This window comes from Lacerta agilis, chromosome 5, assembly GCF_009819535.1.
Source record: "Lacerta agilis isolate rLacAgi1 chromosome 5, rLacAgi1.pri, whole genome shotgun sequence".
Taxonomy (NCBI): domain Eukaryota; kingdom Metazoa; phylum Chordata; class Lepidosauria; order Squamata; family Lacertidae; genus Lacerta; species Lacerta agilis.
Window position 1 is genome coordinate 8647678 of NC_046316.1, and position 70751 is coordinate 8718428.

Here is a 70751-nt window from a genome sequence, read left to right on the forward strand (position 1 = left end):
GACATCTGATGGGAGGGCGTTCCACTGGGCGGGCACCACTACCGAGAAGGCCTGGTTCCCTGTAACCTCACTTATCACAGGGAGGGAACCGCCAGAAGGCCCTTGGAGTTGGACCTCAGTGTTCGGGCTGAAGGATGGGGGTGGAGACGCTCCTTCAGGTATACTGGGCCGTGGCCTTCTGCACCCCTCCAAGCCTGGGAGGGCAGGGCATGGATGGACTCCAGCTACAACGTGGAGGCTGCTGAACATACACTTGGGCTGGGGTGCTGTTTGGGGGGTTTTGTGGGGGGGGATTGTTGCTGTTGGTTTTTTGTGTCTTTATTTTAGTTCAAAACTAAAATATTTTAGTTTCCTCCTATCATTCATTTGGAAATTGTTCAGTTTAGTTTTGTATTTTTTAATGTTTAATTTATTGTTTATGACTACTTTTGTTCTGTTGTAGCTATGTATCTTTTTCATGTTGTAAGCCGCCTTGAGCATGGTTTGAACTGTGGAAAAGCGGCACACATAAAATAATGTGTGTGTATGTTAATGAAGGGACCCAGGTGGCGCTGTGGGTTAAACCACAGAGTCTAGGGCTTGCTGATCATAAGGTCGGCGGTTCGAATCCCTGCCACGGGGTGAGCTCCCGTTGCTCGGTCCCAGCTCCTGCCCACCTAGCAGTTCAAAAGCATATCAAAGTGCAAGTAGATAAATAGGGACCGCTCCAGCGGGAAGGTAAACGGCGTTTCCGTGCACTGCTCTGGTTCGCCAGAAGCGGCTTTGTCATGCTGGCCACATGACCCGGAAGCTGTCTGCGGACAAACGCCGGCTCCCTTGGCCTATAAAGCGAGATGAGCGCCGCAACCCCAGAGTCGGACACGACTGGACCTGATGGTCAGGGGTCCCTTTACCTTTACCTTTATGTTAATGAAACACACAACAAATAAACAAATAAAAACAAGTGAGACCGGCTACAAAATGTCGCAGAACAGAAGCTCCTGCTCAAAATACCGTATTTTCCGGCATATAAGACGACTGGGCATATAAGACGACCCCCAACTTTTAAAATATAGAGTTAAAATAGAGTTAAAATATAGAGTTTGAGATATACTCGACCGCAGATTCTCCACCTGGCATATAAGACGACCCCCGACTTTTGATTTTCCTGGATTAAAAAGTAGTCTTATACACCAGAATATACAGTATTCCCTCCCCACACCCACCCCAGGTTTTCCCATTTCCCTTCGGTCACCAAGCATTCCTGTGCCCAAACAACAATAGCAGCTTGCTCAACGCTATTTCTTCGTTATATTTAGAACACGATCTCAAAGACAGCCCAAAATCTTAGAACTTACCACTGACTTCAAATGGGAGCAGGCTATGACTTTCGTTCTGCTTCTCAGACGGGTACTGAAATAAGAGAAAGATAAACACTGTACAATTCTCCACATGAAGTTGTCAGTTGGTTAGTGGTTCCCTCCATTTTGAAAAACAAACAAACAGCAAGCATCAATGCCTATCAAGGCTAGGCTATATGCATGTATATTTTACTCAGAAGCACGTTTCGCTGAGTTCAGTAAAGCTTACTCCCAAATATACATACTTGAATACTCATAGTCCCTGCCTCCATAAGTCACTGGTAGAAATCCACCTAAGGCTTTTGAATTGAATAGTGTGCTTCACAAAGACATCTAGACCCCCAATAATAAATATCTGATGCAAAATTGTAACCCTGTCAAATCACTTTGCAACTGTGATCAAAACATTCAATTAAAACAGATTAAAGCAGAACAAAAAACTGCCCATTAAGTCCAACAAGATCGCTTAAATTCAAAAGAGAGCCTCTCAATAAGGGTGAAGTGATTCAAAGAAAGCTGAAAAGCAGGAAGGAAAGGACTGTCAAGCGCATTATTTATGCAGGTGCAAGGAAACACCGATGTGTGGCAGATTCACACAAAGGGATAGAGAGGTCTTTTCAGGGCCTCTCCCCCAAATTATGGATTCAAATTCAAGTTCCTTTCAGAAGCATTCCGAGATCTACCCATTTGGGGTTTAGGTTTAAGTTGGGAAAGGTTATGGGGAAATTGAGCAATCCAGTCTGTACAGCTGGGCGGGGGGGGGGGATGTAATGTGCTGTGTAAAGTATTTTTCGCTCCATAAGACACACTTTTTTCCTCCTAAAAAGTAAGGGGAAATATCTGTGCGTCTTATGGAGCAAATGGTGGTCCCTGGAGCTGAATTGCCCAGGGGCCAAAACCAGATCGTGCTTTTTATTTTACAAAGAGAAAAGGGGGTGTTGAAAGGACCCCGCTCAGCAGCTGATCAGCAAGAGATCGGGGGAGAGATAAGAGTCCCAGCTCCCTTCTGGCCCACCCCCTTGCCCAGACCTCCTATGTTGAATGTGCTGCAGAGGGAGGTTGTTTGTTTCCCCAGCGAGATTTCCCTGGCTGATTAGATTATCTATCTGGAAACAGTAGAAATGGTTCCCTTTCCTTAAGATTTTTCAGAAATGTGAGTGGAACGCCATAAAAACGGGGGTTTTCCTCTTTGCTTTTCCCCCTTTGCAAAAGGAGCTTTGCTTTTCCCTCTTTGCAAAAAAAGCTGAAAAACTTTTAGCTGATCCTCAAAAACAACAGGGCTTTTCCCTTTGCAAAAAAAGCTGCAAAACTTTTAGCTGATCCTCAAAAAAACAGGGCTTTTAGAGGAGGAAAACCAGAAAAATATTTTTTTCTTGTTTCCTCCTCTAAAAACGAGGTGCACCCTATGGTCTGGTGTACCCTATGGAGCGAAAAATACGGTATGTACCTGCTAAAGCAGATCAAGGCATTTTGGAAGTTTATGGCATTTCCAACTTTTTGGGGAAAACTGACCAGGGCTCTGTTCACCTCTATCATGCAGCATGGCTTTTCTGGAGGGGTAGAGAGGGGACTCTCTCTTTTGGAGCAACTAAAGCTTATTGTTGCTGGCTCCATAGTAAAAGGGGAGGAAGCCTACTCCCAAAGCAATGTGGAGAACCCATCACAAATAAGGGGAAACTGCCATGCCTCCACCTGACTGCTGTTCATATGCTTGGGAATATCCCGCCCCCCTAAGATGCACACTCTACGATAATGCACAAGGATATTCTTACCAGATTAATATTGAATGTTTTACATGTCAGGTCATCCAAAGTCTGATTTTGCAGCTTTTCCGTTATTAGTGTTACCATGGTCTCTTGCTGCTTACACTTTTGAGTGCTGGAGGCACACGTTCCTTCTTCCAGTATTAGCCAACCACTTCTGGGTATGGGCACATCAGAAGTTTTGCCTCCATCTTCTAATTGGGTACAGTTCCTCAGCGCGTTGTGTACATTTCTAACAAAGCAAGTAACAAATATTTAGCTTAAGCATGACTGGACAACTACATGAAGTTTTCTGCAATTGCATCAGTTATACAAAGATACATTCCGTCAGATCTGCACGCTACAAAAAAAATTAGCTGCTCTAGTAGAACCCAAATCAGGAACAAAACAAAAAAATCCTTCCTTCTCTAAGGTGCTACTGGAATGAATTTTTAATTTTTTAAATTTTGTTTCGACTATGGCAGACCAACACGGCTACCTACCTGTAACCAAATCCAGAAGATTAACTGGAAAGCTCTCCCATTCAGGCTTGGTCACAGTTTAAGAGCAGAAACACACTTAATGGCTGCCACTAAAATAGCATCACAAATGGCTTCTCTGTAGTAGCAACCTCTGACACAATATGTGGGTCTACTCACAATGATGTGCACAGAACACTTTCCATTCCTACAGTTTTCCATGGAAAAATATATACATTTCTAAAAACGTTTCATAAGAAAAATTAGTAACTTAATGAGCAGGTGCAGTATCAAGGCAAACTAGGCCAGGACTCGAGGTAACTCTTCCAACTCGAGGTAACTCTTCCAGGTTAGCGGAGTTTGTAACCTGAAGCGTTTGTAACCTGAGGTGTTTGTAACTCAAGGTGCCCCTGTATGAGGTGTCGGGCAGGCAGTCATGTCTTGGCTGAAATGGCCTGGAGGATCAATGTAGGCTTGAGGCTTTAAATTCTACATTGCTGAACTAGGCAGTTTCACAGTTTTAATTAACTTTTCCCAGGCAACTATTTCTGAGAAACGTGACATTTCTGTCATGCACAACCATCTGGCCATGCTAAAATCAGTAAGTTAATATTTTTCAGATGATCTGGAAACACCCTATTGAACTGCATACTTTCTCTGAATGAAAAGAGGTAGGAAACAAGCCTTCAACCCTCTTCACTCTTGTTTTAACACAGTCTCATTTCCCTTGGGAATTTGTGGCCCATTTTCCAGAGACATCATTGATAGTCATAACTATGACAACACTGAGATGAGATATGATAGCCAACAACAAATATCTAAGGGGCCGTCATGTGCAAGATGGAGCAAGCTTGTTTTCTCCTGCTCTGGAGGGTAGGGCCTGTACCAATGGGTTCAAGTTACAAGAAAGGAGATTCTGACCAAACAGGAAGAACTTTCTGACAGTAAGAGCTGTTTGACAGTGGATCAGACTCTCATGAGAAATGGTGGACTCTCTTTCCTTGGAGAGAGCAAAGGTTGGATAGGCGTCTGTCATGTATGATCTAGTTGAGATTCCTGCATTGCGGGGGGTTGGACTACATGGCCCTCAGAGTCCCAGCTCTACGATTCTATGATGTTGGGAGCTCCTGGAGAAGATATGATCTAGATTCAAGTTAGAAAGTTGCACCAGAATGGGTTCATATTTCTTATGGAATGTGGCACATCTGATAATTTGCACCACTGTTTTCTTACACAGGATCATTAGCTGAGAAGCAATGGTAATTGACAAGCCTATTTTGCCTGCATGTTTTACAGTGGATCATATATTACAATTAACTTTTCTCTGAACTCTCACAAGCTGCGCAAGTAAACAATGGATAACAGTTCTGTGGAACTGAAGCAGTATTGGTCCAATTAAATATCACCGGACAAATTAAACACTTAAAGGTCTCCAAAACTTTGCCTCAGAAATGATAATAACTACTATCATTATCATACATTATATTATTATTATTATTATTATTATTATTATTATTATTATTATTATTATTTATAACTAGTCTCATCATTTATAAAAATTTGCATACTGCCCTTCATCCATAGATCTCAAGGTGGCTCACAACATAAAACTGCAATATAAAAAACACAAATACGCAATAAACATAAGAACAAAAATGAACCAATAAATGTATCATTTCCACTGTTGTTAGGAGCAGGCTGAAGCAGTATTTAGTAAATACACATAAAGAGTTTCGATGTTTAATTTACCTAAAAGAAATGCCTTCCAGTATAGCTTTAAATGTGAAAGAAATATCTTTTGACTTTTACGGAAGTGTTGTTTTACTTTTTAGAGAAGCCATGGGAGGCAGGGACAGGGTCCCTGGACGCTGTTGGACTACAACTCCCATCATTCCTGACTGCCGGCCCTGCTGGCTAGGGATGGTGGGAGTTATAGTCCAACAACATATAGGAACGCGCCCCCCATACACCTCGACGTTGAGAAAGGCTGCTTTAAATCAATGGATTTTGCGAAGTCTCTAACGGGACTCCCCCCCCCCCGCCACTCACCAACACCAACACCCCCCTCCCCAAGCTCCTCACGTTGAATAACATTGGGCGCCCACCCCCCCAAAAAGGCAATTATTTACAACTCTACTAAAGTCCCTCCACGCAGCGGTTGAGCAGCTCGCGCGTGCGCGTGTCCTGAGGCGCGGGGCAAAGGACCGGGGCCCGTTCCTCTTCCGGCCCAGCCTCGCCGCGTGTCCCACGTTTCCCACGTTACTTCGGCTCACGCGTCACACAAAAAAACAGGCCACAGAGGAAAGGCGCAGCTTACCCTCTGCGCAAGCAGCAGCCCTCACGGGCGCCGGGACAGTTATGGGACTCTTGGCGGCGGCCCCTCACCAGAGCGCAGCTCCAATCCCAGCCGCCGCCGCCGCCGCCGCCGCGCAGCTGAGTGGAGCTCCGCGTTGACCGAGGAACAAAACACAGCAAGCCCCGCCCCTCGGAGCCGGCCGGCCGCCTCCCATTGGCCGGCTCCGCCGCGCGCTGACCTCTCACCCCGTCGCCTTGAGCGGCGGGAGCCAGGCTCTGGCCCCGCCTACCGCCCACCTCCCGCGACCTGCGGGCAACCGCCGGCCTGCCCCGCCCACTGTGCCCTTCAAGAGCAGACACTGCGCATGCTCGAGCCAGAGGCGTCGATGCCCAGCCGCTCACAGGTTTTCCTTTCCTTCGCTTTCCCGGAAGGGAGGGAGGTGGGAGCCAATTCAGTAAAATAGATAAGGGCTGCAATACTGGGAAAGCCAGTTTTTTTCTGTTTAATGTTGTAAACCACCCAAGGATCCTCTAATTTAGGGTGGTATAGAAATTTAATAAATAATAGTAATAATTTTGTGCCCCATCTGTATAGCAAGAATCTTAAGAGTTGAAAGGGAGCTCAGGGGTCATCTAATTGAAGGTATCCTGTATGTTCCACAAGCTACACTAGAAAAGGGATTTTAACTGAAATCTGTCTTATTGGACACATTAACTAGCAAACAGAAGATCAGGCAAATTCATGGTAATCAGTAGCGACTAACCACTTGGGAATGCCAGCTGCTGAGTAACAAGTGTGTAGAGTGAAGACAGGAGTGCCTGGCATGCTCTGGTCCACGGGGTCACAAAGAGTCACGACACAACTAAACAACAAGTGTGCAGAGTGCCATTTCCCTCACACATTGCTTGCAAGACCAATATGCCTTATGTTTTGGAAAGTGAAATTAGCTCCTTTCCAATTAGTAAGACAAACATACCGGTACATACATGGCAAAAGTGAAACAATTTGTTCATTCAGATGGAATAAAAGCCCTATTGGATGGCAGAGTAAAACAACAAACTGCCTCTCCCAGTTGTTCTGAAACTACATTGAAAGAGGGAAAACAATTTCAAAAAGCCAGGAAAAACTAGGAAACAAAATTGAAGGGATGGAAGACAGGGTTGGTTTCAGAGGAGATCAGGGGCTTCAAGTCCCTTGTGCTATAACAACTGGAAAACACTACTGTAATTTTCTCAACTTCCCCTTATCTTTCTTCCCTCAGGGCACCTGCAATTTTTCCTAGCATTTCCACAGCTACATACTGGCTGGCCCCCATATCCCCAACAGAGTTCCAGTCAAACAGATTCTACATCAGTTTCCAACAGTAGAATGCTCCCAATACTTTATCACTCTTTAATACATTTATGTCCCATAAATCTCAACTGTATGCCAAGGACCTCAACCTTGAGCTGCAATCATAACAAGGTAGGATTTACTTCTAAACAAACATGGATTTTTGGCCTGATTCTGAGTGGTGGCATTTTGTGCACACTGCTGGCACTGTGATCATCAAGTTTCCAAGTGGACTGGCAGCACTGATTAAAGTAGCTTCAGAATTTGATCTTTCATCTCTTTGCATCTTATTTGAAAAATGTTTTCATGACAGTGTTTGCACCATACACATAAAGATGTACTTGCTTTATTTATGCCTTATCCCATACAAAACAGCAACTGTTTTTAGTAAAAAGTCTATAGCTTTACATCATGAAAAAAATAAGTCAACAGTCTCCAAAGTTCTGTTCATTAATTCTTCTTTAAAAGTTAGTGAAGTTCTGCACACAACTATTTACAAGCATCAATTCAGAATAAACTTGAGAGCCAACACCTTAAGGTGGACCTGGAAACAGGATCAAAGCCTTTTATCATAAAGAAAAGAGCCTGTTCACACACATTACCTTGTCATTGCACACATGTTGTCAATATCTGAAGAACACAAAGGTTCAAGAAGCATAAAATGCCACTGCCTTGTGCTATCAATAAGTGGTCCTTTGCAATATGAATTATAGGGCAGTGTGGAGAACTACAACTTACTGCCTATCATATTCTTCGTCTGTGGACAAGAGCCAATAGCTCAGCACCAATGCTGAAGTTCTCCTTCTAATGTGTCAAGTTTTCAAGCTCTTCAAGTGTGTCAACATTGTCTGGGCTGGTTTATCATCTGAACTATAATTAAACTGTTTATAAAGCTACCTCCTGAGTATACATAAAATTAGGCAATCACTCAATTACATATAACTCAAGTTTTATGCTTTGTATAAAAAAGTAGTCAGGTGAAAACATTGGTTGCAATTTCACAGCTGCCATACTCCAGTTCTCCAGACTGTTAGATAAGACAGTTTCAGGTGTATGTGTCTTCTTGAGTAAGACATTCCTTTCTCAAAAAGCAGCCAGTAGAATGCATGCTTTACAGTCATGAAGTATGTCAAAACCTAACATGCCTCCAGCTCAAATTCATCTTCCACCAGATGGTCAATGCTTCTCACTTTGGTGGGTGTGCCCATACAGTTTTCCTAAAACAGATGGAAAACTTGATTAACAAGCAAGACAAATAGCTTTACATACATACATACATACATACATACATACATACATACAATTCATATACTGCTTAGCTACAATTGTCTCTCACTCCTGGGACTTCATTCTTAACACTCTCTGTTAATCATTAGTGCAATTTTTTTGCAAAGTACAGTTGAACCTCGGGTTACGTACCATCCTCCTTACGAATGCTAACCCATAAGTAGATGCACCTAGTTGCAAACTTTGCCCTGGGATGTGAGCAGAAGTTGAACGCCAGCAGGTGCAGCAGCAGCAGGAGGCCCCATTAGCAAAAGCGCACCTCATGTTAAGAATGGTTTCGGCTTAAGACCGGACCTCCGGAACGAATTAAGTTTGTAACCAGATGTACCACTGTAAAGAAATGTATCTTGCCAAGGGGATTCAATAGCACAGAAGGGCAACAAGATGGCTTTAATTTTTCCTAAGTTCTGGGTACCTCTCCCTCACACCATTATGGTTTTGCTCCGGAAGAAAAAGGCAGAACTGTGAAAATTTAAGATATTTCCCCTTCCTGTCTAATATTCACACTTTATCTACTATTCACTCACTCAAACCTCATTTTTTGCCATCATTGCATCACACCTTAACTTGTAACTTAATTACTGAATTTATTCTCTTTTCTCTGCACTTTTCACAAAAAGCCACAACCTCTACACCTCCAGGTCTTTTGTAAAGAAAATCTTAGCAATTATATATGTTCTATGCTGTAATGTGACACTTCAATTATTCCTCTGAAGAGACAGAACAACTTAAAATAATGTCCATGCTATGTCGGAATGGAAAAGGAAAACTGATCATCAACTTCCTGTTCGTGAAACCTGTCCCTCTACAATTGCTGAAGTGTTGCAATGTCATAATACCGTATTTTTCTGTCTATAAGATGCCCCATGTATAAGATGCCACCTATTTTGGGGGACTCAGATTTAAGAAAATCGGGGGAGATGGCCCCGTGTATAAGACACCCCCTATTTTTTTTAGGTAAAAAACCTAGTCTTATACATGGAAAAATACGGTAGTTAGAATGGGAGGTCACTCTGAAAAATGTTCATAATGCAACTTTTGTCAGATATGTCAATCTGGTTAAGGAAAATGTATCACCTAGCAAAGCAAGGGCTGTATACTAAAGGCAAGAAAATGTTGTCGGGGTGGGAGGAGTGGAGAAATGACAAATGCAAGCATGTGAGGTGGGTGGGAAAAGTATACACAAACATACTAAAGGAAGGGGAAATACATTCTGTACTGAGTGGGCTGAGAAAAGAGGGACAGAAGAAGCATGGGAAGGTGAACACAAGGGAAGAAGAGTTTTACAATGCCTATGGAAAAAATAGAGGTGCTATGTACTCTGATGAGGTAGTTTTGGAGACAATAATAAGCAGGTACTGGGTAGCTCAACATCAACTAATCCAGCAGTGCATCAGCTGTTGGCAGTCCACTAGCTTTTGGCAAGCAGCTACTACCTTTCAGACTTTGTTGCAAGATTGGGTTAATCAGTGATCTAGCACCCTAACAGTAATGGATACTTGTACATGCTGAAGCAGAACTAACAAAATACTTATTCCATGATTCAAAGTACTTACATCATTATCCTGAGAGCTTCCTTGTGACCCAGCAGAATTACTTCCTATAGATTCTGTTTCCATGTCACCAAGATCAACAGGACTACTGTGAGGGGAGAAAAGCAATTATCAGTTATTAATTTTTGATAGTTATATATTCCCCAAACAATGTCTATGAGTAATCAGAACCAAGATTCCAAGCCAATGGTTTCCAAGTTTATACATCTGGCCCCATAGCTATACAGTGGTACCTCGGGTTAAGAACGGACCTCCTGAACTAATTAAGTTCTTATACTGTGTATAAGAACTTATCTTGTACTGTGTATTTCGATAGCTATTTAAGCTTGGTTTTTAAAACCTTTAACAGTTCACATTAATTCTGAAATACTTCTGGGAGTTAAGGCAGTTTTAGTTCTTAGTCACACAGTTTCGTGTGTATAAATGCTATTGAAAATCAATGGTCTTAAGCTCCCCCATTACACAGATTATATGCTAAACTTTGCTTTAAAACGAAGTCTAAATTGAATAACTCTTAAACCTAGCTAGATTAAGGAGAAGCTCACTATAACTGAAATTATTAAGATCTAAACAGACAGTCCCTCATTTTTTAAAGTTGTTAGTTTCTATTCACTCTAAAGATACCTGGTACTTACATTACTTGCATGTCACAACTTCTTTCACCAGGAGGGTCCCAAAAATGAAGTGCAACTTTCCACAGTCTGATTTGTTGGTCCCAGGATCTTCGGCTATACTTCTTAAATTTATTGGGAGTCCTTGGATGGACCCCTGGAACTCGTAGACACCTGGAACAAAAATTAAAAACTGTTTACATGGCATTTTTAACCAAGTTATGCTTTTATTCCAAATGCAAGACCAAGTATTAATTACAGTAAATTTTAATTAATCAAAATTTCACTTCATTAGTGTCATTCTTTCTGCTTACTATTACCTTTAGCAATTTAGCAAAACAGTTGCTTAATTTAACACATATCTGAATGCTTCAATTTAGAACATTATCTGCCTGTATACTTCAAAAGACAACTGACCTGTTCAAGTGATTAATCACAGAAACTCTAAACATATTCAAAAATCTAACATCAAATTAAAATAAGACCATGGATGAAAAATAGCTTTATTCTTTAACAAAGGCAGTATATTATAATCAAGCCATACTTTACGTTTGCCATAAGTGTCTGCAATGAAACCAGTAGCAAGTTATAAAAGGAAACCCACATGCTCGTGGTAAACAAGAAAACATACTTTGGAACTTCTCGAATATATCTGTCATATGCCAGTGTGTTCTTCCCATAATTTATTTGTTTCTGTCTCCTCATCAGAACAGCCTCATCCGTCTCAAGTTCCACTGCTGCTGTGGACTCCTTGGAGTCAGAACTGAAAATACAATGTTGATTTTTATTTTTTTTAATCTACCTTTTCATGACAGGTTAACAGCACCTAATACAAATGAAATTGTAACACAATATAGTATAGGTGTCCCCCAACTTACACAGGGGTTACGTTCCAGGCCCCTACACTCATAAAGAGTAATTATGTAAAGTGGGGAGCACCCCCCACTTTTAAGGAAGGCACACAGGGAGGAGAGACTCAGCCTGGAAATTGCTCAGGGTCGCTGTCCAGCCTGCCTGCCTGCAAGGAGCCAGTGCAAGAAGGGCGCCACCAGAACTGGTGCCAGGAGGGGGGTGCACACGCAATGGAGCAGGAGAAGCAGAGAGAAGGCACCTCTCACCCTGCACTGCTGGTTGATCGCAGGCACCTGTCTCTCACTCAGGCAGCAGCCCCAAACAAGGGGAGGCCAAACTATTTATTTAGCAGTGGCCAACATAAATGCAGTTGCGCATAGATGGTGGTGGGATGCTGTACTGAAATGTATCCCCATGGTGAAATGGATGTGTTCCTTTTCAGGGTTTCAGCCAACCTTGAACAGTAATCTTTTGGCACTATTGGGGCTTGTACTGGACACCGTTTCTGCCCTCCTAAACCCTCAATCCACTCTGTTATATAGCTTGACCTCAGCCATGCTCTGGTGGTAGGTACCCTTTAGATTGGACTACTGTAATGTACTTTACACAAAGTCTGCCTTTGAAGATGTTTGTAAACTCCATTTAGTTCAAAACATGGTTGCTGGGGCTATGTGTTATGATCATACTAAACCAATGGCCCCCAATTCTAACTAGACCCCAATCAATATCCTGGGCTCAGTTCAAGGTGTTTGCTTAAGTGCTTCTCAGCCTAGGACTGGGGTACCTATCTCACATGTGCATGTCTGTACAGTAAAATCTTAAGCAAAAGTCATTATTTTGCCATCCGCGACAGTGGGTCATCACCTCTCAGTAATGGTATCCTGGCTTTGTAATGCTCTTTCCTGAAACACTTTCCTAGAAATGAGAATGTTCTGATTTTGGTGCCAGGCAAATACCTTTTTTATTTTCCTAGGCTTTTAAAACTAAAATCGTGTTACATTTGGTTTGAGATTTATGCAACTTCTAGAACGAAAGATTTTAGATGTATGGGTGTAGTATTTTATATTGTTATTTTGTAAGCCACCTCCAAAGCATGCTGAAGGGTGGAGTAAAAGCACTCACTAGTGAAGGACTGATAATGAGGGCTAAACAGATGATACATTAAAGAACAGGAAAGCTCTAGCTTTTTCATAGCTAACCAGAAAAAGTTTAGTTCAGAATAAGCATTTCACCACACCCAACAGATGAGTTGGACTCTTACCTTCCAGAAGACAGCTTTCTCTCTCTTCCATATTCATTTATCAAGAGTTTTCTTTTGTATCTACAAAATGTACTTTTATTTTAGTACACATTTCCACTATTTTATTATCATAGCCACTCTACTGCAGTACGAAGATGCAGGACCTTTACATAAGGCTGCTAACTGCTGAAACGTTAAATCTTGGTCACCTCATATTGAGGCTTATTTAATAAATACTCAGTTACTATACAGTTGAGTAGGACCCATTCAATCTCTTCATAATCAGAACAGTTGCTCCAAGTAAAGAAACTGTAAGCTTCTCCCAAAACCTTTACATCTGATGTCATTACTGCATTCAGCTTTAAGCTATGTTGCCCTTGTAATAGCTACAGCAGAAGCCTTTTCCCAAGGACCTAACAGCTTGGGTGCAATTGTTTCCATTTTAACAATCCCACTCCTACAGTGATTTACCAACTTTAACATTACAATGATACCATGTGACTCAGGGGTGGCAAATTACTGGCCCACATGCTAGGTGCAACGTGGGGAGCCCCCTCACCTCTGTATCATTTAAGACTTCAAAAAGTATTTCCCTTTTCTTAAGAAACTCACTGCACACACATTAATATCTTTAAAATATTATTAGAAAACAAGATGTAAATCCTTCAATAATAATTACAATAAACAGCTTTCATTGTTTTCTGCAAGCAAACCATAATAATCATTTCCCAATTTATTTTCCCTACTTGAGCTATACTCCCCAAATATTAAACATCCCCCAACAAAGACTACAGATTCACTCAATCTTGCAATAGAAACCAAGCACTTCAGTGCAGGAGGGCTGGAGATGTTACTGCTGGAAAGTCATGGCCCTTCCTTTCCCACGCACAGCAAGAACCCCTTCCCTGCCTCCAATTAAGATTGAAAACAGCCTTTTAACTGTTGTGAATATTTTGCAAGCATAAATTGCTGTGCAGGTAAAGAGGTGATCTTCAGGGATATTGTGGTTGGGGAAGGTTAACCCTCCCCTCCCTAGCTGCAATGCCCATGAAGATCTACGACAAGAACAAAAAGCAATCAACTAATATAGCTCACTAGGTCACTTCCCAGGCTGCTCTCATACCAATAAACTTATCCAAAATGGGTAGTTTTATCATTACATAATTGTTTTACTATATTTTATTCCACTTTACAGACCAATTATTGTCTCTCAAGGACTTACAATAAAGTTATAGTTATATTGTAATTTTGTACAATATAACATAATCAGTAATTGTTTTTTGTTCCCAAATGAAAAAGACCAAAATGTTGTCTTTTTCTCAATATGGGAGTCATCAATATTATTCTCAACTCACTGCTCAGAGGAATAAATCAATGCTCTCACATTCAGAATAAGATCTACTTCTAGCATCCAAGACAGACAGTTAAAATTTTGCCATCTCATCAGTACTAAAAACACGTAAACATAATAGGCTGTATGATAACAATTACAAAGTTATTTACTAGAAACTACTTCTCAAAAATTAGATACAGCTTCTCATACCGTCAAAATCAACATCGTGACATAATATTAAAATTTTAATATATTATGTCACGATGTTGATTTTGACACTATGAGAAGCTGTATCTAATTTTTGATAAGTAGTTTCTAGTAAATAACTTTGTAATTGTTATAATACAGGCTATTACGTTTACATGTTTTTTCAATTGGATTTGCACAATAGAGGCATTCTGGTGGTTTTGATCTCGTTAGTAGTAGGCAGCCATTGAATATTTCTACATCCCAACAAATGAATTATGCAGCCATACCTTGCCATTTCTTTATTAACATTAGTCCGCATTTCATCTTCTTCAACTGCACTTCCCCAGTCTGAACATCGTGAACGAGGTTTATGGCTTTCTGGTGTTGTGAAACTATAAACCAAATCCCAATAAATATAGAATTGCAGCTTTAAAACAATATTGTTGAAAGTACAATAAAATGTGTCCTGTACCAGTACGCCCACAAATTAAACAATTCAATTTGAATTTTTCCATTTAAGTTCCTCTAAAAGTGTAGTACAGTGGTACCCCGCTAGACGAATGCCTCGCAAGACGAAAAACTCGCTAGACGAAGGCATTCGTCTAGCGGAAGGCTGCCCCGCAAGACGGAAAAGTCTATGGGGCTGCCTCGCAAGACGAAAAATTTTCGTCTTTTTTTTCCGTTTTGCGGAGCGCGGCTGTCATTGCCGCTCCGCAAGACGAAAATTTTCGCAGAACGAATTATTTTCGTCTAGCGGGGCACCACTGTATACACCTAGTATGCTGCAAGTGCATAATCAAGTTTCAAAAATTACTGCATATCTATGCATTATAAAGTTAATTTTAACTGTTCAGCATACTTTATATACATACCTATCTGGCCTACTGTCCGACAAACTGCATGTATTTTTATCATCAGAATTGGACATGCTAGGATCATGTGTGCTTCTCTGTTTGCCATCTGCTCCACGCTTCCTTCCTTGAGTCCAACGAGCTGGTGGTCTGTGAGGAAGCAATCAGAAAGTGAAAACTGTAAACAATTTTGTATATGTAGACTATAAAGTCACTAGAAAATGCTTGTGGGGGAGGCTTATGGGGCTGTTATTGGGCTGCCATTCTTGTTTTTATTTTGATTATGTATTTTGTGTTTTTATATTGTGATTTTATCCTGTGAACCGCATTGAGATGAGACCTGCAGGTATAGGCAGTATACAAAGTAAATTTTTTTTAATACAAAATTTAAATCATAATTGGATTGTTCTACTTATGCCCTTTGAGGACTTTACAACTAACTATGCAGATAGAGAGAAGAGGTGGGATAATCTAAAAGAAAAAAACCGCCTTCAGATGACTTGACAAAGCACTGCATTTTGGCGTTTTAACCACGCATCTTAAAACTGCACCCTAGATGTGGAATATTTATTGACAAACATGTAGCACAAAGAGTCTCCTGTGCCCCCTACACCAGCCTTTCTCAACCTTGTGTCCCCAGATGTTCTTAGACTACAACTCCCATCGTCCCTAGCCAGCCATCACACATGATGTGAGTTGTAGTCCAACAACATCCGAGGACCCAAGGTTGAGAAAGGCGGCCTTAAGACCGTTTCATAAGCAGAGCTGTTCTCTCAAAGAGTTCCTCCAGTTTAGAGTTTCCTCTATTTCGGAAAACTCGTCCCAAAGCGTCCAATCGATTCACCGATTTGTTGTTCCGTGGCCTATTGGAACAGTACACAATAAAACGAACTCCCAGAACATCAGCAAACGAAACAGACATTCACTCTTAGCGATTACAATAAACGATGGCTGAACTATTATCAATTAAAAAAATAACTGGAAATTATGAAATGGGGGGGGCATTACTCGCATACAAAGCAAGCAAACAAACATATCTATCTCTCTCCCTTCTTGGTTCCCTCATTTGCCTTACAAGGGTCTCCTTCCTTCTCGCTGACCTACTTCACAGAAACCGTAACAGGCAGATTTTGGAAGTGTGGGGGTGGGAAGGAGTTTCAAGGCCCTCTCTCGGCCCCCTCCCTTCGCCTCGCCGGCTGAGGCACGAAAGGCGGCCCTCGACACAAAGCGGCCTGGGTCGCCTTCAGACCCCTTCCCCCCCCCACACACACACAATTCCCCTGAGGAGAAAGCAGAGGACACGCACCTACTGTGAGCGCGGCCACCGAGCGGGCTCCTCTGACGCGACGACATGGCTGAGCCGGACAAAAAAAGAAAATAGCCGCTTTTCCCCCTCCGCGCCTCGGTGCCGCCGCCGCCTTCCTTCCTTCCCTCCCGCCAAACAAGAAACGACTGCGCTCCCCTCCCTCAAGCGAGCCTCGAGAGAGAGCGCCTGCGCGAACACCGGCTGGGCGGCTCCTACCATTACGGCGCGCGGTGGGGGGGGTCCTTGTCCTTGTCACGCGGTTTTCCCCTCGCGTCTTCGCGGAGAGCAAACCACTTATGCATATATATGATGTATGTATAACCCAGTTTAGCAAGGGGGAGGGGCAACGGCGGCAGTCTTGATTTCCCCTCCCCCTCTCTCCGCATATATTAATTACCCCCACTCAGCGATGAAGATGGTACGTCCCCCAAGGGCTGCGCCAATGGGAGTTTTCTTCGGCGCTCACGGCTCCTCCCCGCCCCTCGCCCCGCACACAAGCGCGCGCTTCCCTTTGTCCGCCTGTTTTGCCTCGCTTTTCATAAGCTCCGCCCACTCGGCGGGATCAGTTGGCGGGAAAGTCTGAACTGCAAAGGCACATAGACATACGGCAAACGGCAAAACCCCGGCCAGAGCCGGATTTACATATAAATTAAACAAGCTACAGTGGTACCTTCAGGTTACAGACTCATCTAACCCAGAGATAATGATTCAGTTTAAGAACTTTGCTTCAGGACAAGAACAGAAATCGTGCTCTGGCGGCGCAGCGGCAGCGGGAGGTCCCATTAGCCAAAGTGGTGCTTCAGGTTAAGAACAGTTTCAGGTTAAAAACGGACCTCCGAAACGAATTAAGTACTTAACCAGAGGTACCACTGTATAGCATAGGGCCCTCCCCCTCTCTGGGGGGGGGCTAAAAAAAATTTAAAGAAAAAAACTAGATGTACGTTTCCATAAGATAAAAACAAATAAAATAAAACCTACATACAGCAACAGTGTTTTGTGTTGTGTAGGCTCTGATGATGTACATATTTTGTTATATGCAATTGGCTTTAAATACCTATTAGGTTCATAAATTTCCATATAGCATATAGTCAACAAAAAAGCCACAATTTGTTGTCAAAGAACAGCTGGACATATAAAGGGCCCCATTACCTTCTTGGGGCCTCATCAAACCTACCGTAAATCTGGCCCTGGCCTCTGCCCTGTTTTCTGTTTGTTTGCTTTCTCCACATCAGTATTGTGTGCCTACTACTAAGCATATTTAGCCCTTATTGAGTTGTTTTATGTTCCCCTCCACTTAAAATTCCCTTTTTATTTTTTAAAGCACTCCTGCAATCCTTGACAATCACCCCAGTGATGATTGGACTGTCTTTGTGCATGGATAGTACAATTCTGGCAATATTACTGGCATGGAGTTTCCTCGTTTCCATGGGATCACAGCCATGTGATTACCAAATCATGCCCTTACATTGAGGCAATAAGCAGTACATGCAAGTCAGGCAAGGAGAGTAACTGCAGCGCAGCTGACTCTTCACAGAAATGCCAGGGAGATGAGAGGTGGTGGCATTGTCAAAAGGCACCCAGCAAGCAAGGGATAAGAGGAGCTCTGCAATCCTTAAGTGATTCATCTAAACCAGAAAGAACGTTAAGTCCCAGGAAGCCCAAAGAGAATTGTTTGATTACATCAGTGCAACTAAGGGACCGTGAATATCCAGAAAGAACCAACACTTGTGTTCTCTCTCTCCCTCTCTCTCTCACACACACACACACACGTGTAGTGGTTAAGAGTGGTGGACTTGTAATCTGGTGAACTGGGTTTGATTCCCCGCTCCTCCACATGCAGCTGCTGGGTGACCTTGGGCTAGTCACACTTCTCTGAAGTCTCTCAGCCTCACTCACCTCAGAGTGTTTGTTGTGGGGGAGGAAGGGAAAGGAGATTGTGAGCTGCTTTGAGACTCCTTAGGGTGATGATAAAGTGGGATATCAAATGCAAACTCCTCTTCTTCTTCTGCCCTGAGGGTTTGTGCATTGCTAATTATCCATAACAAGCAAATACAGAACCAACAATGAGTTTATGTATACTAAGGAAGTGAAAAAACAAGGAAGGTTGCAATACACCTGAAAAAAACCCCAAAGAAGGTAGTATTACAGAGGACCCTGGACATTATCTTTTATTTCATACAAGAAACAGATGTTAGAGAAATGTTTAGTGTGTGTCCTTGCCAATTCTTCAGAGTGGATCCTCCTTCAGAGCACCCTCGAAGACCCACTAAAAGATCACAACATGAGTTACTTGTCGGAGTGAAGGATCAATACTGAGGAGGCAGACAGTTGAGAACTAGAATTGCATGTCTCTTCACAGTGTATAGTCATTGCCCAAATTCCATGGGAGTAGCTGGGGAAATAGCATACAATGGCAAAATAACGGGGGTTTCCCACAAAACAATTCTCGAACAATCCTCCAGCAAAAACACAGGGTGATCCCACAAGCAAGAGCTGGATAATCCTCCAATTTAAATCACTACCAATTGAGTGGAAGACAAAAGAGTTGAAACTGCAGATCAATGCCTCCTTCTGGTTCCCCTCCAGTGGGTGGCTCTACAAGACACACAAGATGGACGGATACTTGTAAGGCACCTAAGCAGAGGCATCTATCAAAGGAAATATTCAGGGCCTATACCAACAAAATAGCAATGCAGGAGCTTCCCATGTTTTCACAACCTTGATAACCACTGTGACATTGTCTACTGAGGCAATACATAGCTGTAATCCATAGGGACTTGTCCCTCTGCTCCTGCTGGAATAGTACAAATGCATTAGAGGTAGATAGGAGCTCCAGCCTAATGGGGCAAACCAAGATGGCAAATGGGTGCTACTGGAGTTCAAAATGCCCAGGGAAACCTGCCTCTTGTATAATGAGACCACAAGGCACTGCCTTAATATGAGCAACGTATTAGAATTATGTTTCAATTTATGACAGTGGTCAAGTGTTCTTGTTTCCTGGAATTGAGGAAACACTTACTATGGCTTATTGTATTTTCCCACATCATAATAGTAGGAAGAATAGTAACTGCATGTCAGCTAGACAAGCCTCAAGGTTAGTAAGGTTAAAAACGTATCTTATACATGTGAAAATAAGTTACGAAGGTGGTATAGGGGAAATCCAATCAGCAGGCATTTTAAATAAGTGAAGTTCAATTTCATACATATTAAGGGTAAGTGAACTGTGATCCTTCTCATTTAATAATGAGAGGCCTCTGAAGATCAAGGAAAAGCAAGTGCAGAGATCCCATAAAGATTAATATTGATTTACAAAGTAATACAGTATTGCATTTTAGGATACTAATCTATTTACAATTGTTTGTATCTCATGCACAATTGGTCTATTTGGTGTCTCATCAGAATCCCAAGCATTAGAAGCTGGGGCAGCAACAAGCATTAAAAAGTTCTGACCTAAAGATTTTCTGATAATATTCCATGACTAACAGAAATTGTCCCATCTTTCCCAGAATCCCAGCCAACTATGGTACTTATCCATCTTATTTGATTAACTGTAAAAGGGGGAAAGCCCATAGATTTATTCTTGCAAAATCAGATGTTCTATTCCAGGTCAAGTATTTGAGACTTCTGTTCAAGAGAGAAAGCATCCCTCTAATACTAGATTCCTGAAACCTTAACACGTGTACTTTTATACTGTGACTTTTATTCTGATTTCAGACATAATACAATTGTGATCAGTTCACCAGCCCAGGTGAGACTGGTTATGAATTGTTTAATAGGCAAGCCCCCAACCACTACTGAGCAGATGGGCTTCTTCTTCTTTTAATATGCTATGTAGCCAAGAGCTGAACTGATTGGCTGTATTGCTCAAACTAGTTAAATTTATGATCACCCCATTTTGTGCTACGTATTTCTTAGACTGTGTGTCTCCCAACCCTCCATAGCAGATGGGAGGAGGCAGCGTAATCAATGGAAAGTGCCTCTTCCCTGTTCCACTAGTGGAAAGGACAGCTTTGAAGGCCACAGGGTTCCCCAATTCTGCTTCAGTAGAGGTCTGATGCGATTCTAAACTATCACTCAGTATTTAATGTAACCAAAGGGAGTAGCCAAAGCTGGTGAAAATAATCATTTTCCGTTGTTTGGTTACAGCAATTAAAAAACTGAACCAATAGAAAAATCATCAGAAAGGCAACTAACAGAAAGTCCCCATGAACAGAATAATAAAAAGCAAAAAGGAGGTGGATTCATCCACCTCTGAAGTACATTCAGATTAAAAGAGTGTTCCGGGACCTGTTCATCGTATAACACAAACATCTAAAATGCAGAATTTGGCTCTGCAGGTTGGGCAAGGCACGCGGCTTGAAAGCCAGGTTTCTGGGTGCTGCTGGTCTTGCCGACTGGCAAACCATTTGCCCATGCAAGTCAAGCACCACATGGGACGACAGTAGCATTGTTGGCACTCTCCTTCATTCGGCTCTTGACAGTTCTTCAAAAGCTTGACATTTGCAGTAGTCTGCATACACCCAATGCATGGGTCTAGCTCCTGCAGACAGAGAGAGAGAGAGAGAGAAATACGTCACAATATAATTATTATGTTTTATTTAATATATAGTGCCATCAATGTACATGACACTTGACAGGATGTCATAAGCACAAAAAGAAAGGGGACGGAGGGAGAAAGAAACTAATGATCTGAAGTTAACAGTCACTGTTAACACAAATGATTGCCACAAATTTAAACGCCACTTAGTGGCATGATTTTGGGGTGTTCTCACCTTAGACTGTAACTGGGTAAAAGTCATCTGCACCTGGGTTCTGCTACTCATGAGAAAATGTAGACACATGGTGAATTTTAAATTCATCACATCTAGCTAGCTGTTCCTTGGAAAAAGCTGTTACTGTATTCTGTTTACACGTGAGTCTTTCTTACCGGCCTGTCTACTTAGCTATAAGCTCCCCATCCCCCTTGAGCTTTTCAATAAAAGTTTTAAAGCTTTTTGACACCGACTGAAGTAGAACTCCCATCAGCTGAATTTCCAGCAAGTGTCTTTCAAAATGGCTTTGAAAATATTTTAAATGCCTTAAAATCCACAATCCAAGATACATTTCCTTGGAAGTAAATCCCAATGAAGCTGCTAGGACTTACATTTGAGTAAACATTATTTGGCTCACATATAAATGTATAATTTTTACAAGCCTAGACATGCATATGTAGGTTTTTTTTTTTAACCTAAATTAAATAAAAATGTTCTCTTTTAAAACTCAGCAGTTGTTCTAGTACTAGAACATTTTTTTAAAAAAAGCTAAAGGGAAATACATGGGGTTTTTTGCTTGTGGTAACTTCAGAGGAACTACTCTGTCTCCTTTCTGCTTCCAAAATGCCAAAGACACACATTTCATCCAAATGGACACAGATTTACCCTTTGCCTTAATAAATGCTTACAAGCAGGGCTTTGCAACTGAAAACCCTGAACCTCCCTGAATTGTCAATGCCAAAAGAACCAGTCACAACAAAGTACACACATCAAGCTTGGATCCAAAGATAAACAAACTTGAGGAAGTTCGTGGAAGGAAATTTTCTACAGTCCCCGCCGCCTATGTAACTTTATTTCAAGAACTTCCTTAAGTAAAAATCTTAGGATCCAAAACAGAGCTTGCAAATAAAGCACATGAATAAAGCATTTCCTCATCAGAAAAAAGTAACTACTGCAGCTCTTTCAGATTAAAAAGAAAAAGCCAGTTCCACATAATTCTGCACCCCAACACACAGGAAAAGGTAAACAGATAAACATAAGCTTGTGCTAATTACATGCACATTACTAGATCTCAATTAAGGTAAACATCAGCACAAATTAAAAGAAGAGGCTTTCAGCATAAAAGGGGAAGAGTCTGTTTCAGTCAATCACACAGGGAAACTAAAAACTTATAGTAGATGGAATTCAACTGAACAGTTCTGCTTGCACTTTTGGCTGTGCAGCAGAAATTGCTCTCCTTTCCCTGCACATTCACCAAATAGGTTCTGGGCTCCCCCCAGCCAAATTTAGGGGATACTTGAAAAGAGGGGAGGAATGCTCTGCTGTGCAGCAAGAAGTGCTCGTACTAGTGGAACTGTTTAGTTGGATATTGTCCTCATTGTTGAACTTGGTATATGCAAAATACTGGTTTTTAAATGGCTACGTGCATGCACTTCAGAAGGTATGAATCAGATCCTGTCACCTGGGGCTATTTATATTCAACAGGAAAGCTGGTATTTGGCAACATACTCTAGGTTTAGTGATAATCTACCAACCTGCCCACTCTCCACCAACTATTAAATAAAGGCAACACGGAAAAATAAGTTATAATCTCCAATCTTGAACCTACCTGATTGCTTGAAACACAGTATGTCTGATTTGTCTCTACCAAAGAGGTAAAAGTTTCCAGAAACAAGTCACTGAGGCTCTGATGTATTACCACATTAGCGGCATTACGGATAGGAGCATGGAGTTTTTCTCTCAGTTCCCCATATTCTGTTGAGTTCAGCCTAAGACAGATAAGAGTTTCATATCAGCCATTTGCAAGTGTAAAAGAAATTGTACTTTGTATTTTATATGTGAGCTTTATAGAAAGGAGACAACAGTCTCAAATACCGTAGATCCCAGGCTACTTTTGTCTCATTTTTATTCCAGACTAGGAACAAACAAAACCATACTGTTGGTTTTTTTTGCAGCATGTTATATAAAAAAATCACAATTTCAACACTAACTTTTTGTTTCTCAGAGTTATTTAATTGTCTTAGATGACTGAAAACTGTCACTAGCATCAAATGAGTTTGCATATGACTCACAATGTTTTACGTATTCATTTGTGCCTCCTCAAAATGGAGGGAAACGTTTTATCGATGTCTCCTCCATTTATTTGAAAAGCACCTTTAAAATGACTAGATTGAACACTGATACTCTGCCATTAAGTGGTTCAAGCTATGCTAGAGATAGCCTCAAAGGGCAAACACTCGGTGTCTAATACAGCACCCAGCTTTGCATGTAATATACCAGTGTTAAAAGTACAGTATCTGCATTGACTAAGTTCAGTTTTGTGGCTGGTATTTAAAGGCCAAAACAACTTTGGACCAGGATGCTTAGCAGCCCACAAGTACAAACAAAGCCAATCTTTATGATTAGAGGAGATCCTATTGGCTGTTTCACAGCCAACAGATTGTCACTTAGTGGAAACAGGCCTTCTTGGCGACAGCACCCATCCACTTGAGTAACTTGTGAGCAACAGGCAAGAGAGACCTTTAAACCTCTTAAACTCTTATGTTCATCCAAGCTTTCCTGAGTTCTGAATATATTTAATTGAAACAAATTGTACCAAATTATCACATATAGGCAATCTTGCTTTAAAAATACAGCTCTAACAACAAGATAATGGAATACTGTATTGAGAACACATTCCCCCTGTCAAAACTATAAAAAATGCCCATTTTACCGGATAGTAAAAGGTTTCACATGAGGATTAATACTGGCAACACGAATTGTGAGGAACTGTGCAGGCATGTTCGCGTCTGGCAAGAGTTCATGCTGTCTGGAGTCTACCACAGTTAGAAAGATATCTCGCTGCTGCACAATATGTAAACAGTATGTGGTCACTTTCATGATCCAGGTGTCCGTAACAATTACTCGGGCTCCAGGGGCTCCCGTAGCAAACTTGTCAATCCTCCTGAATTCTATGTTGATAGAGGAAGCCACTGCCCTCCAACCTGACTGCGGGAGGGCATAAAGGGAAAGCGTCTTGACTAGGGGGTGGTTATTCCAGCCATTTCGTGACCAGTAATATATTAGGATACCAGCAACAGTTGGGGCAAGAACAGCCAGCAGTAAAAAGAATCTCCAGCTTTCTGGAGCCTGATAAAAACTGCAAAGTTGTTTCTCGGGTGCTGCAAAGCACATGCCAGCATAGTAACCTGCAAGGGAGGGGGAAAAAAGTACTTTTAGGAGAGAGAGAAAATAACCTGACATACATGTAGGTGTTACTTAAAGCTTCCAACAAGAACCTAACATCTTCACAGTTCACATTTCAGACACTGAACTTCCACATATCTTTCTCTCATTGTAAACGCTTTTTCCCTGCTGCACTTTCATCCCCGGAAAACGGTGCCCTATCTACACTGTGATAGGGTGGTCGGGGAGGGGAAAGTGAGGACCCTGCTTCTCTTCCAACCATCTCTTTGATATGCATCTCAAAGCAAACAAGTAAAGCAAAACCCTTCCATAGCAAGCTTGGTTTTTCTAGGGATACAGGTGTAGAGCAGTGAAGAGCGAGCAGCAAAAAGGAGAAACAGAAAAAAAGGGGAGCAACTTCTTAGGAACTTTTCCCCAGCGCACATGCTTGTGGGGCCCTCTCCCCAGGCCCCTAAAGATAGGGAATGCCTTTGCAAATGCAAAAACATTCCTCCTTTCCTAGGCCTTTGGCTTGATTCAGCCATCTATGGACTTTCCAATTGTGGAGGGCATTGTTATTGTTTGTTACCATTTTTATTTTATTTATTGAATTTACATCCCCGCCCTATACCCAGAGGTCTCAGGGATGTTCACAGAACGCGGTGCGTTTTTGCGCTTTTAATATTGCAAGCCGCCCTGTGATCCTGGGGTGAGGGCAGGGCCGGATTTAGGTTTGACGATGCCCTAAGCTACTGAAGGTAATGGGGTCCTTCATATGTCCAGCTGTCCTTTGTCAACAACAAATTGTCGCTGTTTTTTCTATTGAACATATGCTATATGGTAATCTATGGACATAATAGGTATCTAAAGCCATTTGCACATAACAAAATATGTGTTTTATCAAAGTAATTGTTGAACTGAAATACAATTAAGAAGAAGTCTATTAATAGTGAAATACAATTAAGAGGTGTGCATGCACACGAAAGCTCATACCAAGAACAAACTTAGTTGGTCTCTAAGGTGCTACTGGAAGGGTTTTTTTAAATTTTTATTTTGTTGTTACAATTAAGAAGTATATTAATAGCGAAATACAAATTTTTCCCCCTTTAAATTTTTTTAGGGGCCCCCAAGAGAGTGGGGCCCTAAACTATAGCTTGTTTAGCTTATACGTAAATCCGGCACTGGACCTTGAGGGGCGGTATAGAAAGGTGACAATATTAATATTAATAATCATCCAAATAAATAAATGGCAGGGCAAATGGTGACGGGCCCGCCCTTCTCCTCCTCCCCCCCTCCGCAGCCCCCTCTCCCTCCCGCTCACGCACCGAGGGGCAGCAGAGCGTGGGCCAGGAGAGTGCCGGCGCCCCGCCGGAGGTGGTACTGTACGAAGGCCGCGTCCTCGCTGCCCAGCCAGCCGCCCAGCAGGTTCTGCACCGTCAGCCCGGCCAGGTGGAACTCGTTGGGCGGGAAGACGAAGCACACAGCCAGCACCACGTAGGCCAGGCTGAAGGTGGCGGCGGGGCTCTCCATGCGGGCGGGAAAGGCGCTGCGGCGCCAGACAGAAGCGGCCGCTGGAGGCCCCGGGAGGCGGCGAAGGCCCGGTCCCTGCTCAAGGCCGGGATTTCTCCCGCGCGCGGTGCACTCTGGGAAGTGTAGTCCAGGGCGGGCCCCGGCAGCGCTCTATCGCCCCCTGTCGGACCGGAGCTGCAGAGGGGGAAAGCGTCCTCCCCTCCTAGGATCCCAGCGACGGGCACTCGAAGCATCGCTGCCTCCAACCGCGGAGGGCAGGAGCACCGAGGACCAGGGCCGGATTTACGTATAAACTAAGCAAGCAATAGCTTAGGGTCCCACTCTCTTGGGGCACCCAAAAAATTTAAAGGGGGGGGGGGAAAACTGGATGTACGTTTCCAAAATGTAAGATACAAAGCAAAGCAAATAAAACCTACATACAGCAGCAGTGTTTTGTGCACACATTTTGTTACGTGCAAATGGCTTTAGATACCTATCAGGTCCGTAGATTACCACATAGGATATGTTACAGGTGGGTAGCCGTGTTGGTCTGCCATAGTCGAAGCAAAAAAAAAATAATTCTTTCCAGTAGCACCTTAGAGACCAGCTGAGTTTGTTCTTGGTATGAGCTTTCCTATCTGAAGAAGTGTGCACCCACGTACACGAAAGCTCATACCAAGAACAAACTCAGTTGGTCTCTAAGGTGCTACTGGAAAGAATTTTTTTTTTGTTTCATATAGGATATGTTCAACACAAAAAAACAGCCACAATTTGTTGTTGACAAAGGGCAGCTGGACTTTTAAAAGGCCCCATTACCTTCAGTTAGCTTAGGACATTGCACGGCGGGCGGTTGTGCGCATGCGTTTACCATTAGGCGAGCTCCGCCTCCACCGCCCTCACCGCTTTGCTTTGCATGCCAGCCCCCGGGCGCCTCTCCTCGTTGGCCTGCGAGGCCACGTGGCATACGACGCAACGCGGCGCTGGGCTTTTTATTGGCGGAGGCGGGCCAACGCTTAAAATTTGAACGCGGCGGCGGCGGCGGCCGGCTTAGTTGGCGGATAGGCGTCTCTCGGGTCGGCGACCCTTGTTTGGAAGGGAGGCAGGTAAGCGGAGACGGGCAGCGGTTTCTCCCTCAGGGAAAGCGGGGGAGGGGTGTTGGGGGGCGGAAAAGGCCCCCCCCCATCCTCGGCCTCCTCACCCCACCCTTGTTTTTGGGGAGGAGGCTTCGACCCTGGCCCAGGCCCTCAACGGAAGGAGGGTGGGCCGCGAGGGCCGGGAGTAACGGGAAAGCGGCTTGAGGAGGAGGGAGTTTCCCTTGCTTACCTGTCTGCATTGGTCCGCCTTTGGCCATTAGGCCTTATCGTCGCCTCGTTTTTATTCCCTGCATTTTTACCTCAAGGTGGCTTAAAGAGAAGAAGGAAGCAGCTAAAAACGGGGCGGGCGGCATCTCTTTGTTTTAACCAGTTAAACATTAATACTTCGCATATGCATACGTATATGTGCAAAATATACAGATAATTGCAGTAAGAGCGGCCATGCTATAATGATGATGATAATAATTATACCCCACCCAGTGCCGGATTTACATATAAGCTAAATAAGCTATAGCTTAGGCTCCACTCACTTGGCCCCACCAAAAAAAAAAAAATTAAAGAAAGATACCTGGATGTACATTTCCAAAATAAAGGATAAGTTCAACAATTACTTTGATAAAATACATATTTTGTTATGTGCAAATGGCTTTAGATACCTATTAGGTCCATGAATTGCTTTATAGCATATATTCAAGACAAAAACAGCGACAATTGGTTGTTGTCAAAGGACAGCTGGACATATAAAGGGCCCCATTACCTTCACTAGCTTGGGGCCTCATCAAACCTAAATCTGGACCTGACCCCACCCATGTGGCTGGGTTTCCCTAGGCACTCTGGGCGGCTCCCAATAGAATAATAATAATAATAATAATTTATAATTTATACCCCGCCCTTCTGGCTGGGTTTCCCCAGCCACTCTGGGCAGCTTCCAACAGAATATTAAAAACACGATAAATACATCAAACATTAAAAACTTCCCTAAACAGGGCTGCTTCAGATGTCTTCTAAAAGTCAGAAAGTTGTTTTATTTCCTTGACATCTGACAAGAGGGCGTTCCACAGGGCGGGCGCCACTGTAACCTCACTTCTCGCAGTGAGGGAACCGCCAGAAGGACCTTGGAGCTGGACCTCAGTGTTCGGGCTGAACAACGGGGGTGGAGATGCTCCTTCAGGTATACTGGGCCGAGGCCGTTTAGGGCTTTAAAGGTCAGCACCAACACTTCGACTTGTGCTCGGAAATGTACTGGGAGCCAGTGCTCTTTCATTAAAAGCAGTCTGTTCCCAAAAGCCTGTTGGAACAAGGTGGTCTTCCCTTGCATATGCCGGCAGAAGGACAACAAGGAGGGAGCCAGTTTAGCTTCTCCTGGGATGGAGTTTGAAAGCCATGGGGAGGCTAAGTGCCCTTTCAAGCCACCACTTTCTTTTTTGTTCTTGTACACCCACAGTGACTCCCTTGAAATGCTCTTGATTCAGGAGCTAAGTTTCCTCTACTACACTTTGTAAGCCCAAAACACTACTGTAACTGGATAACTTACTTTTGTTTTGTACATAGGGGGAAGCAGGGATGTTACTTTTTTATTTATTCACTTGTAAGATACATCTATACATCTCATTGATTAAGAAAAAAAATGTCCTTCCACACCCACAGTCTCAAAATGCCCTAAACCTACAGCCATCCCACTGAGTCAGGACATCTTACATTTGAAGAGATGCTTAATCTTGTTTTTGCAGTATTGCTTTTGGCAGCAAAGCTTATACTTCATTGTGGCTTAGAATAGTGTTAATAGTAACCTGAGTGACACTGAATTTTGTTTACAAGAGCTCTACACTTTAGAGAAGGGATGAGAAACTGCATTTCTGAGTACTTGCAGGACTACAACTCCCACCATCCCTGTCCATAGGAGTTGCAAGCCCAATAACTTTTGGAGAGCCACAGGGTTTGCCATATAGGAGACCACAGGTTCCCACCTAGAAGTATCCAGTTGCATTAAAACAACATTGTCTGCCTGGCTATGGTTGTTTACACCTCTGCTTTCATTTCTAGAATGAGTCTGCATACCTTAAGTGGAGATAACGTTAGTGATGACGTAGCTGCTGAAAGCTGTGCCATACTTTTCACATCTCCAGAAGTCGTAGGCAGACCTTCTATTCTCCGCCCATCACAGAAAGAAAATGTGCCACCAAAGGGGATGGTGAAGCCTATGAAGGTATGTTTATGTTCCTTTCCAGCATCATTTTCTGTGTTAAAGGCCTGGTCCAACAGTTTCACCAACTGAACTGACAACAGCAAGCTTGACCCTTCAAGGGTCATGGACCAGCAGCAAGTGTAATATATACACTGGCAATGTTCAGCATTGTAGGTATGTGTAACATGGAACCATGGAGAGGTGTTACTGTGGCGATCACACAGGGTCCCCGGTCGTTTAACGGACTATTGATCCCTGTGCCACCACGGCGCTTCGCTGCCACCAACCAGGATCCCCTCCCTGGTAAACACTGACACAGTCAGGGTGTGATTTTAAACAAAATAATAAGTTTATTTAAAAACTTCAACAACTTAAGATATTGGTTACAACCCTGTCCTAATCCTACGCTCACCACTCTACCTCACCACCAACCCTCACAATCAACGACCACCCACCAATCAACTCCTCTTAACATTGCCCAAGCATTTGATATTCAGGTCTCACTTTATTATGGGATAACTATAGCGGACAGACTTTGTAACTCATACACAGAATTTCCCCAACTGTTACCATCATGCCTATTGGGCGGTTGTGTTCCTTTACAGTGATGGGAATGTGAGGGAGGACTTTATATTATAGAATTCCTTTGAAATGTACCCATCACTGTAAAGGAACACAGGATTTCCGTTTCTTAGTACTTGTTTTAGAACTAGCTCTGTTCAGTTTTTAATACTTTTAGTTACTTAATATCTGTTCTTTATTAATATTTATGGGCATTTTTATTGATGACTTTATTATTTTATAAGATGCCTTGAGGGCCTCCTTAGTGGAAAGGAAGGGTATAAATACCCACGGATGTGCATGCATGTGTGCTCTCAGGGTTTTGTGTGTGTGTGCTTGCTCAAGTGATCTGTGTGACTTTCTCTCCCAAGGTAACTTTTCATACTCCTATGCGGGATTCTCAGACTCACAAAATCCTAAGTCCAGATAAAAGGAAGAATCCTAAAACACCTGTTATAGAAGTTGACTGCACAGATATCCCAGAGGATTTTGTCATGTATGCATCCAGTGCTGTGTGAGTAAATCTGATCCTCTTGATGCATTTTAAAAAATTAAAACTAGAAAATATTGTATGATTGCCCCCATTCTCTAGAATACTCTTGCAGCTGTCTTTTCTGATTCATTGAGAGAGGTGACTGACTTTTTCTTCCTAGAAGCTGACAATTGAGATTTTACTGCAAGTGTTTCTTCTGGTCCTTCCAAGCTAAGAGCAGCAGCATTGGCTTAAGTGCTAGAACAGATAGTTGCATTAGCCCATGATTTCTGAAGGACTCTTCCATTTGGTCACATTTTGGGGCCTTAGAAATATTGAGTGGGTATCATGTGAAGATTGGCCTAAGTCTGAAGAAGTCATTCTCCAGGGTGTCATCTACAAGGTGGCAGTGAGTGTTGTCTAGTCCAACACTTAATTTAGGTGCAAAATACTTTCGTTGGCGTAAACCTATGTCTATAATAGCCCAAACAAAATAGCCCACCACAAATCTACCCAGGATGAGTAGATGCCATACACTTAGTCTTTGTGTAAGCTACTGACAAGTGCATGGATCCACACCAATAATTGCCCAAATATGTACAAACTGAGTCCTGGGTGTGTGATGTGGGGTTGCACACCTCCATTCCTTATTTAGAGATGGTCTAATTTTGGCTTGGGCTCATATACTTGGCAGTGTATTGTGCCCAAAGAATGCATTGGACAGGACACTACTTAATGCCTTCTCATAGAAGACACTTTCCTGGAGGTGTGGATATAGCATTTGAGGTGGCCAGAAGCTTGTTTTGGGGTATACATTTCCAGTTCCACATTGAATACAGTGTAGAAGACAAATACTGAAAAACTTAAGTTTGACATAAATTTTCCGGATGCAGGTGCTATGGCTCATGAGAGCTTCTGCAGGAGGATGGTAGCTGGCCATTTTGGAAACTGAATTCCAGTTTTGTGCCACACTGAAGTGGATAGTAAATGCCCTGTTTGTAAGCATTGGGCTGCACCTAACAAAAGCCTCTTTTCCTATGTGCCAAATGCGGCTCTTTTATTTTAATTATTCTTCAAAGGCCGTATTAACTAGCTAGTGATGGGTCTACCTTTCAACAGGAGTCAACAAACAGTTACACTAGATGCTGATATTGCAAGTGAGAAGATAGAGGTGGAAGGAAAGGTCAATCCTGATTCTTCAGATGATGTAATGTCAGCAAAAAGCAAAGGAGCAAATATCCCTGACTTGCCTACTGACGACCTTCTGAAAATAGCGTCTTTGGCAGTGTTTGCTGCAACTGAGAAACAGGATGGCGATTCTCTGTCACTTGATGCAGTTTGCCTGCCTCAGACTGCTACAGAGAATGATCCATCTGATGAGGAAAGAGGTTGCAAAACAGAATCGTCCTTCACCCCATCGGCAAACAATGATGCGACAAAGCAATTTCTAAGCTCTGATTTGGCAACAGTTTCTAACGGAGTCTGCGAAACTGAGCCGTTGTCAATAGCCCACATACAGAATTCTCCCTCGCGACACGTGCAAGGATCCTGTAGCTCTGAGAATGTCAGCTGTGGTGAAATAAAACCTGTTCAGACCGAGGAATCAGAGTGGCAAGATTCCACAGCAGTGAACAGCATCTTGCCGGAGTGTGAGGGGGAGGGTCACGTAACAAAACTTGAATTCATAAAACAGGAACCAGATATGCTTGAAAAGGCAACTAATAAGGTATCTCCAAGGAAACCAGGCAAAGGTGCTGAAATGAAGGCTCCTTCTGGAAAACCAGCTTCAACTCGCAAAGTGCTGGAGGAAGCCGAAGAGAGAACCAACACTGAAACAAAGAGTTCTGTCCACAAAGCATCTTATAGCCTGGACTGGAATAAATTTGATGATCCTGACTTCAATCCATTAGGAGGTGTTTCAAAAATGCAAAATTCCCTTGAGTGTCCTATGCCCAGAATTCAAACAGCCGATACACAGGAGGATAGTATTTTGTCCAAAGCAGGCTTTCTTCAAGCACAGTTGCACAATCAACCGGATGACTTTGGAGCTGCAGAACTATTAAGTAAGGAATTGTAAGTATTTTAACACTAAATCTGGAGCAGTCCTGGTCTTGGGAAATGGAGTACAAATTAAAATATCTTGCTAGTTTTTGGGATTGATATAAAGTTGCAAGTTAGAGAACAAAAGACAGGAAGAAAACAGCATGCATTGGAACTATTCAGGCTTCTCTTATCATTTCATGCTACTCAGTTCTGTGTAGTAGAACTAGCTATAATCTGTTTATGAACACTGTCTTAAGCATGTTATTAAAGTCTTAATGCTTCTCCAAGGACCTTAAGGTGGTGTACAGTTATGTCACCCCCACAACAACTCTGAGGTATGTTAGACTGAGAGGCAGTCACTGCCCCAAGGTCACCCAGTGTGCTTCAAGGCCAAGTGGAGATTTGAACCCTGGTGTTCTAGGTCTTGGTCTGACACGAGCGATTGTACCGCACATCAAAAGACAGGTTCTTGCTAAAAATGGTGGTATTTTAAATATTAAACTATTGCGGCTTGCGTGGGGGTTGCTCTGTGGGTGGCATGTGTATATGTAAAACTATATTGTGACTACCCCCTTGGAACTTCCCCCATGACCATCCTTACCTTTCAAGTAAGGCAGAGACCTTTTAAAATCTCCATCTTGCTTACTGTGCTCTGGGATGCTCCCATGTGATTTGCAGGACCATTCGAGCTCCTGCAAGAGCATCCCAGAACCCGGTGAGCAAGGCAGAGAGCTTAAAAGCTCTCTCAGTGATGGGGAAAACCCAACAGCACAAAAGGAGCTTTTAAGCTCTCTACGTTGCATGTGATTGATTTGTGGGATTTGGGTGCAAATAATAATTTTAACCTGGCTGCCTTTCTGCCATGCAAGATTGAAATTGTACTGTTTGTGCACAAAATTGAATTATAAAGTTATGGAAGGTAATTTATAAAGCACATTGAATCAAGCTTTGTTAGCCGTCTGGTTCTATAACATATGCTGTCTTGTTCCCTATAGGAAAGAGAGTGATGAGCAGATTATAGCTGAAGATCCAGCTGTGGCTGAAGCAGAAACTCAAGCTGAACTGTCAGTGGATTTGATGGTATGATATGACCCTGTGTACATTGTTATACCTGCACTCAAAGCTCTGCATACTTGCCAAAATGGAAAACAAAACTGCACAAGCATTCAATTTCAAAGCTAAATTCTGTCACCTGCATAGGCAAGTTTTGCATATGCTTGTGGTGGTTTTGAATCACCCCAGCTAGTCGTCGTGAGTGAGAGGCACTATGCAGAGCAGGAAAGCCTATCTCAGTCTTGGTCGTTTGAAGTAAACACAAACATACTTCTGAGATTTCAACAGATGTACTGCTTAGGCACTTTATTTAACAAATGTAAATACCACTTGATTGTAGTAAAACCTCTTTAAGTGGTTTTAAAATAAACTTTGAAGTCTGTGAAGGGCTAGAAATCCTGCCCTCTTTCTGGAAAGCTGAGACGCTCAGGATTCTGCACAGAATACCACATTCTGTACTTTCGAGATAATAAATGGTTCCTCTGTTCTTAACTGAGTATTGCATTTGTAAACAACAACAAAAACCCCACCCTCTCCCCTCATTCAGATTCCAAAAGTAAAATTATTTGCTCCAGTAGGCATTAAAGTTACGTTAGTTTTATGCATTCCGTATGACTTCATGGAAAACGGCTGTGTCTGTAATAACAATGCTGCCTATTCGTAAATATGTTCCATTGCTTTCAGTAGGTCTAATTCTCAGGTAAATGGGTATAGGGTTGTAGTCACGGTCAGCAACAAAGTACTTTTAAGGCTCTTCTAGGCATATTTCCCTTGCAAAATAGAATAATTCTGCTGCTACTGAGGTCTGTAGGTCATTTGTCTTATTTGATGCAGCGATATAATAGTGGTCCCCATACTGCTACAGTAAAGTTTCTATTAATATTAGTTCATTCACCTTTTATAAGACTTGTGGTATTTGAATAATAAATCCACAAAGACCTTGTAATCAAGTTCCAGAGTTCAAGGGAAAGCAATAATGTTGCTAATGTAACAACCTTGGGGAAGAAAAACACTTTTTATGTAACATTACTTATATACAAAAAAGCAGCCGTCTGCAAGGGCAAAATGACTTTTTAAAATGCATTTATTGATTTTTGAGAACTTGGTCATCTCCCCCAGCTACTCAGTAAAGTGAAGAGGAGCAAGTTACACTACATGCACAGTTGTGATTTATTTAATCACTCCACCTTAAGGAATATTTTTATTAAACTTTGCTTCTTAGGGTAACTTGTCTTTAAATGGAGAGTTGCCTAGAGATGGCTTTTTGCTCCAACCTCATTGTGAAAGGCCTGCAACAGTAATGCATGAAAACAACCAGGTTGCAGATACAGGAAATGAAGAGTTCCGATCACCCTCAGAAGGTAAGAATGGTAATAATGTACGTGCTTAAAAGAAAATCTGTTAAAAATGATCTATAGGTGGTATAGATCCAACCAAACTAACAAGGATGTATAAAACGGGAAGCAAAAATTGTTGGAAATGTGGGGTGAAAGAAGGAAGTTTTTTCCACATACGGTGGTTATGTGTCAAGGTGAAAATTTATTGGGACAACATATATAACGAATTAAAGATCTTTAGATACACGTTCCAGAAAAAACCAGAAGCATTCTTGTTGGGAATGGTTGGAGAAGATACCGCAAAGAATCACCAGAAACTGTTTCTATATGCAACAACAGTGGCTAGACTGCTGTTAGCACAGGTTTGGAAACAACAGCAAATGCCAACAGTGGAAGATTGGCAACAGAAAGCGATGGAGTATGCAGAAATAGTCAAATTAATGAGGAAAATTAGACAACAGGGTGAGGAAACATTTCTAAAAGAATGGAAGAAATTTATGTTGTATATAGATAAGATCTGTGTGAAATAGAAAACCAGTAGAATAGAAATAAACATAATGGCTAATACAAATAAATCTTATTGGAATAATAATAACAATAACAAAAAGTACATTGTAATTAAGTAACCAGTTGTATTTATAAACAGTTTACAGATAAAGAAGAATTGTATATATAGAAAGGTATATTTAATTGTAGACAATTTATGGATAACTGTGTAGTTAGAATTGCAATATTTAGAATGGACAAAGGAAATGCGAGAAAATTAGAATGGAAAGAAAGAAGCCAGAAGAAGGAAGGAAGGAAGGAAGTCAACTCATAGGAGTAAATAGTAAATGTATAATGTAATACAGTTTGTATCTGAAGTATGAAATTTGAAAACTAATAAAGATTATATACAAAACCGAAGGTAAGAGTAGTTGGAACTATGGACCTTTTAGGCCCTTCTAATTATTGTGCAGATAAAAACCATTGCTTTCTGCATTTATTAACACTTTTGCTTAGTCCTAGGACTCAATATTGAAGTGGACTATCTGGAACACTTTGGAACTACCTCAGTAAGTAACCAATATGTGAACTGATTTTAATATTTTTACAGCATTGAGCTACTATACTAAAAAAAGTCCATAAAGGAGAGTAAAAGTATTTCTCTCAAGCAAAGGAGACTTCGGCTGGATTAGATACTCCTGAAAGCAATTGCTGAGGAGAGCTCTAAACGTCTACCTGCCAATATAAACTCAGTGTTGTGTATATTTTCTCATTTACACAAGAGCTAAACTTGCTCTGTGGCAAGATATTGCCCTGTCTCCCTTCTCTTCCAGTTAAACGTATATGCTGCTTGAATCACAAAACAGATATAGAAGAATCTACTTTTATTGGGTTGTTTTATAGTTGTATCGAAAATTCCTTGATTTTGGGATGATCTTTAATACAACTTGGAAGATCTGTACCCTAAACAATCACATCTTTGGCTGACTGACTTGTGCCTGTACGTTGCTTACTTACAAATTCCTTCCCCATAGTTCAAAGAATCTGTCTTGAGGAAGCAATCTCTGTATTTGAAGTTTGATCCACTGCTCAGTGAAAGCCCCAAGAAAAGTGCTCCTGTTGCTAATGAAGCAAAACCTGCAGTTCCAAATGGGTAGGCATTCAGGTTTTTAATGCTCTTCCATTTTGGAGCCTATTTAGGATTGTTTCAGTATTTTTTTCTTATTTTAAATTAGACCATCTAGAGAAATGGCAGTCAATGAAATAAAAACACCCAAACCCGAAGAAAAGTCATTGGGACTAGACCTTCTAGGAGCTTCAACAAATCTGGTAAGCGCCATCTAAATATCTCCAGTAGTTTGCCGATATGGGTGGTTTGTAATTTTTTAAAAAAGATCAACACATTGGCCCAGTTCAGAAATAATATGAAATCATGGTTTCCTGCTGTGTGAATGAGCCATGGTGAACCTCAGGCTTGCATGCTGGAAGAGGTCAGAAGCATTACATTTTAAACTCAAATGATCCAACTACTGTTTTTTAAAAAGTTTAACAGTTTAGACATCAAGGGAACTATGGTTTGTCTGACTCAGCTTGGTGCATCTTAAATAGAGTATCTGTTAACACAAATGCATTATAAAATTACCACATGTAAATGTGTTTTTTAAATTCTTGTCACAGGCCAGAGGTTCTCTAGATATTCCAACCACTAAGGACATTTCATTTTTGTCTTCTGCGCTGCCTACTGAGGCTATTGTGGAAGTGTTGAAATACACTCAGCAAGACATGGATACAGCTATCGAAAGGGTTAAACTTGAGAAGGACGCGGTTATCAAAAAGCTTACTTCTGAGGTGAGAACATTGAAAGGAATATTTGGGTTGATACTATTTAGAAAGATACTGCTGAGAATGGCTTTTGATTTCCTGCTGGCCACAAGCTTGTAGCCGGTAACATTTTCCCACCTCGCAAGACTTTTCTGCAGATTTCCTTTACCAATGGAAGTTTTTAAACTGATCTTTGGGAACACTAATCAAATTAGTTCCATCCAGTGCTCCTGACCAATATAAACCACCAGTGTCATTTGCTTTTGCTTTTTGCCTTGGGTGATTATAAATAAATGGCTTCCTCTAAGGGCCCATACTAAAGAGAGTAAACTTGCTTATCAAGTTGTCCTTAAGGTAGAATGAGGTCTAGTCAATGACTTTTCTGGATGTTGCTTTGATTCTAGCCCAGATCTAAAGTGACTTCTGTTACTGTTACACTCCCATTTTGGGGACCTTGTGGTTTCAGGTACAAGAAAAGGAGATGGAAGCTTTGGAATGGGAAAGGAAGCATCACAAGATCTATTTGGAAAATAAAGAAATGGGGTAGGTGTATAACTGGGTTACAGAAGCATGTTCTATGGTTTCTTTCTCACAGGACTTCAATACCACCAAATATATAGACCCATTTCAACTGGTATCTGACTCAGTTTTGGAACCGAGGCTTCCTCTTCCTTGGCAACAGGTGCTGGTTCCTTGGGCAGTGCCTGGTACCTGTTAGACTGACTGGGATGATTGTTCTGCCCAAGGTGGCCTCTGTCATTGCTGCCTCCTCACCTTTGCCATGGTTGCTATTCCTCCTAACTTCCTTCCCCTCAGCTGTTGAACTGTTTTGCCGCTGCTGATGTGGCAAAAGTGCTGGGCATGCCTCGGGCTCCCCGTGAGCCTCACTGAGAAATGGCTGGGGCCCTTCCTTGGAGCAAGGCATTCTGGGCAAAGTGGCCTAGGAGGGATCCTGTGCCGCTGAAGCTTTGCTAATTATTAAAGTAACTTTGAGTCAGGGCATTCGATCCATCTTGCCCAGGATCTTCTGCACTGACTGACAGCTGCCTTCCAGGGTTTCAGGCAGGCCATGTTTCATTATTGCCAAGTGAAACACCTGTTTTGGTCTAGATCTTCCATGAGTTGCCTAACTTTGTTAGGACCATCTTTGTTAGGAGGGACAAATTATTTTTATTTGCGGCTTAATCTCAAAAGGAGAGGGAACTGTCACCACTATCACTATAGTGGAGATAGAAAATGCAATTAAAAAACCCAAAAAGCAGACAAATACCCTGTTTCTCCCAAAATAAGACATAGCCATAAAATAAGCCATAGCAGGATTTCTATGCATTTGCGAAATATTAGCCGTTCCCCAAAAATAAGCCATACCCCGAAAATAAGCCATAGTGATGTGGTACCTCCCATTAAAACAGCCTGGAAAGGCGTGGCTATGCAGCGTACCGATGCGACACGGTTAAAATAAGACATCCCCTGAAAATAAGCCATACTGTGTTTTGTTGAGCGAAAAAAAAATATAAGACAGTGTCTTATTTTAGGAGAAACACGGTAGGAAGAGTCACCCTGTGCAAGATGGCCGTTCTTCACGTAGAAGAGCATTCAAGGGAAACTTATTGTTCTGGGTCATTAGTGCCAGGAATTGGGACTACGGCAAAATCCTATGATTTTTCTTGCTATACATATTTTAAAATGCTCTTTCTCTCTTTTAGAACAATTGTTGCGGAGTTTGAAGTTACCGTAGCACAAGTGATTGGTAAGTACAAAAAGCATGAAGACAGGGGCTGGGGGTGCTTTATACTGAATCATACCACTGTTGTATCTGGCCAGAACTATTTGCTAACTACCAGCAGCTTTCATAGGCTCCCAGCCAGACGTGAGGTTTTTTTCTGAGGCCTGCTACAACCGAGGGATTCAACCTTGGAGACTTTCCGTGCAAAGCTTGTGCTCTACCATCATGTATTCCTGCTCCAAAGACGCGTTTGAGAGTGTTCAGCTCCATTCTTGCCAAAACTTTTCGAAGACTAGGAAAGCACAGGAAATAAGAATCACGGAAGTATGGGGTGGCAGCAGCAGAGTTTAGAGATTACTTGATATTGGCTTAGCCCAGTCTTTCTCAAACTTGGTCCCCCAGATGTACAGCTTCCATCATCCCTAGCTATCAGGACCAATCAGGGATGAAGGAAGTTGTAGTCCAACATCTGGGGGGGGGGGCAGTTTGAGAGAGGCTGGCTTGGCCTATCAGTTGTTTGGTATTTTTTTTTAAAAAACCAAAGTGTTGTCTTCCAAGACAAATACATAATTAAAATAAATATACGGTAGTATGCAATCATCCACATGGCATCAAAAACAAACTAGGAAAATATTTTACGTTAGAAGAATAGAATAGAATAGAATAGAATAGAATAGAATAGAATAGAATAGAATAATAGAATAGAATAATAATTTATTGGCCAAGTACATTTTTCAATATACTCGGAATTTGCTTTGGCTACATTACAATGTAAAATACATTATACAAACAATAGTAATTTACAGAGCAAGAGCCGAGGCTGCCCTTCTCGGCGCCTCTTAAGCTGTGTTGGTGAGTGTACGCCTGCCTCCTAGCCCCGATGGAGTTGGCCAGAGGAGGGAGCGGTCTTCCCAGACACTCACAGCAGCAGCAACAGCAGCAGTGTTCCGGAGGAGGCTTCTCTGGAGCCTCTTAAGCTGTGGCGGTTGAGTGTTGACCCGCCTCCTAGGCCCAATGGAGTTGGCCGGAGGAGCGGGGCGGTCTTCCCAGACACTCACAGCAGCAGCAACAGCAGCAGTGTTGTTACAGATTAAGCCTCACATCCACAGGGAATAGTTCAATCTAAAGTGTTAAGATGATTGCTCCATAGTGGCTGCTACTATTAATAAACATTTTGTGTGAATCCAGCCACTTGAACTAGGACAGGGTGGGGAATCTGACCCTCCAGATATTGCTGGACTCCAACTTCCATTAGCCCTAGTCAGCATGGCAAATGGTCAGGGATGATGGGAGCTGGAGTCCAGGAACATGTGGTTCTTCCACTCTTCTAAGGGACAGCGTTAATTTGTTTATTTCATTATTAAAATAGGCTAATTGTCCTCTTAAGACATTGAAAACTAGTGAGGCCTAGCTGCTGACAGAAGCCAGTTTTATATGCATTATTTGTATATGAACTTAAGAGGAAGCTGTTCAAACAGTGCAGGGTTTCTGAAACTTGGGTCTCCAGCTATTTTTGGACTAAAATTCCCATCACCCCTGATCACTGGTCTTGCTAGCTCAGAATGATGGGAGTTGTAGTTCAAAAACAGCTGGAGACCTGAGTTTGAGAAACCCTGTTCTGTTTTGTTGCACACTGTGTCCTAAATTCTGCACCATGGAATCTATATCTGACATTTCTGAATATTTGCAGCCTTTCTTGAGGTTACTTGAAAACTGCCTCTCCTAAGACATGGGAGTAATGGGGCACGTCTGCACAAAGATCTCTGGACTGATGTCTGTTTTGGACCCTAGAGAGCAAGCAATGCATTTCATTTGTATCTATCTGTTTCTCTAGAGAATTCCCAGAAAGAAAAGGAGCTTGCCCAGAAAGAACTGCAGAAAGTACAGGATGAAAAACGGCAGATTAGCTCTGATCTGAATTCTGTGGAAAAATCATTCTCTGAGCTCTTCAAACGTTTTGAAAAGCAGAAGGAGGCAATAGAAGGATATCGGAGGGTGAGCATTTCTAACTCTGCCAGCTGCTTAAGTCTCTTGTTTCTTTAAACAATGGTCTCCCACCTTTGCAACTCTTACATCTGAAAAGCCAGTGTGTATCCCTGATTACGCATTACATTTCAACACGTATGTAACAACTATAACCATGGAGGCATGCTACTTTGAGATCCTGTTACGAAGAGTGCACTTTATTTTAATTACCGGGGGGGGGGCACTTGGCAAGAGTGACATCTTTGGTTGAAAATAAATTTGTTTACTACTACGAACATTAAAGTAATTGCGGAGTAAAATGTAAAGCAGCAGTCTCCAACCTTTTTGGACCTGGGGTGGATGGGGGGGAATGGCAAAAGAAGACTTCAGATACTGCAGTCATTGCTACTTTCCCAATCCCAGGCAACCTCATGTTTGACGGGAGAAGTTGCTTATGTCCTGCTGGTCGTAATTGTGGGGATCATACAAAATCACTCACTCACACACACACAGTTGCTGTCTAATACAGAGCATTCTTGGTACCAAGAAAAATATACAAGGTGGCCACATTTTAAATCTGTATACTGCTCGTCATCCATAAATTTCTTTCTTACACCAATACTGAAAAAGTTGCACATGCATTTCTCCCTCTTGTGCAGGTGATGCGTATGGACCACACACAGCAGTCTCTCCCTCTCTGCCCAAGCGCATTTCCCTTAATCACACACGGAGCATATTTTAGCAAAACCTTCTATGGTTTCTCCACCCACCCACCCCACCCCAATACAACCCCGCCCAAACTGTTCTTAAAAACAAACCAGAAAAACACACAAGGACACCCGCAGGTGCTACATTGTCAATCCCTAGGACCCATACATCAATAACGCTAGATGAGCTTCATTGGTGCCAAATGTAGCATTTGCTGAGATGTTGGTTCTGGGCAGGAAGCTAAAGAAACTGTATGGAAGGTTCTCTGTTATCCCTGTTATCCCTAATACATTATTACTTGATAGCACAGCTGGCACACATGCATTCAACCTGTTTTCTTCCGAATACAAACAGTATAGCTTTCTATATTATAATGCATTTGTAGAGGTTTTAACAGAATTTTGCTGAACGTGTAATTTGTGGTGTTGGTGTTGAGTAATTCTACTTTTTGACAGATCAAGATTTGGGCTTGCCCTCATAATTATTTTTAAGAGGCCCTCTCCCCTTGTAAACTGAAATGGCCTGGGTTTTTTATCATCTTCTTCTAGAATGAAGCGGCTTTGAAGAAATGTGTTGAGGATTACGACACAAGACTTAAGAAGGAGGAACAGAAATATCAAGCATTGAAGGCCCACGCAGAAGAAAAGCTTTGCCAGTGAGTAAATGAGGTGTCGGGATCCGGCCATCCTTCAGATTACAGTGCATTTAAGTAAAGTACCTATGTTAGCTAAGAAGCTAATATGCCTGGATGCTTTTTTGACAGAGCGAATGAAGAGATTGCCCAGGTACGAAGCAAAGCCAAAGCAGAAGAGGTGGCACACCAAGCCATTTTGCGCAAAGAACAGATGAGAGCCCAGTCACTGGAGAGCAACCTTGAGCAAAAGGTCAGTCTTAAATTCTCGCTGGAGCTTGGGACTGTTAGTGGTGGTTCAAGCAGAGGAGTGGAGGGGCTGCCTTCCAAAGGCTTTGCCGCCTACAAGTTAAATCCATAGCTGCAAAACACATCTGAAATCCGTATTATGCAATTTGGGTCCAGCAGATTTTCGTTTGTCATCCGGGCTACTCATTAGCTCCAGCTGAGATCCCTGAAATGAAACAAGAATGCTGTGATTTGTGTACTGCAGACACAGGCAGGGTGAGAGGTTCAGTCCACCCCTTTACTGTTAGGTCCAGTCACGGACGACTCTGGGGTTGCGGCGCTCATCTCGCTGTACTGGCCGAGGGAGCCGGCGTACAGCTTCCGGGTCATGTAGCCAGCATGACTAAGCCGCTTCTGGAAACCAGAGCAGCGCACAGAAACGCCGTTTACCTTCCCACTGGAGCGGTACCTATTTATCTACTTGCACTTTGACGTGCTTTCGAACTGCTAGCTGGGCAGGAGCAGGGACCAAGCAACGGACGCTCACCCCGTTGTGGGGATTCGAACCACCAACCTTCCGATTGGCAAGCCCAAGAGGCTCAGTGGTTTAGACCACAGCGCCACCCGTGTCCCGGTAAAGGGACCCCTGACCATTAGGTCCAGTCGCGGACGACTCGGGTTGTGGTGCTCATCTCGCTTTACTACTTGCATATAAAAACGTTACTACCATTCACTACTCCTGTGTAGAAAAGCACTTGGACATGATGGCTGAAGCCACACCTCCTGACAGCACAAGCCCCTATTGCCAGGGATCCCTCAAAAGGGGACGCAAATTTCAGACTACTGACACACGTGCTTGCACTTCTCAGGCTCCTCCTTCAGCTTGCATTTTGCTACTTAAAAATGAGGCCCACTGTGCAAACTATTCTAATCTGTAAAAAAATATGGGTGACTTTTCTGAATATTTGTGCAACTCCTGCAGTCTGATACTTCTCCTTCTCTTTTAACAGACAAAGGAAAACAACGAACTCACAAAAATCTGTGAAGACTTGATTTCTAGGATGGCGGAAAAATGAACTAAATTGTTGCATCACACAATTCCTGTTTTATTTCTAATTTCACAAGTCTGTGCTTTGAATAGTTTAATAACAAAAAATAACTACTAACTTACTTGAACTGATTTGTCTATTAATGTTGGTTTTTATTAAATACAAAAAAACGAATGTCTGCCCATGCCTGTATTTTTGTATGTAAATAAAACTTTTTGTGCACTTTGAGGTTTTAGTTTGGTTTTTAACTCTCCTGTAAGTCCTCAAATGACAAGTGCCCTGCAGATTGCTTTCCTTTTACTCAGACTACAATTTGTCTCACTGGCTACCTGGTAGATCTAGACAGCCTTGAGTCTCCCAAGATGTTGCTTCCCACGTGAAAGGAAATGGCAAGATCTTTTTTTTTCCCTTCACGGAAAACCAAATGAGCACCCTCTTGTTGACACCACTTGCTGACTGGAGAATAGCAGTGGCTTTGAGTGATTTGTGAAAGCAGAGGGCCATTCTGCAGTGTTTTCCTCTTGTGCAATAATATGGGCTGGGAATTCTTTCAGCATTAACCTTATATACTTAAATGAAATGTTCCAGTTTGAGCAAACTGACCGGTGTAGTATGTGGACGGGGGGGGGGAGTTTTACTTGCTTTGGACAATATTAGGGAGAACATGCTCAAAATGCTGCATGTTGCCGTTCAGTCGTGTCCGACTCTTTGTGACCCCATGGACCAGAGCACGCCAGGCACCCCTATCCTCCCCTGCCTCCCGCAGTTTGGCCAAACTCATGCATAGTTGGTATTTAAAAGTATAAGATTAGCCTGCAGCTTTTGCCCTTATGCTGGAGGGGCTGTGACTATTGGTGCTACGTTTCATATATGGTGGACATATGACATGATCAAACCTGTCTGTGTGTTTAAAGGAGCTAAGCTTAATAACACAACAGGACATACAGAATACTCCTCAGCTTGCTCTAACATCTTTTTCATGGGAAACAGGAGGACCCTCCCCCCACAGTAGCAGGTAATTTTTCTTTCACTTGCAACATGCAACATTTCTTCCACGGCTGGAAGAGCCGGGACAATTTACATATGCATAACTGCAGACGAAAAGTATGGACAGCTGCATTCATGGAAAAACTTACAAAACAAGTAAAACATTAAAAGGACAATAGGCAGATGATGGCTTTCTGGAAATCTGGTATATATTAATTTTTGTTGTTGTTCAGTCGTTCAGTCGTGTCCGACTCTTCGTGACCCCATGGACCATAGCATGCCAGGCACACCTATCCTTTACTTCCTCTCGCAGTTTGGCCAAACTCATGTTAGTAGCTTCGAGAACACTGTCCAACCATCTCATCCTCTGTCGTCCCCTTCTCCTTGTGCCCTCCATCTTTCCCAATATCAGGGTCTTTTCTAGGGAGTCTTCTCTTCTCATGAGGTGGCCAAAGTACTGGAGCCTCAACTTCAGGATCTGTCCTTCTAGTGAGCACTCAGGGCTGATTTCTTTAAGAATGGATAGGTTTGATCTTCTTGCAGTCCATGGGACTCTCAAGAGTCTCCTCCAGCACCATAATTCAAAAGCATCAATTCTTCGGCGATCAGCCTTCTTGATGGTCCAGCTCTCACTTCCGTACATCACTACTGGGAAAACCATAGCTTTAACTATACGGACCTTTGTCGGCAAGGTGATGTCTTTGCTTTTTAAGATGCTGTCTAGGTTTGTCATTGCCTTTCTCCCAAGAAGCAAGCATCTTCTAATTTCGTGACTGCTGTCACCATCTGCAGTGATCATGGAACCCAAGAAAGTGAAATCTCTCACTGCCTCCATTTCTTCCCCTTCTATTTGCCAGGAGGTGATGGGACCAGTGGCTATGATCTTAGTTTTTTTGATGTTGAGCTTCAGACCATGTTTTGCACTCTCCTCTTTCACCCTCATTAAAAGATTCTTTAATTCCTCCTCACTTTCTGCCATCAAGGTAGTATCAGCAGCATATCTGAGGTTGTTGATATTTTTTCCGGCAATCTTAATTCCGGTTTGGGATTCATCCAGCCCAGCCTTTTGCATGATGAATTCTGCATATAAGTTAAATAAGCAGGGAGACAATATACAGCCTTGTCGTACTCCTTTCCTAATTTTGAACCAATCAGTTGTTCCATATCCATATATTAATATGCTTGTGAACAAACAATCAGATCTGACTTCCTCTGACATATTCCCAAATGGAGTAATGCATTTCATTGATTTCTTGCTCTCAGCCTGGGAAAAGGGGGTTATAATTGATTTGATAGTTACTCATACCGATGTTTTATGTCAAAAGAATTTAAAAAAAAAAAAATCCTTCCAGTAGCACCTTAGAGACCAACTAAGTTTGTTTTTGGTATGAGCTTTCGTGTGCATGCTGGGAGGATTTTTCCTATTTTTTACTATGGCAGGCCAACACAGCTACCTACCTGTAACTGGATGTTTTATGTGACGCTGGTTTTTTTAAAAAAATAAATAAATCTTTTTAAAGAGACTTAGCAAACAACACAGCTGTACCGCCCCCTCCAGGTGAGTGACAGGTACAAATTATTCAGAACATTTGTTAAACAAGACCACACACCGAGGGAAATTGCCCTGGGTGTGCACGCGTTTTCCTTTTTTCTCATTGTAATTGAATCACAGATCTTTGCCTGAAATGTATGACTCTTAGACCATATTGAAAAGAAATCGTAAAATTCCATAAGTATTACCTTGCACGTTAGTGTGTCTGAACTTTCGGTATTAACCAGCAGGTGCCACTGTTTCCACGTGGATGTTCTTTTTAACGATGCAGGGTTTAAAATGGATCTCTGGCCTGCTTCGTTTGCCTTAGAAAAGGTTGATAGGCTCAGCCTGCTTTTCTGTTGAAGCAGTATTTGGCTAAAATACTTGTGGAGGTTTAGTGCTTAGACTCATTGGCAAGCTTTTGGCAGAAATGATTCCCATTCCCAGCATCAAGACTGCAGCTGCTGTGTCTCCTATTGGCACCAGGTCCCTTCTCAATCTTCATGTACCGTATTTTTCGCGCCATAGGGCGCACCGGACCATAGGGCGCACCTCGTTTTTAGAGGAGGAAACAAGAAAAAAATATATATCTGGTTTTCCTCCTCTAAAAGCCCTGTTTTTTGAGGATCAGCTAAAAGTTTTGAAGCTTCCTTTGCAAAGGGGAAAGCCCTGTTTTTTTGAGGGTCAGTTAAAAGTTTTGCAGCTTTTCTTGCAAAGGGAAAAGCCCTGTTTTTTGAGGATCAGCTAAAAGTTTTGCAGCTTTTTTTTTTGCAAAGGGGGAAAAGCAAAGAGGAAAAGCCCTGTTTTTATAGGGTTCAACTCGCATTTCTGAAAATTTTTAAGGAAAGGGAGCTGTTTGTACTGTTTCCAGACAGATAATCTAATCAGCCAGTCACATGTCACTGGGGAAACAAACAACCTCCCTCTGAAGCACATTCAACAATGGAGGGCAAGGGGGTGGGGCTGAAAAGGAGCCGGGACTCTTATCTCTCTCCCATCTCTTGCTGATCAGCTGCTGAGCGGGGTCCTTTCAACACCCTCTTTGTAAAATAAAAAGCATGATCTGCTTTTGGCCCCTGGGCAATTTAGCCCCAGGGGCCACCATTCGCCCCATAAGACGCACATATATTTCCCCTTACTTTTCAGGAGGAAAAAAGTGCATCTTATGGAGTGAAAAATATGGTACATGGTGATGCAAATATGGATTTATTTCTGAAGGGCCAGGGCCAGAACCTGCCTCCAAGTTATGAATGACTAGGCCTTTGACTGCAGATGTTGGTGGAATCCAAGTCACAACAGCCCAAGTCAGCATGGTGAATGGTTATGATGTGCAGTCCATCTCCAGTGGGAACACTGTTCCATAGCATCTAGGGGACTCCAACACTTGGTTTAAATGAAGGCCCGCCTTCCTGCATAAATGGGGAAGTTTAACTTTGGAATTAAATTGGGCCTTGCACTGGCTATTTCTGAAAGCCTTTGGGGATTTCTGTCATCTTTCAGTTGCACGATCTGCACTCTTTCTTCTTTGGCGATCACTCATAGCCGGGTAAGATTGTCTTCCATGAACACAGTTTTAACAGTGAGTCTCTAAGTGACTGTGTGGAGGCCAATTCTGGATCCACACGTCCTTCCAAAGTGGGGACATAGGTTTCTGGGTGGGAGTTGATCACTGTGTGGAGTTGCCAAACCTGCCTTCCTCTTAGCACGTTTCTCCCTTTCGTCCTGAGTTTGAGCGTCTTCAAAGCCCATGACACCTTTGGTAAAGACTGTTCTCCAATTGGAGTGCTCACAGGCCAGTGTGGCCCAGTTTTTGGTGTTTATACTACTTTTTTTTAAGATTTGCCTTGAGAGAGTCTTTAAATCTCTCTTGTTGACCACTGGCATTACGCATTCCATTTTTAAGTTCGGAATACAGTAGTTGCTTTGGAAGATGATAATAGGGCATACTTGCTGTGCCTGTGATGATCTTATATCCTTGGTGTATCGTGTTTAGTGTATAGTATTATGGACTGATGAAGCTGTTGCAAAACCTGCTTAACATCCGGAGTACAGGTCTTCTGATCAATTTGTACTTTGTTGTTCAGTCGTTCAGTCGTGTCTGACTCTTCGTGACCCCATGGACCAGAGCACGCCAGGCACCCCTATCCTCCACTGCCACCTGCAGTTTGGCCAAACTCATGCTAGTAGCTTCGAGAACACTGTCCAACCACCTCATCCTCTGTCATTCCCTTCTCCTTGTGCCCTCCATCTTTCCCAACATCAGGGTCTTTTCCCAGGGAGTCTTCTCATGAGGTGGCCAAAGTACTGGAGCCTCAACTTCAGGATCTGTCCTTCCAGTGAGCATTCAGGGCTGATTTCCTTAAGGATGAATAGGTTTGAGCTCTTTGCAGTCCATGGGATTCTCAAGAGTCTCCTCCAGCACCATAATTTAAAAGCATCAATTCTTCGGCGACCAGTCTTCTTTATGGCCCAGCTCTCACTTCTATACATTACTACTGGGAAAACCATAGCTTTAACTATACGGACCTTTGTCGGCAAGGTGATGTCTCTGATTTTTAAGATGCTGTCTAGGTTTGTCATTGCTTTCCTCCCAAGAAGCAGGCGTCTTTTAATTTCATGACTGCTGTCACCATCTGCAGTGATCATGGAGCCCTGTTGTTGTTGTTCAGTTGTTCAGTCGTGTCCGACTATTCGTGACCCCATGGACCAGAGCACGCCAGGCACGCCTATCCTTCACTGCCTCTCGCAGTTTGGCCAAACTCATGTTAGTAGCTTCGAGAACACTGTCCAACCATCTCATCCTCTGTTGCCCCATTCTCCTTGTGCCCTCCATCTTTCCCAACATCAGGGTCTTTACTAGGGAGTCTTCTCTTCTGTACTACTTTCGCCGTGGGACGGTGAGAAGGTGCTCGTCTGCAACTACTACTCTCGTATGACCCCTGCCTCTACATATGGCCTTGTGATGAACCCTTTCTTGCAACCGTTCCCACTTACACAACTTTGTGCTTCCAGTAGATAATTATCCGCAGAACGATTTGCTTGTTTCATTATACACATTATTGGCAGAGTTGTGCCACTACTTGACTGTATGTTTTAATTATCTCCAGGCTTTGATATGCACATTGCACTTTATTTTGCTTAACTAAGTAAAATTGCCCTTTATATTTGCAAGCCGGTTTGGTGTTTTGGTTTTGTTGTATTGTAGTCTTCCAGGACACTGGCATTAGTTCGCCTGCCTTCCCAAGTGATGTGTAAAAAATTTCAGAGACACCCTTGATGGAATCTTTCCGAGGAGCTGATCTGCATGCACTCTCCATTTAATGACAGCTGACCTCTGCAGAACGACAAAAGCCATTTGGAAAACTAATTTTAAGATGGAAATACAAAACGGCTTACCCTGAGTCAGTGTCACTGCTGAATACCACACTTCCCAATCCAAAATATTCCCAGTGCCACAGCCAGAATAAACTGGGTTTCAGTCATGCATCAGGCTAAACTAAAGTTAGTTCAGTAAACATATTCAAATCTTGGTGGCTCAAAGCCACGAAAACCAACGCAAAGCTCATGTTTCAGGTGCTGTGGAACACTAAACTTGGTGTACAGCTCTTTTTTATGTTGCCAACTGTTTTGCCACCAAGCACCCCACATAAGAAATCTTTTCCCCTCTATAATCCTTCCTTTTTAATGAGGAACAGATGGGGAAATATATTCCATTGCCGGGCAAATCAAGCAGCTATCCAAAGAGTGTGCATATAGATTACCAAACTTAAGATAGTGATAACTTAGGATCTAACTAACTAACAAACTAACATGAGTTTGGCCAAACTGCGGGAGGCAGTGAAGGACAGGCGTGCCTGGCGTGCTCTGGTCCATGGGGTCACGAAGAGTCGGACACGACTGAACAACAACAACAACAACAACAGCAACTTAGGATCGCTTGCTCATTCTTCACCAGATTTGAAAGCACTTGCAGTTAGTGAGAGGAAAACTATAGCTTTTTTATTACTTTGGGAAGAATTACTGGATTACTTTGGTATGCCATTTTGAGGGTATGTATCCTATCCAGTACTTTGGCCACCTCATGAGATGAAAAAACTCCCTAGAAGAGAAAAGACTTCCCTGATGTTGGGAAAGATGGAGGGCACAAGGAGAAGGGGGCGACAGAGGATGAGATGGTTGGACAGTGTTCTCGAAGCTACTAACATGAGTTTGGCCAAACTGCGAGAGGCAGTGAAGGATAGGCGTGCCTGGCGTGCTCTGGTCCATGGGGTCATGAAAAGTCGGATACGACTGAACAACAACAACAAATCCTACCCAGTTTCAAAAGGATACCTCATGGAATCATAGAGTTGGAAGGGACTGGTCCCTTATGGGGATCGAACCTGCAACTTTGGTGTTGTCAGTACCACGGTCTAACCAACTTTGCTATCCAGTGGTTTTCATGCAAGAGCAGCCTTCACAGTTTTGGCATGGGTAAAAATTGAACTATATTTAGAGAGAGAGTGTGTGTGTAAATGTGTGTGTGTATACACACACACACACACACAGTGCTTTCTTCTGAAAAAAAAATGTTTAGGGGTGCTCTCATTTTGACTCAAGAAAATCACCATTTTATAGTTCAAAGTGGGAAAAATAAATACAGTCGCCATTGGAGGTGGTAAAAATGAAACTGACCAATCACCGTCCTAGATTCCAATTCCTACTTCACACATTAAACGCTCGCTTCCGCCTGAGACTCAAGGAAAAAAAGCGCAGTGACAGGAAATGAGGCCGCCATCGGGGGTAGCAGCGGAACTGATGATTCACCGTGCTAGAGAAGAAACTAATTTTTTAAAAAATGTTTCTTGTCCCGTTAGATTCACAATATATATATATGGGTATGCATACCCCTGCGTACCCCCGGGGGGGGGGGAAACCACTGTATATATTAATAAAAATCTCCAACCCTGCACATGAACCATAATAGTCAACAACAAAAACCTGGTGAACACAGTACAGTGGTACCTCCGGTTGCGCACGCGATAAGTTCCGGAGCTCCGGTCGGATCCTGATGAATTTGCAACTGGAGGTGTCGCTTCTGTGCACCAGTGTGTGGCGAAACCTGGGGAAATACTTCCAGGTTTGCCGCGTTCGCATCCTGAAGGATATGCAGCCAGAGGGGTTGGTATCCAGAGGTACCACTGTATATCAGATAATACCAAGCAGTATACAAAACAAAACACTACTCCTAGTGTTTTAAGAGGAAGTAGTCTGAGTGTAGCACACATGAGAGAGGTTTCCCTACGAAAGAAAACTGCTGTTTGTTTTTTTTGACAAATCTGAGTTGTTGATTTTTGGAGGGAGGTTCCTTTAAAACTGATTGGTGCCGCAGTCGCAGGAAGGCCTGGCAGGGCCCACTGCAACTATGGGCAGGCTCCGCGAGGTCCGCCAGAGCCCACCACAGCTGTGGGGAGACCCAGTGAGGCCTGCCACAGGCTGCAGGATATTGAGGGTCCCAGCCCCCTCCTTGAAAATTTCAGAGAGGGCCTCGCCCAACTCCCCGATGGCACCCCTGGCGCCACATTTTCTAAGCTGAAAGGTTCAACCGTGATCACAGCAAGGGCTACAACCTCACACATCAACCAATTCATATGGACACATTCGCACATCCAACCATGTGGGGAAATTCAGTAGCGTAAACCATCCTTGTATGCTTTTGCTTTTTGCCTGGCAAGAACAGATATCAAATAAACGAAGACATGCATATATTAAAAGTAATGTATGGCTGCGATGGAAACCGGCATCAGAGGAGCGAGCTCCAAACCTCAAGCCAGATCTGAGCTCTAAAAGCCCAAAGGAGTGACCTGAGAGGTAGAAATTTGTTGGGAGAAGGCAACTGTGGCAACGGCGATTCTGCCCAGAGTATTGCCACAGAAGCAATTAAAAGGAACCTTTGCCAGTGGGACCACACGCATAAGTAACCCACAATTATATAGTGTGGTTATGAGAAGAAAATAAAATATAAGCTCTGCTACGTGCAATAAAACTGAATTCTTGAAGCCTTTTACCAAACCTCTCCCTGCCATCAAAGAGACCTGTGTGTTTTCCAAAATAAAGTCATGTGCCATGCCTGAAATTGATCTGGAGCTGAGCGCCACAATTTATCATGAACTTGGATGATGGATCTTACTAATAATAATAATAATAATAATAATAATAATAATAATAATTGCCTATACAGTCAATAAATGTTTCCTGATGACAGAGATGGCAGTAGTCAGCATGTAAGACATTTCCAGTTTTCACCTCAAAGACAAAAAGAGGAAAAGCCCTCTTTCTTTTCCCTTAAAATTGTTGTCTTGTGCTTATATACCAGAATTAAATACTTTTTAAATGTCTCCATGGTGCCTAAGATTCCTCGACACTGGCAGTCAATGGATGCAGTAAAAATAGCAACTACTAGGCTACTAGCAAAATAACCTACTAGGCTAAATTGAGTTTGATTGATTGACTGATTTATAAATGAACGAACGAATAAATGAATGAATGAGTGCTTGCAATTGTGTGGGTTGGGGAGCAGAGCTCCATTACTACCCCTGCTGTAATGCCTCCTACTGGTGAGCTGACAGCATGGGGACAAATTATGCCTGTACAGAATTCTGATAGCCAAGTACTGGAAGACAGAAGAATTACCAACAATTGATGAATGGCAGTTGAAAATGATGGACTACATGGAGCTCGCAGAATTGACCGGGAAAATCCGTGACCAGAGAGACGACGCGGTGGATAAAGAGTGGGGAAAATTTAAACTGTATTTAAAAGATTATTGTAAGATTGAAAATTAGATATATTTTGAGAATAAGATAGGCTGTAGAGGGGAAATTAGAAGTTTTTGATATAAGATGATAATTTTTGATGGATAAGAGATAGAAATAATTAATTAGATGAGGAAATAGGAGTTAAAAGATGAGAGATATTAATGGTTATTAATGGTTAAGTAGTTGTAAGAAATTAGATTGGAATTAGTAAGATTAGGAAGTTACGAAAAAGGTATTCACAAGGGACACAGAAGGAGGGGATAGGAGGAAGTCCTACTAAGATGTGAGGAAAATTGAATTATTTTTGTTAGAAGTAATAAGTTGTAGTTTTTTGTTGTGTTTTTTTGTTAATGTTTGTTGTTATTGTATGTTGTTTGCTTTTTTGTTATGTGAAAAAACTTAATAAATATTATTATAAAAAAACAAAAAACAAATCATGCCTGTATCTATCTGTTCCGGCACCAGATGCACATTACTGAGCAGACAAGGGGCAAGGCAGGGAAGGCATAAGCAGCCCCATCTCATCCCCGGCCTTTGCTCCCGATTCCAGTGTTCTGCAGCTGCTTTTTGTTCAAAAAAAAAACCCAAACCAGTCCCACATTGCCAGGAGGAAGAACCATGGATCTGCCTGTTGCATGCAGTTTGGCCTTTAATGGCATCATCATAACGCTTCCATCCTGTCCCCTCTTGGTTGTTCATCCAAAGGCCAGCGGGCAGGATTTAAAAATAAATCCCCAAACTTGAAGAAGCTGTGGGGGCTCCCTGGCGATTCTGTGGGGAATGTCCAGGGAGGCTGGAAAGGATATATTGTTTATTAATATCCTTCCTAACTTGCGCTAGCAAGTTCCTTTACTTAGCAGAGTTTTACATGCCCCTTTTAAACTCACAGCAGATAGCTGGTTGGTTGCAGGCTTGTGTAAGCCTTTCACTATTAGGTTCCTGGTAAGTTCCCTTATATCCCTCTTAAAAGATTAAACATGCCACAATCTTGTTTAAAGTATATAAAAGAAGTTTACTCACATCATCAGTCCACAGTTGGATCCCTGAAGGCAGACTTAGTTACAAAGTATATACATGTGGATCTAGCCCATATGGAGATAATCCCAGTGTCCTCTGTTGGCTAAAAGCCACACAACACAATTGTAAGCACTCATTCATTCATTCGTTCTTTCGTTTATAAATCAGTCAATCGATCAAAGCCAACAGAGCATTTCTAGCTAAAAAGCTGCTCCAACAACAGAGGAAGTCAAAGAGAGATAGTGTGCTGTGTGCCTTGCCCTTTTTGTTACCTGGACAGGTAAGGCCACGCCCACCTCTAGTCACATGCAAAGGACGTATGTCCCAGCCAGGAGGAAACAGGAAATTTTTGACTGGCTGGACCATACATTCCCCTGCATGTCCATTCTAGGAAAACAAGGAATGTTGTACTTGACTGCTACTTATGTATCACATCCCACAGATTCCCTCATTGCTTTACTTGTGGGAGGTGGGTGCAGGATTGGACTTGACTATGCTATGTCAAAATGCAAGGAAGCATTCCCCCCCCCCCTTGGCAGGAAGATGTTTGCTAAATTGGCTCTTCTCAATGAGAAGAGGTGAATAAAAAATGACAGAAGACAGCATCCTGCCCATTGGGGTTTGCACGTGGATTGGTACTCGTAGAAAACGGGAGAAAAACGGGGTCTCTCTCTCTCTCTCTCTCTCTCTCTCTCTCTCTCTCTCTCTCTCTCTCTCTCTCTCTCTCTCTCTCTTCCCCTCCCTCCCTCCCTCCCTCTAATAACTTATTATTGACAACCAAACCAGAGCCAGTGTGGTGTAGTGGTTAAGAGCGGTGGACTCGTAATCTGGTGAACCGGGTTCGCGTCCCCGCTCTTCCACATGCAGCTGCTGGGTGACCATCTTTGAAGTCTCTCAGCCCCACACACCTCACAGGGTGTTTGTTGTGGGGGAGGAAGGGAAAGGAGAATGTTAGCCGCTTTCAGACTCCTTCGGGTAGTGATAAAGCGGGGTATCAAATCCAAACTCCTCCTCTTCTTCTTCTCTTGGGAATATTTGAGAAAACTGAACGTTTTATTAAGGAAAAAAAATTAATGACCTGTTCTCAAATCATCCTTGTTGGCTAGCTACCACCCACTTTCACGACTTAGTTTTGTTTCTTTATTGCTTCTCTTTCACAGAAGTCACAAGCAAGCTGCTGGAAACTCACTGGTTTTACTGGGAAGCAACATACACCAGGACCACCAGGGTTAAACACTTAGAGGCAAGTGTTTACATCCTGACAGCTCAAATGCTGGCAACATTAAAACTACTGTTTCCTCCAGTGACAATGACAGACAGCAAGGTAGTTGTGGGTAGACTGTCCTGTATAGGATTGCCACCCATCCCTAGAAAAATGGGATACATGGAACGGTAAAGAGGACTTATTTATTATGACTTTTGAGGGATACCAACTTGTTAGCTGTCAGATGACAGATGAAAGAAGCTGGATATCTGCCCGGGATACTGGCAAAATGCCACATCTCTAATTGCCTTGGATCAGCAAAATGGCAAATGGTGTGTGTGTCGCAGTGAGAATTTCAGTCCTCGAAAACGCGAAAGTAAAGGGAAATGCTTGAAGACGTCGGATTACAACAGAAAAAGGAAAAGATGAAGGTAAAACGAACATTTCACACAGAAATCCACAGGATGAAAATCCCTTTGCAAAATAAATGGATATGGAATATTTAAATACGAATGAAAGTCACCAGATCAGTGGCTGTTAAAACAAAACAAAGGATCAATGTCGGAACTGATGCATTTGGACTAACTAAGAGTTTTGGAGCAGGACGAAATAAGAACAACAACTCCCCAAAACCAGAGCACGAGAAGTCAAACAAAACTGATTAATTTGGTATTGAATAAACTGGTTCTTTTGATTGTATTGTAATTTGGTGTTGTATCAATGTGGCTTTTATTGGATTGTCGTAAATGAAAATTAATTTTAAAAAATGTTATAGTAGGAAAAACGGGATCGTCCTGTTTTTGGACAAAAGTGCCCTCTGTCCCAGTGTGGTGTAGTGGTTAAGAGTGGTAGACTCGTAATCTGGGGAACCGGGTTCGCGTCTCCGCTCCTCCACATGCAGCTGCTGGGTGACCTTGGGCTAGTCACACTTCTTTGAAGTCTCTCAGCCCCATTCACCTCACAGAGTGTTTGTTGTGGGGGAGGAAGGGAAAAGGAGATTGTTAGCCGCTTTGAGACTCCCTAGAGTAGTGATAAAGCGGGATATCAAATCCAAACTCTTCTTCTTCTTCTTCTTCTTCTTGAACAGGCGGACAAGGAGCATGGCCGGACGTGAATGACAATAGCGACTGCCTTCCTTCCCTCTTGCAGGTTTCCCTCCTCAGCTGCCCCCCCCCGCCCGCCAGTCTAGCACGGTGCAGGTCTGCCACCACTTGCCACCTCGGCCACCCAGACCTGACCTCTCCTCCTCCCTCCTCTCTCAATATGCTGAGTGTATACTCTGAAGTGCAGCCTGAGCTTCCCTTGAAGGAGCGGAGGGGAGAGAGCATTTCAGGCACTCAGACAGGATTGCAAAATCCCCCCCCCCTTCACTGAAATCTGAAGACAACTATTTCCCAAAGTGGATGCTTACGACCAAATCCTTGAAGTTATTTTTGGATTGCCCAGAACCTATTCAGTGGAGGTAATAAAGCAGAAATTACACAACTCTGAGCCAGCCTTTGCCCATAAGATGAGGCAGGCATTCCTGCCTAAAAGCAATAGGCCATTGAATGAAAATAAAGGTTTCACTTGCCTAAAAAAACCAACCTTATCATAACATTATTATTAGAGGAAATGGGTTCTTATATGCCCCCCCTAAGATTTTCTGCAGCAACCCTCACACCCATCTTTTTCCAATTATACTTAATTTCAATATATTGTGCAATAAGTCCAGTGGGTGTTGCTGGTTCCTCGAGGGTTGTAATTTCGTACTAGCTCACCAGCTCCATTTTTAAAAATTATACCCTGCAAAGTTCAGATATCGTTTGGCAAGCTGACTGATGTTTTTTGAATTACGCCCCTGTTTCGTTGTTGGCACCGTTGACGCTGTAAGTCTATATAATTCAGTATCATAAATCTGCAGCTTCGACACCTGACTTTTCGTGATGGCTAAGATGAGGTCAATGCTTTCTCCATCAACTGACAGCAATCCTAATGGGTTATAGGTGCCAACATCCAGGGCCTGGGTGCCTGAACACCCATAAAATATCCCCCATGAAGGGGTTGGGCACCCATACATGTGACAGCCACCTAATAATGATAGGGAAAAGATGGTCGATTTGGGGTTGATGTAGGAGCAGGTAATAGAAACTTTTGTCCTGAGCTTTTCTGGAGGTTGTACGGTATCCCCCCCCCCTGCCCCACGTTTGCAAGCTGATAAAAAGTCAAGAACCACAAGATTATTTACTCCTGAAGCCAAAAAATAACGATTTCCTCCCCCTCCTTTGTTACTAAGGTGGTTCATCATTTCAGAACCAACACATACTGTTCCAAGGTAGAACAGTGGAAATTGTTATGGCTTGGCGGATATTTGACCCCTATAAAAACAATCAGATGGGATAGTTTACCAGGCAGGGGACATGATTTACATTGGCTCCCAGTACATTTCCGAGCACAATTCAAAGTGTTGGTGCTGACCTTTAAAGCCCTAAACGGCCTTGGCCCAGCATACCTGAAGGAGTATCTCCACCCCCATCGTTCTGCCCAGACACTGAGGGCCAGCGCCGAGGGCCTTCTGGCGGTTCCCTCACTGCGAGAAGCGAAGTTACAGGGAACCAGGCACAGGGCCTTCTTGGTAGTGGCGCCCGCCCTGTGGAACGCCCTCCCACCAGAGGTCAAGGAAATAAACAACTATCTGACTTGTAGAAGACATCTGAAGGCAGCCCTGTTTAGGGAAGTTTTTAATGATTGGTGTTTTAATGTATTTCTAATCTTTTGCTGGAAGCCGCCCAGAGTGACTGGGGAAACCCAGTCAGATGGCCAGGGTAGAAATAATTTGTTTGTTTGTTTGTTTGTTTGAAGGCTGTGTACAAGATCTGGCTGAATCCGGAACCTGTCCGGATCTGGGTGAAGAAGCAGCTGCAAATCACTGCAGAGTGGATTGAGTCGTCCCCAACCAATTTGTGCTCACGAGTAGCTCAAAAGTCTCTCGGAAAGGCAGACCCTCTCCATACTGTTGCAATTATTAATTGCAGCACCCAGGGATGGGCTGCTCTGCCCCCTATGATGCCCGCATCCCGACAACCCACTGCAGATCCGGGCCCTGCCCCCTTCCTATCCCTGCTTGTTGCGCCTGCCCCTGCCACCTTGGCTGCAGCTGTGCCCGCTGCACCCTTGCCGCTGCACGCTGCATCATGGTGAGGGCAACAGCGCTGTGGTGGCAGCCCAGGGAAAGCCCCGGGGTAGCTCGGGGGTTGGATCTGCTGCCTGAGGCGAACGGCTTCACGTCGCCTCATGGACAACACCAAATCGGGAGAAAACCAGGGTGGGGAGAGGGGCAGGGACAGAAAGGGAGCTGGAGGAGGACCAGGCAGATCTCACCAGACCCAGCATTTTCCAACCACCGTGCTGCATACCCTCCAACATTTCTCCAATGAAAATACAGAGGTCCCCTCCCTCCAGCATTTCTCCGATGAAAATACAGATGTCCCCTCCCTCCAGCATTTCTCCGATGAAATTAGGGACGTCTTAAGGTCTGCCGTCAGATGAAACACGTTCAAAACATGTTCAAAACACGTGGCTTCACCAGACTTCTCTGTCAAATCTGCTTCATACAAGTTTGTTCTCTAGGACCTGACGGCCGTGGATAAAGCCCAGTGGAGTTTTGTCCCAGCGAAGTTTCCATGAAGCTTCAATTTCACCTAGCAAAGAGTTGCCAGGAACTTTCTCTCAGTCTTGTGAGTCTCCCTAGCAACCGCAAGCTAAGCGTACTGTAATTCAATTTTAGGCCTTGAAGGTTCTTTAAAGTCTGTCACAGTCATGTTGCCCTGGGAAACTATTTGAAGTGCCTAAACCTTTGACCAGACAGAGAAAATAAGCATTAGTATAAATCAAGCAGGCATGTTTGGGCTGTTTTTTTATGTTTAGGGTTTGGTCCATTTAACATTCAGTCCGTGGTCCCGAACTCTATTCTGCATGAGAAAATCGCCACGCATCTCAAATACTTGTCTGTGTTTAAACCTTGCTAATAGTTTCATCACCTCACCCACAGCATCCCATCCCACCCCCCACCCCCCACCCCCCAAAAAAAACATTGTAGGAGAAAGGGGGAGGAATATCTCCATTCAGTTGGAATAATTGCTTTATGTGGAAATGCACTGACATTGCCCCAGGAAGATTAGAGGACACAGTGTCATAGGAAAGCAGTGACCTGGCAGGTTTGGGAATGTCTCAATCTAGGATGTAAGTGGATTTACAAAAGGGTAAAAGCTCAACAGAGAAACACAAATGATAATGAACTGCTAGCTGTATTTAAATAGCAATCCCCAAATTGTCAGTAAAGAGACAGTCACATTGCTTTAGTAAAAGAAAGGTTTATAGCCCTATAATTTTCAGGACAATTTGGCTACACTTGATATTGGAGCATAGGAGTCAACTCCCAGGAGCTGAGGTCCCTTTGCCCCCCCCCCCATAAAATATTTGAGTGGACAAAGCCCCCCCTCCCCAAAATTTGAGGGGCATTACCATTCAAATGGTGCATGCCTGAATGTTGCATCTTGTGATAGATTATGTGGGGCAATGTTGTTGTTGTTCAGTCATTCAGTCGTGTCCGACTCTTCATGACTCCATGGACCAGAGCATGCCAGGCATGCCTGTCTTTCATTGCCTCCCGCAGTTTGGTCAGACTCATGTTGGTAGCCTCGAGAACACCATCCAACCATCTCGTCTTCTGTCGTCCCCTTCTCCTTGTGCACTCAATCTTTCCCAGCATCAGGGTCTTTTCCACAGAGTCTTCTCTTCTCATGAGGTGGCCAAAGTATTGGAGCCTCAGCTTCAGGATATGTCCTTCCAGTGAGCACTCAGGGCTGATTTCCGTCAGAATGGATAGGTTTGATCTTCTTGCAGTCCATGGGACTCTCAAGAGTCTCCTCCTGCACCATAATTCAAAAGCATCAATTCTTCGGCGATCAGCCTTCTTTATGGTCCAGCTCTCACTTCCATACAACACTACTGGGAAAACCATAGCTTTAACTATACGGACCTTTGTCGGCAAGGCGATGTCTCTGCTTTTTAAGATGCTGTCTAGGTGTCATTGCTTTCCTCCCAAGAAGCAGGCGTCTTTTAATTTTGTGACTGCTGTCACCATCTGCAGTGATCATGGAACCCAAGAAAGTAAAATCTCTCACTGCCTCCATTCCTTCCCCTTCTATTTGCCAGGAGATGATGGGACCAGTGGCCACGATCTTAGTTTTTTTGAGGTTGAACTTCAGACCATATTTTGCGCTCTCCTCTTTCACCCTCATTAAAAGGTTCTTTAATTTCTCCTCACTTTCTGCCATCACCATTGTGTCATCAGCATATCTGAGGTTGTTGCTATTTCTTCCGGCAATCTTAATTCCGGCTTGGGATTCATCCAGTCCAGCCTTTCACATGATGAATTCTGCATATAAGTTAAATAAGCAGGGAGACAATATACAGCCTTGTTGTACTCCTTTCCCTATTTTGAACCAATCAGTTATTCCATATCCAGTTCTAACTGTAGCTTCTTGTCCCACATAGAGATTTCTCAGGAGACAAATGAGGTGATCCGGCACTCCCATTTCTTTAAGAACTTGCCATAGTTTGCTGTGGTCGACACAGTCAAATGCTTTTGCGTAGTCAATGAAGCAGAAGTAGATGTTTTTCTGGAGCAATGCCGCCCCCATATTTTATTCCAGTTGGCACCCTCATTGTGGAGCATCTTGGGAGGGGGGACTGGGTAGGATTTTTTTTGCAGATACATGCCATTTCAGAATAAAACAACTGGTTCCTTCCTACCTTGCTGTCCCTTCATCTCATCCCCTGCCTTCCTTAAGCGAGGTCAATGAGAGAAAACATCTCTCTATTGCTGAGCTTCAGCTGTACGGAACTGTACTGTGTGACATCGTGTGACATCATCGTCATGGTTTGGAACATGAGAAGTGGTGACCTCATTGATTCAGTGAGTATGTTGGATCAGTGACTTGGGGATTACTTCCAGTTAATAACATTCTCTTATGTTCGAAAAAAATAAATAAAAGGTAGCCTTGGAACCTTGAGGAAACAAGCATAATGTCAAGAAGAAGAAGAAGAAGAAGAAGAAGAAGAAGAAGAAGAAGAAGAAGAAGAAGAAGAAGAAGAAGAAGAAGAGGTGGTAGTGGAGGAGGAGGAGGAGGAGGAGGAGGAGGAGGAGGAAATGGTTAATTGGATATGGCTCTGACTGTTGGGGAGTTAAATATAGTTTTGCAAAGATATTTTGAAAAATCAGAGGCAAAAAATTATTCACAAAATGGATCCCACAAAGTGGCATTAGAAGAAGAAAACTAAATGGAGTCAACCAAAGGCTAAAAATGGTGCAGGAGAAGAATGAATTTGCTGCACGGGGAATTAAAGCTATGAATGAGCTTAAGGAATATAAAGAACTGCTTGTGCAACAGATAGGAGAATTTAAGGGTAAAGTGAAAGAAGGTGGAATCAACAGAGCAAGTGATAAAAAAAGAAGAAGGACTGGAAAATAGGATTAAGAAACTGGATAATTCAGCCGGAAGATTGGGCATTAAAATCAGGGGCTTGAAAGAGAGGTCCAAAGGGAAAAATCTAGTTGATAACCTTGAAGAGCTTTTTATAGCTATTCTGGATTCAGACAATACAGAACTAATATAATACAGGTGGAACTCGAAAAATTAGAATATCGTGGAAAGGTTAATTTCTTTCAGTAATTCAACTTAAAAGGTGAAACTAATATATGAGATAGACTCATGACATGCAAAGCGAGATATGTGAAGCCTTTATTTGTTATAATTGTGATGATTGTGGTGTACAGCTGATGAGAACCCCAAATTAAAAATTTCAACTTTGGGATTTTCATTAGCTGTACGCCATAAACATCACAATTATAACAAACAAAGGCTTGACATATCTCGCTTTGCATGTCATGAGTCTATCTCATATATTAAACTCCAGTAGCTAATGAAAACAATTGCTTATATAAATGGACTTTTCCATGATATTCTAATTTTTAGAGTTTCACCTGTATAATAACCGAAGTGTTTAAGTGGAACAGACATGTGCTGATTCAGTTTGGAGACTTAAGATTCAAAGACCTAATGATGAAAGATATTTTTTAAAAAAACCAGATTATCTCAGAAAATAGAAGGAGGGTTTTTTGTTTTTTGCAAGACATGTAATCTATAACTTTGCAAAAAAGAAAGTGTATCAGGTTCCTAGTTGTAAAACTGTGACAAGAAAACATAACAATACAGAAAGGGCTTCTCCAAACTATATTTTTATATAGAAAATTAAACTAAAAAGTGTTTATCTTTTTTAGAAAACAAAAATCATATGTCAAAATTTGAAGGAGCTGTCTTTTTTATCAAATGTTTGCTTGTCTGCATTAACACAAGACTTGTCTGAGAAAGCAACCACAATGATATTTTCACAGCGGCCAAACTGACTTCTTGAATGGAAAGCTGAGAAGTTTTCCGGAACGAAAGGGGGAAAACAAATCAAGAGACAGGTAATGAACAATAGAATTAGTTTCCCTAGAATCACCTTAAAACAAGTTCAGGCATAATTGGCAGCTACTGTTGAGTCTGAGGTGTATATTCATTTCTGACCTGAATTACTTCCAGCCATGCATACTCAAGATTAGAAAGCCTCAATTGAAAGCAAGAATGCGAAACTCAAATCACTCTCAGATCATGTTACAGGTAGGTAGCCGTGTTGGTCTGCCATAGTCAAAACTAAATAAAAAATAAAAAAAAATTCCTTCCAGTAGCACCTTAGAGACCAACTAAGTTTGTTCTTGGTATGAACCTTCATGAAGAAGTGTGCATGTACACAAAAGCTCATACCAAGAACAAACTTAGTTGGTCTCTAAGGTGCTACCGGAAGGAATTTTTTAAATTTTTTATCTCAGATCATGGTTACAGTTTGCTGGTTTGGAGCAGACAAAAGAGACGTATTCAGGTGTCTACTTATGTCTTAAACCAACTTGCAAGGTGATGTAGGACCCTGCCAAGCAGTCCCACCCATATTGTAGGGCACCATTGGCCACATCCCAGGCACTTGTAGGGAAGAAACTTCATGCATGTGCGCAGGGCCGTCTCGTCATAGGGGCTGGGTGGCGCGGCGCACCAGGGCGCCGGGCCCCCAGGGGCGCCCCTGCGAGCCCGCTGGCATACCGGGCACCCCCTCCCCAACCCGACCCCACGGGCGGGTGGGCGGGCGGGTGCTCGCGCGCCGGCGGCACAGCTGCTGCCACCCATGCTGCTTCCCGGCGGGCTGCTCCCCGGCCGCCCAGCCCCGTCTTTGAGCGCAGCGAGCGGGGGGGAGCCGCACGGCCCCCCGCGCTCTCCCCCAAATGCCCCGCCATGCTGCGAGCCTCCCCCCTGCCGGAGGAGTGCCCTCCAGCCCTGCCGGCAGCGCTGCCCTCGCCCGTTTCCTCCAAGGCGAGGCGGCCGTGCTAAGCTTTCAGCTGCCCAAGCAGCCGGCCAGGGAGGTCAGCCCGTTTTCCCTGTCTGTCACCATCGATGCCAACTTAGCCACGGATGTGTGCGGGATCTTGCCCGTTGCGCCTTACGAGAAGGCTGTTTACCAAAGGGGGAAAGGGGGGGACTGCACCTGGCGAGCTGCTGCCTGCTTTGCAGCGGATGAAGATGCAGGAGCTCAGGGCAGGGTCCGTGAGTGCAAATGGAAGTCCCAAGCTGACAGGGGCGCGGGGGGGTCACCAGAGGGATCTTTGAACCAGGGCGCCGCATAGGCTTAAGATGGCCCTGCATGTGCGAAAGCTTCCATATGACCTAGAACACTATGTAATTGGGATTTCATGCATTTGTTTTTTCAACAATTCTGTGCAGTATCACTTTTTGCCACATAAACTGGTAAAACCACATTTAAAAAGAGGTAAAGGACCCCTGACAGTTAAGTCCAGTCGTGGATGACTCTGGGGTTGCGGTGCTCATCTCGCTTTACTGGCCAAGGGAGCTGGCGTTTGTCTGCATACAGTTTTTCCAGGTCATGTGGCCAGCATGACTAAGCCGCTTCTGGCGAACCAGAGCAGTGCACGGAAACGCCGTTTACCTTCTCGCCGGAGTGGTACCTATTTATCTACTTGCACTTTTGGGCATGCTTTCGAACTGCTAGGTTGGCAGGAGCAGCGACCTAGCAACAGGAGCTCACCCCGTCGCGGGGATTCAAACCATCGACCTTCTGATCAGCAAGCCCCAGGCTCTGTGGTTTAGACCACAGCGCCACCCGCGTCACTCCATTGAAAATAGGGACGTCCTATTCAGTGGTGATGATGATTTAATTTACAGTCGTACCTTGGAAGTCAAACAGCCTAGTTCTCGAACATATTGGCTCCCGAATGATCGAAGAAGAAGAAGAAGAAGAAGAAGAAGAAGAAGAAGAAGAAGAAGAAGAAGAAGAAGAAGAAGAAGAAGAGTTTGGATTTGATATCCCGCTTTATCACTACCCCAAGGAGTCTCAAAGCGGCTAACATTCTCTTTTCCCTTCCTCCCCCACAACAAACACTCTGTGAGGTGAGTGGGGCTGAGAGACTTCAGAGAAGTGTGACTAGCCCAAGTTCACCCAGCAGCTGCTTGTGGAGGAGCGGAGACGCGAACCCGATTCACCAGATTACGAGTCTGCCACTCTTAACCACTACACCACACTGGCTCTCGAAACCCGGAAGTGACTGTTCTGGTTTTCTAATGTTCTTTTGGAAGCCAAATGTCCAATTGGCTACAGGAGCTTCCTGAAGCCAAATAGAAGCCGCACTTTGGTATTCGAATGTTTTGGAAGTTGAACGGAATTCCAGAACAGATTCCGTTCGACTTCCAAGGTTGAGCTGTACACCTGTCTTAAAATGTCTTGTAAAGGTTGTATAGTTACGTATTTCCTTGACTGCACAACCTTTAGAAGACATCAGAAGGCAGCCCTGTATAGCGAAGGTTTTTTTAAAAAAAAGTTTAATGTTTTATTATGTTATTTTATATATTGAAAGTTGGCCAGAGTGGCTGGGACAACCCATTCAGATGGGTGGGTATAAATAAAATTCTTATTCTTATGGAATAGGACGTCCCTATTTGCATCTGAGAAATCCTTTCAATTTAAGAACTTCACAGCAGCGTGAGAGTTTCTACGAAGGAGTGCTGCACCTCAGCCTTAAATGGTAGAATCCCACTGGGATTGTGAGCCAACTCAACACCTCTCATCATGCTTTACAGGTGATTGTGGATATGTAATCCCAAAATGGGTCTTGGGCCTCAAGCCACAAAACTAGTGTTTCAATGACAAAGGACTTGCAGGCACAAGATTAAGGTGTGGGGTTGTGTAATAATAATAATAATAATAATAATAATAATAATAATAATAATAATATATTATCTATACCCCGCCCATCTGGCTGGGTCTCCCCGGCCACTCTGAGCGGCCTCCAACAAATACTAAAATACAATACAAAGTCACAAATTAAAAACTTCCCTAAACAGGGCTGCCTTCAGGTATTTTCTAAATGAGAGGTAGTTGTTTATCTCTCTGACCCCTGATGGGAGGGCGTTCCACAGGGCGGGCGCCACTACCGAGAAGGCCCTCTGCCTGGTTCCCTGTAGCTTTGCTTCTCGCAGGGAGGGAACCGACAGAAGGCCCTCGGCACTGGATCTCAGTGTCCGGGCTGAATGATGGGGGTGGAGACGCTCCTTCAGGTATACAGGACCGAGGCCGTTTAGGGCTTTAAAGGTCAACACCAACACTTTGAATTGTGCTCAGTGTTCCTTATCAATATGTAGGAAGGATGTGGCGCAAGACTTCCTTATGCTCTCCCCAGCTTCCCTCCCTGCTACCTGAGTGTTTCTGTTTAGCTCCATCCGCCATTATGCAAGCAAGCTGGAACAGAGGAAACTGCACATAATATTTGGCAGCGGTATTTTACAATGGGATTAGACAGCATCACAGGGTCTCTATCTACCCGTCCGTCAAGCAAAAAGGCCAGCGTCAGAACTATGTACAATCAGAAAGCAAGCCTAGTGTTCTTTTGCTGTTCCGGACCTTTCCACAGAACTTTGCGCTTGGTTTTGTTATTGCCTTGCCCAGCATAACTGAAAGCCACACCACAGATTTTGATATGGTAGAGCTGTTCAGAAATTTGAGCGAGGGAGAGCTGTCTAATGACAGCCTTGCATAAACCACTAAGTGGTGTTCTTTGGAGCAGAAACCAGTATTTTGTCCTAACCGAGAATTACTGAACGGTTGCCAGAAAGGGAAAAGCTGGAAACATAAAACAAACCAGGGGGAAATATAAATAAAGATGTTTGCCAATGGGCGCTCTATAATTTTCTATGAATGTGGTTATTTAGCAACAATTTCACGTATCTCCAAAAATATTGGTTAAGCTTGCTGGTTGTTTGTGAAAATGAATGGACTGAGACAGCCGTTAGGAGCTAGGGTTGGTGAGCTTCAATCTCCAAGCTAGCTGGTATCAAATAAATGGTCTCACCTTCAACTGATCTCTCAGAGGAGAACATGAAACAAATCAGTGTTATCACTTGTCCTTTTTCCCCCAGAGGGGAAGCATATAACACAGGGGTCCCCAAACTAAGGCCCGGGGGCCGGATCTGGACCAATCGCCTTCTAAATCCGGCCCGCAGACGGTCCGGGAATCAGTGTGTTTTTACATGAGTAGAATGTGTCCTTTTATTTAAAATGCATCTCTGGGTTATTTGTGTGGCATAGGAATTCGTTCATTTTTTTCTTCAAAATATAGTCCGGCCCCCCACAAGGTCTGAGGGACAGTAGACCGGCCCTCTGCTGAAAAAGTTTGCTGACTTCTGATATAACAGTTTAGGATACAAAACACTTTTAACAGTTAGGGTGAGAGTTTTCCTTCTCCTCCATGGGCTACCTTCCTAGGTTGATGAGCCCCATCTGCTCCTCATGAGCAGGGGCCCTGAGTGAGCCAAGCAGCAGTAAGAAAAATCAGCAAAGGGGGGGGGGAACCACTCTACCCAATTCACTCCTTTCTTCTGAAGCCATCTCCCTGCACTTTCCCCTATATGCACACATCAGACAAGAGCCCAGATACCATGTGCTGCAAGTCAACTGACAGTAGAAAAGGAATGGACAAAGAAAGGGATACAGTGCCTTAACCGATCTCATCCATTTCCCAGTCTTTCCAAAATGCTGAGCACCAACATCCAGGCACCAATCAGAGAAGGTCTTCTTTAGTATTCAGTAGGGTGAAACCACAGAGCCTAGGGCTTGCCGATCAGAAGGTCAGCGGTTCAAATCCCCGCAACAGGGTTAGCTCCCATTGCTCGGTCCCTGCTCCTGCCAACCTAGCCGTTCGAAAGCACGACAAAGTGCAAGTAGATAAATAGGTACCGCTCCGGCGGGAAGGTAAACGGTGTTTCCGTGCGCTGCTCTGGTTCGCCAGAAGTGGCTTAGTCATGTTGGCCACATGACCTGGAAGTTGTATGCTGGCTCCCTTGGCCAGTAAAGCGAGATGAGCACCGCAACCCCAGAGTCGTCCATGACTGGACCTAATGGTCAGGGGTCCCTTTACCTTTACCTCTAGGTGAAAAACAGAGGTAGCATTTCTAGCTATGGTGGGCCTTTGTGGAATTTGGCACGTACCTTGCACCATCACATTTTAGATCCCACACATATTTTTGCGCACTGTAACTTTGGTACACCTGCTCAGAGTATGAATTAGTGCCGAATGGTTATAGTATATATCTTGTTTGTTGTCCAGGTCTACTTGAAAACGAAAAATCTAACATTTAGAATTTCATCTTCAGATGAAAAGAAGGGATGTCATGAAGTTGAAGTAGAGGTCCTGTGAGCAAGTATCGCTGGGTGGGGCCCCTCAGGCAGGCACCATTGAGGCCCCTAGCCTGTGTGTGTACGCAAATGTGAGTGTGCCAAACTGAGTCTTTGACCCGGGTGAAATAAAACCTAGTTTCACCCCTTCAAAGGTCTGAAGAGCGTTTTTAAGCATGTTCAGTTGAATGCGCTTAGAAACTCTCAGTGTGATTGGGAGCCCTGATAAGACAGGTTTCCTGCTTCTAAGCACATTCAACCCAACACACTTTGAGACCTTTGCAGTAACCATGTGAAGGCCTCAAGAGCAGCCCACGTGCCCTGGGACATTGAAGGCAGGGCTTGTACATGTGTTCTTGCCTCTGTTTTAAGACAAGGAGCCTTCCCCAACTTGGCCCCCTCAAGAAGCTTTGGACTACAACTCCCATAAGCCCCAGTAAGCATGGCCAATAGTCAGAGATGATGGGAGTTGTAGTCCAACGGACCTTGAGGCCCTCAGGATGGGGAAGTGTGCTATTAGACCAGGGGTTGGCAACCTGCGAGCCATGGGCCACAAGCGGCCCACAGGGGTCGTTTAAACGACCATGGGCCACCCCCGAACCGAGCCACCCGCTCAGCGAGTCCCCATGCGCTGCATTAAACCGGCACAGCGCGGAGCAGGGACTCACTTCCGCAGCACTGGAAATCACGTCTGCGCATGCTCACAGAGCGATCTCCGTGGGAGTGAACCAGCCCAGGCGAGGTAAACCTTGCCGACCCCTGTGTTAGACCATCAGGATCTGGGTGTTAATCATCTCGGAGAAATGGAAAGCAACTTAAAAGTAATGTGACTATTTATAACGAGAAACCAACTGTGCTGACTCAGATGTATATGTTGGAAATATATGTGTTCGCTAATAAGCAGGTTGGGTTTAGATTTGGGTCAGATTTGTCAGAGTGCCTAGTACAATTCCAAATGGCGAGAAGAAAGTTCGCACTGCTGACAGATAAATCTAGCTAAAAATAGGCGTGATCCTGTGTTAAAATAGCCTTACTTGAAACAAGAGTTATTCAGAAAAGCACTGTAAGTGCAGGTTTCTCCTTTCTCCTGCGGCCCCACTAGTTCCAGGAAGGGGACCATACGAAGTGTGTAAATACATTTTAATAAAGACTTGCAGGATGGGTGTATGTGCTACATTATAGAGTCAGCAACATCAATATGAAAAACTTTATGGGATGATTCAAAACATCAAAACTAACAAACTGAAGTCTCTGAAAGTCTCTGAAAGCCCTTAAATGAATCACGGTGCCAGACTTTACCCGGTGGAGGACAAGCCGTGAAGCTTTGTATAATCGGCAAATGTCCAATACTGATGTCCAACTCTGAACAGTGTTTCCGGATAACAACTACTGTTTCGTTGAATTCTTCGTCAGCGAATTAGTTCAACACTCGTTAGTAGAAAGATATTTCTTCATTAACCAACCTTTTTTTCGAATAGATATAATATACATGAAAACGAAAAATACTGTATTTTTCGCTCCATAGGGCGCCTTTCCAGTTTTTTGCTATTAAAATCCTCGCCCCTGTGGTTGCGTACATTAAAAGGGTTCTATGGTTGTCTTGTATATCAATGGGCACATAATGCCTAACAAAAAGGCTTCAGTGTTTTGTTTTGTTTTTTTTTAACAAAAAACAAGAATTGAAAGATATTTTTGAGTTCATTGTATATTATGTCCCAAAATTCCGCTTTCCCCTATTTTCATCAGAGAAATGTTGGATGGTATGGAGTTATGAGACCCACCCGAGCCAAAGAGATGCAACCATTAGGAGGCATCTGAAGGCAGCCCTGCAGAGGGAAGTTTGTTAATGTTTAATGTTTAGGGAAGCTTTTAATGTTTAATAGATTATTGTATTTTTACATTCCGTTGGCAGCCGCCCAGGGTGGCTGGGATATAAATTATTATTATTATTATTATTATTATTATTATTATTATTGATGTTTTATTATGTTTTTGTATATGTTGGAAGCCGCCCAGAGTAGCTGGGGCAACCCTGTCAGATGTGAATAATAAAATTGTTGTGGAATAGGGCATCCCCACTTTTATCAGAGAAATACTGGAAGGTATGACTGGATGTAATACAAATGGGGTGCTATTGGAAATATACAAAATCCTGGTTAACTCTACGTCCATAAATAATAAAGTTGTTGTTGTTGTTGAATAGGACATCCCTATTTTCATCAGAGAAATGTTGGGAGGCGGCTAATCATACGAAGAGGAAACAGGCTCTGTGAAATGAGTTTGGTCAGTCTGGCTTAATGAAACACGTGGAGTCTGATAAAAGAAAACGCCACCGCTCCCAAGTCTCGCTCGCAGCTCGGCCATTTGTCTTTCACTTGGATTATTTGTACTTTGTCTAGCAAAGAGATGACGGAGTCAAACAACACCCTTTATTGGCTGCAGGCCAAGAGGAGAGAGACGGAGCCCTGGACTTCTGTTGAGAAGTGAAGAGTAAATGCAGTCGCTTCAACACTAGGCCATAGGCCACTCTGGGCGGCTCCCAAACGAATGTTAAAACAACACAGCATTAAATATTAAAAACGTCCCTAAACAGGGCTGCCTTCAGGTGTCTCTTAAAAATAGGATAGCTGCTTATTTCCTTGACATCTGATGGGAGGGTGTTCCACAGGACGGGCGCCACTACCGAAAAGGCCCCCTGCCTGGTTCCCTGTAACCTCACCTCTCGCAATGAGGCAGCGTACATAAGGCACTCCCATTTTACCCTCAAAGCAACCTTCTCAGGTAGGTCAGTTTGAGAGAAAACCATTTGCCTAGAGCAGGTTTTCCCGAACCTGAGTCTCCAGCTGTTTTTGGACTACAATTCCCATCATCCCTGACCTGCCAGCTCGGGGTGATGGGAGTTGTAGTCCAAAAACAGCTGGAGACTCAGGTTCAAGCAGTCACAAATGAAGTGAGGTGGGCAACATGACCCATATCTTGTCTCCGCCGAGCAATGTGCACTAATATGCATATCCAAAGTTTTTTGGATATGGATTGTTTGCCAACCTACATTTTTTATGTCCACTTTTGTGATACTTCGCTACATTCACTACTTACCATAATTTTTCGTATATAACACGCCCCCGTGTTTTGGGGGACACAAAATTAAGAAAATGGGGGGGTGATTGCCAAGAGTTGTTGAGCTTTTCTTTTGGGGGGGGT

General features: G+C 43.2%; 4 protein-coding genes across 6 annotated transcripts in view; 1 reads left to right on the top strand and 3 right to left on the bottom strand.

Annotated features, from left to right (window-relative positions):
• The window catches only part of FAM53A (family with sequence similarity 53 member A), a 13904-nt gene extending 7926 nt beyond the window's left edge, over positions 1-5978 (bottom strand). For both annotated transcript variants that reach the window (XM_033148405.1, XM_033148404.1), the window contains exons 1-3: positions 5879-5978; positions 3113-3335; positions 1338-1392 (exon numbers count right to left, since the gene is read on the bottom strand). In XM_033148405.1, the coding sequence (XP_033004296.1) occupies positions 1338-1392; positions 3113-3190 (133 nt within the window). In that variant the 5' untranslated portion in view covers positions 3191-3335; positions 5879-5978. The remainder of the gene's footprint in view (positions 1-1337; positions 1393-3112; positions 3336-5878) is intronic.
• A 1537-nt stretch (positions 5979-7515) lies between these two features.
• Positions 7516-16514, bottom strand: SLBP (stem-loop binding protein). Its single transcript, XM_033148406.1, has 8 exons — positions 16412-16514; positions 15127-15255; positions 14542-14646; positions 12754-12813; positions 11272-11403; positions 10665-10814; positions 10033-10117; positions 7516-8406 (listed from the first exon to the last, which is right to left on the bottom strand). The coding sequence occupies exons 1-8, from the start codon at positions 16456-16458 to the stop codon at positions 8326-8328; spliced, it is 789 nt and encodes a 262-aa protein (XP_033004297.1). The 5' UTR covers positions 16459-16514; the 3' UTR covers positions 7516-8325.
• Positions 16515-19624: 3110 nt separating this feature from the next.
• TMEM129 (transmembrane protein 129, E3 ubiquitin ligase) lies at positions 19625-25906 on the bottom strand. The gene is made up of 4 exons (XM_033148408.1): positions 25653-25906; positions 23876-24350; positions 22772-22931; positions 19625-20951 (listed from the first exon to the last, which is right to left on the bottom strand). The coding sequence occupies exons 1-4, from the start codon at positions 25855-25857 to the stop codon at positions 20703-20705; spliced, it is 1089 nt and encodes a 362-aa protein (XP_033004299.1). The 5' UTR covers positions 25858-25906; the 3' UTR covers positions 19625-20702.
• A 959-nt stretch (positions 25907-26865) lies between these two features.
• Positions 26866-43412, top strand: TACC3 (transforming acidic coiled-coil containing protein 3). 2 transcript variants are annotated; one of them, XM_033148409.1, is made up of 16 exons: positions 26866-26939; positions 28974-29136; positions 30048-30190; positions 31268-32221; positions 33187-33271; positions 34467-34605; positions 35584-35636; positions 36102-36220; positions 36303-36396; positions 36745-36915; positions 37355-37431; positions 38595-38638; positions 40449-40609; positions 41836-41942; positions 42051-42171; positions 43157-43412. In XM_033148409.1, exons 2-16 carry the CDS (start codon positions 28975-28977, stop codon positions 43220-43222), a joined length of 2496 nt encoding a protein of 831 aa, XP_033004300.1. In that variant the 5' UTR covers positions 26866-26939; position 28974; the 3' UTR covers positions 43223-43412. The 2 variants fall into 2 exon arrangements, with proteins under 2 accessions (XP_033004300.1, XP_033004301.1); XM_033148410.1 differs by lacking the exon at positions 31268-32221 and having other exon boundaries at positions 43157-43407.
• Positions 43413-70751: the final 27339 nt, after the last annotated feature.

What these genes read in the sequence shown, in the direction of transcription:
- TACC3 (XM_033148409.1), top strand. Translation starts at nt 28,975, where the DNA reads ATGAGTCTGCATACCTTAAGTGGAGATAACGTTAGTGATGACGTAGCT. An exon ending in GTTCCGATCACCCTCAGAAG is followed by an intron (nt 34,606 to 35,583) that starts GTAAGAATGGTA and finishes ACTTTTGCTTAG; the next exon opens with TCCTAGGACTCAATATTGAA. An exon ending in TCAAAAAGCTTACTTCTGAG is followed by an intron (nt 36,916 to 37,354) that starts GTGAGAACATTG and finishes TTGTGGTTTCAG; the next exon opens with GTACAAGAAAAGGAGATGGA.
- SLBP (XM_033148406.1), bottom strand. Translation starts at nt 16,458, where the DNA reads ATGTCGTCGCGTCAGAGGAGCCCGCTCGGTGGCCGCGCTCACAGTAG. An exon ending in GTTAATAAAGAAATGGCAAG is followed by an intron (nt 12,814 to 14,541) that starts GTATGGCTGCAT and finishes TACATTTTGTAG; the next exon opens with ATACAAAAGAAAACTCTTGA. An exon ending in AGAAAGCTGTCTTCTGGAAG is followed by an intron (nt 11,404 to 12,753) that starts GTAAGAGTCCAA and finishes TTGTATTTTCAG; the next exon opens with TTCTGACTCCAAGGAGTCCA.
- TMEM129 (XM_033148408.1), bottom strand. Translation starts at nt 25,857, where the DNA reads ATGGAGAGCCCCGCCGCCACCTTCAGCCTGGCCTACGTGGTGCTGGCT. An exon ending in CCACGCTCTGCTGCCCCTCG is followed by an intron (nt 24,351 to 25,652) that starts GTGCGTGAGCGG and finishes CCTCCCTTGCAG; the next exon opens with GTTACTATGCTGGCATGTGC. An exon ending in GTGAAACCTTTTACTATCCG is followed by an intron (nt 22,932 to 23,875) that starts GTAAAATGGGCA and finishes TATCTGTCTTAG; the next exon opens with GCTGAACTCAACAGAATATG.